This window comes from Sus scrofa, chromosome 2 (assembly GCF_000003025.6).
Source record: "Sus scrofa isolate TJ Tabasco breed Duroc chromosome 2, Sscrofa11.1, whole genome shotgun sequence".
Classification (NCBI taxonomy): Eukaryota; Metazoa; Chordata; class Mammalia; order Artiodactyla; family Suidae; genus Sus; species Sus scrofa.
In genome coordinates, this window is record NC_010444.4 from 12,389,914 (window position 1) to 12,462,002 (window position 72,089).

Below are 72,089 nucleotides of genomic sequence, written 5' to 3' on the forward strand. Positions count from 1 at the left end.
TTAATCTCCAGAATATATAAGCAACTTATACAACTCAACAGCAAAAAAGCCAATCAACCAATGGAAAAAATGGGCAAAAGACCTGAATAGATTGTTCTCCAAGGAAGATATACAGATGGTCAGCAAACACATGAAAAATGCTCAGCATCCCTGATTATAAGAGAAATGCAAATCAAAACTACCAAAAGATACCACTTCACACCAGTCAGAATGGCCATCATTCGTAAGTCCACAAATAACAAGTGCTAGAGGGGGTGTGGAGAAAAGGGAACCCTCCTGCACTGTTGGTGGGAATGTCAACTGGTACAGCCACTATGGAGAACAGTTTGGAGATACCTTAGAAATCTATACATAGAACTTCATATGACCCTGCAATCCCACTCTTGGGCATATATCCAGACAAAACTCTGCTTAAAAGAGACACATGCACCCGCATGTTCATTGCAGCACTATTCACAATAGCCAGGACATGGAAACAACCCAAATGTCCATCAACAGATGATTGGCTTAGGAAGAAATGGTATGCATACACAATGGAATACTACTCAGCCATAAAAAGAATGACATAATGCCATTTGCAGCAACATGGATGGAACTAGAGACTCTCATCCTGAGTGAAATGAGTCAGAAGGAGACAGACAAACACCATATGATATCCCTTATAACTGGAATCTAATAGCCAGCACAAATGAACATCTCCACAGAAAAGAAAATCATGGACTTGGAGAATAGACTTGTGGCTGCCTGGGGGAGAGGGACGGAGTGGGAGGGATCAGGAGCTTGGGGTTATCAGATACAACTTAGAATAGATTCACAAGGAGATCCTGCTGAGTAGCATTGAGAACTTTGTCTAGATACTCACATTGCAACAGAACAAAGGGTGGGGAAAAATGTATACTTGTAGGGGGAACTTGATCCCCATGCTGTACAAAGGGTGGGGAAAAAAATGAAAACAACTGAAAAAAAAAAAGCAAAAAACAACCCACTGAATGAGAGAAAGTCTTTGCAAATGATGCAACCGACAAGGGCCCAATCTTCAAAATATACAAACAACTCACACACCTCAACAACAAAAGGACCACCCAATCAAAAAATGGTCAATAGACCTAAATGGAAACTTCTCCAAAGAAGACATACAGATGGCAGCAGGCACATGAAGAGATGCTCAACCTCTCACTAATTAATGGAGAAAGGCAAATCAAAGACTTCTCTCTCTTTTAAAATAAGGCATAGTTAGCAAACCCCTAGATCTCATGTTGCAGTTCTGTGACATTAAAATAGGCTTACTTATGCTTGTGAAACCTGCATCCCTTTCAAAAAAGCAAGCAATTCTGTCACCCCTGAAACTTCTTTCATGCTCTTTGCCCATGAATCTACAGCCCTACCAGAGGCAACCACAATTAGGATTGCTTTAGTGACTATTTTTCAGGTTCTTGAACTTCATAAGATTCACAGCATATACTGAGTACTATTTTAAGGCTGGAATTTCCATTCCCCTAATGCCTAATGTCTCTAAAGATGAAGGGAAGCTATTTTATGGAAAACAAGACTTTTCGGCCTTTAGGGGGTTTACTTGTGTGCCCTCTTAGTGTGCTGATTCCTTTACGGTTTGAGGTAGGTGGTGAGAAAACATCCTGGCTACCCCAAGATTTACTCTTTCAGTCTTCAAGTGTACAGACCTGAAGTTTCCAACCCTGAATCTCATGCCCAGTTGTCTCTGCTAACTTCTTATTTGTTTAATTCCAAGATGTCCTGTCTAGGGTAAATAATGATGCTATATCAGGGCCTTTCAGGAGGAAAGATAAGGCAAATTATGTCAAAGTGCCCTAGAACTCTTACACGTTGTATAATTACCGAATCCTGCTTTAATATGCCTAAATCTACTGCCTGGGGAATGCGGTTAAAATATGGATTGGGGGAATTCCCTGGTGGCTCAGGGGTTAAGGATCGGCCTTGTCACTGCTGTGGCTTGGGTCACTGCTCTGGCACAGGGTCCCTCCTGGCCTGGTAACTTCTGCATCTGCTATGGCAAAAAAAAAAACAAAAAAAAAAAAAAAACAAAAAAAAAAACCATGATTAGGGGTCAAGAGTGTGCTGAGTTACAAGGTGGCTCAGCCCCTCAGCAGATGGTTTTGGGCACATTACAGCAACATGGTAGATTTGGAGTTCCTCTTTAAATGTTTTTCATTGTTCATTTTTTATGGTTGCACTCATGGCATGTGGAAGTCCCAGGCCAGAGATCAACCCGAACAGCTGCAGTGACAATGCTGGATCCTTACCCCACAGAGCCACCCCAGAACTCCTTGGTTTCCTATTTTAACACCATATTAAAAAAAAACCTTGCATACATAAAATGGATATGAAGAGGATTGCATGAATACAAGTTAGAGAATTGGCTCAAGATGGCAGATGGAGCCTTTATCTTATCATCTGCCTCAGCCTCACTATATGATTACATGAACACCAATAAGAGCCAGGAAAGAACAAAAAGAATGTGTTGATGCTCCAGATGTGTTGAGGAAATCCTATAAGCTGGAGAAGGAAAAGGAGCAAGCCTGAGAGCAGTAAAAGTGCAAGAAACTGCACAGGTGTGAAAGTGTCGCTAGAAAGCAGTGTGGGCTGAATCAGCCCACAGTACACAGATAAAACTGGTGTAAACCCACCAGACCTTGCCTGTTAGAGCTAGATTGGACAAGTTCAATGGATTGATCTTTGACTCCAATCTGACTCTTGTAAGCATTTTGCAAAGCAGAAATGGGGATGGGGTTGAGGCTAGAAGCAACAGAGAGGTCTGACTCTTGGAAGAGGGAGGGCTTCACACAAAGAGGGCAAACTATTGCCACAACTTGCAACACTCCAGGCTCACCTTCCAAAATACCAGGGGCATGGATTCGTAAAAATGTTCTAAAATTGTGAAAAGGAAGTCTCAAGCTCAAAGATAAAAGAAAACCGGGAATGACCAAAGACCTGACAAGGAAAGAGAGGCATCAAACTGTACCTATGGATGAATTCACACCTGCTGAAAGAGAGACAGAGCAATTAGGAGGCTTTAGAGAAGGATGATTGTGACATTTTAGTTTACATTCATAAAAAATAATCAACTAGAGATTTTGGAAATTAAAGACTGAATTTGAATAAACATCTCCAGTGATGGACTGAGTAGCAAAGTGTTCACGGGTGATAGAGAATTAGAAAACGGGGGAGTTTCCACTGTGGCTTAATGGTAATGCCCTTTACTAATATCCATGAGGACATGGGTTGGATCCCTGGCCTCGCTCAGTGGGTTAAGGATCCAGCATTGCTGTGACCTGTGGGGTAGGTCCCAGAGGAGGCTCGGCTCTGGCATTGCTTGGCGTGGTGCAGGCTGGCAGCTGCTGCTCCAATTCCAACCTTAGCCTGGGAACTTCTATATGCCATGGGTGCAGCCTAAAAAGACAAAAAAAAAAAAAAGAAAGAAAGAAAGAAAGCTGGGAGTTTTGGCAGAAGAAGGTATAGCTCAGAGCATCACACAGAATGAAAATGAGACGGAAAACATGAAAGAAAAGAAAATATAAGAGAACTGAACACGGACAAGTTTGAACATCTATCTAAATGGCATTCTAGAAAATGAGAACAGAGCAAATGGAGTTTTGAAAACAATGTAAAGAGAGCAAAAAGAAAGAAGGGTTGGAGAAGAAGCACAGATTTTCCCCAAGTAAGGAATGACTTACAACAGAGATAACTCACTTTATACATTCCTGTGAAATTTCTGAGCACCAAAGGTGAAGACAAGATCCTACAAGGGTCCAGAGAGAGAGGAGAGACTGGTTATGATGAGAAGAATCACACTGACTTCACACTTTCACACTTCTCCAGAACAGCCCAAGGCACTTGGCCAACAGGTAAGTGATACCATCAAAGTTCTTGGAAAGGTTTGGGGTTTGTTGTTTTTTTGTTGTTTTGCTTTTTAGGGTGGCAGATGTGCCATGTGGAAGTTCCCAGGCTAGGGGTCAAATCAGAGCTACAGCCTATGCCACAGGCACAGCAATGCAAGACCAAGCCACATCTGTGACCTACACCACAGCTCACAGCAATGCCAGATCCTTAACCCACTGAATGAGGCCAGGAATGGAGCCCACATCCTCACAATCCTAGTTGGTTCCTTACTGCTGAGCCACAATGGGAACTCCAGAAAAGGTCCTGAATGTTCACTCATACAGGTGGGAAACCAGTATTTAATTAGAAAGGATAAATTAAAGAAACATTTGGACATGTAATCACACAGGACATGAAATCCAGAGAGAGTCTCTAAATACAGATCAATGGAACAGAATGGAAAGCCCAGAAATAAACCCAGGCATCTCAGTCATTTGATCTATGACAAAGGAGGCAAGAACATACAGTGGAGGAAAGATAGTCTCTTCAACAAATGGCACTGGGAAAACTGGACAGCTAACGTAAAAGAGTGAAATTCCAACATTCTCTAACGCCATACACAAAAATAAACTCAAACTGGATTAGAGACCTAAATGTAAAGCCACATATACTTCTCGGAGGAAAACATAGACATAATGCTCTTTGACAAACTGCAGCACTATCTTCTTTGATCCATCTCCTAGAGAATAATTCTCTAAAGGTCTCTCTCCCCTCCTTAATATACCCCACCATTTCCTTTCTCATCTGGTGTACATCAGCCCTGGGTAAACGTCTTTGACCTGTCTTATTCTCTCAGGTCACGCACCCCCAAAAAACCTTTTTATTCTCTCCCTCTGTCTTTACAAGGTCACTCGCACTCCAGGATCTCCATTCACTTTTTCCTCTGCCCCTTGTGTCTCAAGATTACAGAGGTAAGAAGAACAAAATAAACCTCTTTACTCACGACCTTTGCTTTTCTCTTGGAACCTCCCTAGTGACCAAGAGCAGTTTCAACTCTCATCCCTGGAACCTTCCACACGCCTTGGTGAATCAATTATGGCAATTCGGTGGCAATGAGAGGAGCCAGAGATTCATCGAGCGCTGCATCCGGAACTTCCCCTCCGTCTGCCTGCTAGGGCCTGAGGGGACCCCGATAGCTTGGTCCCTGATGGACCAGACAGAGAGATCGCGGATGGCAGGCACCAAACTGAAACCCCTGGCCCCCCCCGCCCCTCCATCACGTGCCGTGAAGAGATCCAGCATTTTTTTTTTTGCCCCGAACGGCAATGCTGTGCTGCTGGGTGGCCTGTGTTTTTTTTTTTTTGTGGTGTAGCTGCAGCTCCGATTGGACCCCCTAGCCTGGGAATTTCTGCATGCCACAGGTGAGGCCTTAAAAAGGAAGAATACAACAATTATACTCTAATGAAAGGAAGAAAGAAAGAAAGAAAGAAAGAAGGAAAGAAAGAAAGAAAGAAAGAAAGAAAGAAAGAGAAAGTCAATTCCTGCAGAATTTTATAACCAGACAAGATACCACCTTTGGATTAAAATAAGATGAACTGAAGAATCAGTATTTGTAGCACCCACAAACTCTTCCTTGAAAAACACAAATACAGCATTTTACTTTTCTAAAAAAAGAATAAAACAACAAGACGGAGGGACATTCTACCATAAACTGCCATGTACACATAAAAATTCTAAATATCATGAAAGAATAAGAAATGTGAAAGAATTATTCCAGGTAAAAAGAGTCCAAATAATGTGACAGTTAAAGCAATTGGAGGTTCTGGATTGAAAGCTGGATCAGAAAAAAAAAATGCTTTAAAGATATTATTGTTATAACTGGCAAAATTTGTATCTGGTCTGTGTATCAGTTACCAGTAATAAAGGAACGTTAAATATTATGGATTTGATCATTATTGTGTGTTGTGGTTATGGAAGCGAATGTTTCTCCACTGTCATGATATATGCTGAAATAATTGGGGGAAATGATTGGAATGTCTGCAACCCACACAAGAAGTTAAATGTACATGTAAAGCCAAATGTGGAAAACTATAACTGGTGAACATAGGTAAAAAGTATGTATGCGTTTAATGCATTATTGTTGCAATGTTGTGGAGGTTTGCAATTTTTACAAACGGAAAGCACAAATAAGATGAATTTTCACACTTTTTCCAATGGTTCAATAAAGAAATCAGTAATACCACGTGACTTTCTGAGACTCTATGTTAATTTTCTGAGTATCTTTCTATGTGTCAGTATAGACTCGTGGCTCTTCACAGATTTAATATATTTCAACCGTAGCCCTCACTCTCCATTATTACAGCTTTAGAGATCTTGGTTACTTTTCGTGGAAAAAAAAAAAAGTAGTATAGAGGCCAGACACTGGTGATTTAAGCTTTTGTGTGGAATGCCAACAGTAGCACTACCCACTGCATTGAGTAGTTACAGTGAGTAAATGAGATCATGCGTATAAAGCACTGTGTATACAGTCTGGTCCACAAAATATCCAACAAATGTTGTCTATCAGTATTATTATTACTAAAGTAGTGAAAATACGGGATGGATTCTCTGATTGTTACAATTCTTCCAAAATTGGTGAGGAATTTGCTTAAATTAGTTACTTCAGAAAAGGCTCAGATGGTTCACACAGGATATTCCTTTTAATTTCCCTTCCAACTCTTCTGACATCGTTTTCTTTCTTCCTTCCTTTCTTTTCTCTTCTTTCTTTCTTTCTTTCTTTCTTTCTTTCTTTTTCTTTCTTTCTTTCTTTCTTTTTCTTTCTTTCTTTCTTCTTTTTTTTCCTCTTCTTACAGCCGAATCTGCAGCATGTGGAAGTTCACAGGCTAGGGGTCGAATCGGAGCGGCAGGTGCCAGCCTACACCACAGCCCAGCCATGCAGGATCTGAGCCGTGTTTGCAACCCACACCACAGCTCACAGCAACACCAGATGCTTACCCCAACTGAGCTGCAGCTGCCAGCCTATGCTGCAGCCACAGCAACACTGGATCCAAGCCGCATCTGCAACCCATGCCTCAGCTTGCTGCCAAACCTGATCCTTAACCTACTGATTGAGCCTAGAGATCAAACCTGCATCCTCATGGATATTAGCTGGGTTTTTAACCTGCTGAACCACAACAGGAACGCTCTCCTCTGACATCTTTAATATTTCTTAAATCTTCCTTGAGCCAGACTTCCCAGCCGCATTGCCCCTGCTTATGAGCCTTACGGATGCCAAAGATACTGTGGAGTTCTTTGGAAGGGGCTCTCCAATGTCTCTAAAGATGAAGGGAAGCTATTTTATGGAAAACAAGACTTTCGGCCTTTAGGGGGTTTACTTGTGTGCCCTCTTAGTGTGCTGATTCCTTTACGGTTTGAGGTAGGTGGTGAGAAAACATCCTGGCTACCCCAAGATTTACTCTTTCAGTCTTCAAGTGTACAGACCTGAAGTTTCCAGACCCTGAATCTCATCGCCCAGTTGTCTCTGCTAACGTTCTTATTTGTTTTAATTCCAAGATGTCCTGTCTAGGGTAAATAATGATGCTATATCAGGGCCTTTCAGGAGGAAAGATAAGGCAAATTATGTCAAAGTGCCCTAGAACTCTTACACGTTGTATAATTACCGAATCCTGCTTTAATATGCCTAAATCTACTGCCTGGGGAATGCGGTAAAAATATGGATTGGGGGAATTCCCTGGTGGCTCAGTGGGTTAAGGATGGGCCTTGTCACTGCTGTGGCTTGGGTCACTGCTCTGGCACAGGGTCCCTCCCTGGCCTGGTAACTTCTGCATGCTGTATGGCAAAAACAAACAACAAAAACAAAAACAAAAAAAAAACAAAAGAAAAAAAAACATGTATTAGGGGTCAAGAGTGTGTCTGAGTTACAACGGTGGCTCAGCCCTCAGCAGATGGTTTTGGGCACATTACAGCAACATGGTAGATTTGGAGTTCCTCTTAAATGTTTTTCATTGTTCATTTTTTATGGTTGCACTCATGGCATGTGGAAGTTCCCAGGCCAGAGATCAACCCGAACAGCTGCAGTGACAATGCTGGATCCTTACCCCACAGAGCCACCCCAGAACTCCTTGGTTTCCTATATTTAACACACATATTTAAAAAAAAAACCTTGCATACATAAAAATGGATATGAAGAGGATTGCATGAATACTAGTTAGAGAATTGGCTCAAGATGGCAGATGGAGCCTTTATCTTACCATCTGCCTCAGCCTCACTATATGATTACATGAACACCAATAAGAGCCAGGAAAGAACAAAAAGAATGTGTTGATGCTCCAGATGTGTTGAGGAAATCCTATAAGCTGGAGAAGGAAAAGGAGCAAGCCTAGAGAGCAGTAAAAGTGCAAGAAACTGCACAGGTGTGAAAGTGTCTGCTAGAAGAGCATGTGGGGCTGAATCAGCCCACAGTACACAGATAAAACTGGTGTAAACCCAGCCCAGACCTGTTGCCTGTTAGAGCTAGATTGGACAAGTTCAGATGGTTGACCTTTGACTCCATCCTGACTCTTGCTAAGCATTTTGCAAAGCAGAAATCGGGGATGGGGTTGAGGCTAGAAGCAACAGAGAGGTCTGACTCTTGGAAGAGGGGAGGGCTTCACACAAAGAGGGCAAACTATTGCCACAACTTGCAACACTCCAGGCTCACCTTCCAAAATACCAGGGGCATGGATTCGTAAAAATGTTCTAAAATTGTGAAAAGGAAGTCTCAAGCTCAAAGATAAAAGAAAACCGGGAATGACCAAAGACCTGACAAGGAAAGAGAGGCATCAAACTGTACCTATGGATGAATTCACACCTGCTGAAAGAGAGACAGAGCAATTAGGAGGCTTTAGAGAAGGATGATTGTGACATTTTAGTTTACATTCATAAAAAATAATCAACTAGAGATTTTGGAAATTAAAGACTGGAAATTTGAATAAACATCTCCGTAGATGGACTGAGTAGCAAAGTGTTCACGGGTGATAGAGAATTAGAAAACGGGGGAGTTTCCACTGTGGCTTAATGGTAATGCCCTTTACTAATATCCATGAGGACATGGGTTGGATCCCTGGCCTCGCTCAGTGGGTTAAGGATCCAGCATTGCTGTGACCTGTGGGGTAGGTCCCAGAGGAGGCTCGGCTCTGGCATTGCTATGGCGTGGTGCAGGCTGGCAGCTGCTGCTCCAATTCCAACCTTAGCCTGGGAACTTCTATATGCCATGGGTGCAGCCTAAAAAGACAAAAAAAAAAAGAAAGAAAAGAAAGAAAGAAAGCTGGGAAGTTTTGGCAGAAGAAGGTATAGCTCAGAGCATCACACAGAATGAAAATGAGACGGAAAACATGAAAGAAAAGAAAATATAAGAGAACTGAACACGGACAAGTTTGAACATCTATCTAAATGGCATTCTAGAAAATGAGAACAGAGCAAATGGAGTTTTGAAAACAATGTAAAGAGAGCAAAAGAAAGAAGGGGTTGGAGAAGAAGCAACAGATTTTCCCCAAGTAAGGAATGACTTACAACAGAGATAACTCACTTTATACATTCCTGTGAAATTTCTGAGCACCAAAGGTGAAGACAAGATCCTACAAGGGTCCAGAGAGAGAGGAGAGACTGGTTATGATGAGAAGAATCACACTGACTTCACACTTTCACACTTCTCCAGAACAGCCCAAGGCACTTGGCCAACAGGTAAGTGATACCATCAAAGTTCTTGGGAAAGGATTTGGGGTTTGTTGTTTTTGTTGTTGTTTTGCTTTTTAGGGTGGCAGATGTGCCATGTGGAAGTTCCCAGGCTAGGGGTCAAATCAGAGCTACAGCCTATGCCACAGGCACAGCAATGCAAGAGCCAAGCCACATCTGTGACCTACACCACAGCTCACAGCAATGCCAGATCCTTAACCCACTGAATGAGGCCAGGAATGGAGCCCACATCCTCACAGATCCTAGTTGGGTTCCTTACTGCTGAGCCACAATGGGAACTCCAGAAAAGGTCCTGAATGTTCACTCATACAGGTGGGCAAACCAGTATTTAATTAGAAAGGATAAATTAAAGAAACATTTGGACATGTAATCACACAGGACATGAAATCCAGAGAGAGTCTCTAAATACAGATCAATGGAACAGAATGGAAAGCCCAGAAATAAACCCAGGCATCTACAGTCATTTGATCTATGACAAAGGAGGCAAGAACATACAGTGGAGGAAAGATAGTCTCTTCAACAAATGGCACTGGGAAAACTGGACAGCTAACGTAAAAGAGTGAAATTCCAACATTCTCTAACGCCATACACAAAAATAAACTCAAACTGGATTAGAGACCTAAATGTAAAGCCACATATACTTCCGGAGGAAAACATAGACATAATGCTCTTTGACAAACTGCAGCACTATCTTCTTTGATCCATCTCCTAGAATAATGACAACAAAAACAAAAATACGCCAATGGGACTTAATTCAACACAAAGGCTTTGGCACAGCAAAAGAAACCATTCATCTCAAAAAATCAAATACCTCAGAATACACCTGACCAAGGAGGTAAAAGACTTATATGCCAGGAATTATAAACCGTTAATCCAAGAAATCAAAGAAGATGTAAAGAAATGGAAAGATATCCCATGTTCATGGATTGGAAAAACCAACATTGTAAAAATGGCCATACTACCCAAAGCAATCTACACATTCAATGCAATCCCTATCAAATTACCCATGACATTTTTCACAGAACTAGAACAATCCAAACATTTATATGGAGCCACAAAAGACCCAGAATTGCCAAAGCAATCCTGAGAAACAAAAACCAAGCAGAGGGCATAAAATTCCCAGACTTCAAGAAATACTGCAAAGCCACAGTCATCAAAACAGTGTGGTACTGGTATCAAAACAGACAGACAGACCAATGGAACAGAGTAGAGAACCCAGAAATAAACCCTGACACCTATGGACAATTAATCTTTGGCAAGGGAGGCAAGAACATAAAATGGGAAAAAGAAAGTCTATTCAACAAGCATTGCTGGGAAACCTGGACACCTGCATGCAAAGCAATGAAATTAGAACACACCCTACACCGTGTACAAAAATAAACTCAAAATGGCTGAAAGACTTAAATATAAGACAGGACACCATCAAACTCCTAGAAGAGAAGGTATCTCTTCAACAAATGGTGCTGGGAAAACTGGACAGCTACATGTAAAAGAGTGAAATTACAACATTCTCTAACGCCATACACAAAATCATGAATATTTTCTCAGGTCAGTCTCCCAAAGCAATAGAAATAAGAACAAAAATACTCCAGTGGGACCTAATCAAACTGAAAAGCTTTTGCACAGCAAAGGAAACCCAAAAGAAAACAAAAAGACAACTTACAGAGTGGGAGAAAATAGTTTCAAACGATGCAATGGACAGGGCTTAATCTCCAGAATATGTAAGCAACTTATACAACTCAACAGCAAAAAAGCCAATCAACCAATGGAAAAAATGGGCAAAAGACCTGAATAGATTGTTCTCCAAGGAAGATATACAGATGGTCAGCAAACACATGAAAAAATGCTCAGCATCCCTGATTATAAGAGAAATACAAATCAAAACCACCAAAAGATACCACTTCACACCAGTCAGAATGGCCATCATTCGTAAGTCCACAAATAACAAGTGCTAGAGGGGGTGTGGAGAAAAGGGAACCCTCCTGCACTGTTGGTGGGAATGTCAACTGGTACAGCCACTATGGAGAACAGTTTGGAGATACCTTAGAAATCTATACATAGAACTTCCATATGACCCTGCAATCCCACTCTTGGGCATATATCCAGACAAAACTCTGCTTAAAAGAGACACATGCACCCGCATGTTCATTGCAGCACTATTCACAATAGCCAGGACATGGAAACAACCCAAATGTCCATCAACAGATGATTGGCTTAGGAAGAAATGGTATGCATACACAATGGAATACTACTCAGCCATAAAAAGAATGACATAATGCCATTTGCAGCAACATGGATGGAACTAGAGACTCTCATCCTGAGTGAAATGAGTCAGAAGGAGACAGACAAACACCATATGATATCCCTTATAACTGGAATCTAATAGCCAGCACAAATGAACATCTCCACAGAAAAGAAAATCATGGACTTGGAGAAGAGACTTGTGGCTGCCTGGGGGGAGAGGGACGGAGTGGGAGGGATCAGGAGCTTGGGGTTATCAGATACAACTTAGAATAGATTCACAAGGAGATCCTGCTGAGTAGCATTGAGAACTTTGTCTAGATACTCACATTGCAACAGAACAAAGGGTGGGGAAAAAATGTATACTTGTAGGGGGAACTTGATCCCCTTGCTGTACAAAGGGTGGGGAAAAAAATGAAAACAACTGAAAAAAAAAAAAAGCAAAAAACAACCCACTGAATGAGAGAAAGTCTTTGCAAATGATGCAACCGACAAGGGCCCAATCTTCAAAATATACAAACAACTCACACACCTCAACAACAAAAGGACCACCCAATCAAAAAATGGTCAATAGACCTAAATGGAAACTTCTCCAAAGAAGACATACAGATTCGCAGCAGGCAAATGAAGAGATGCTCAACCTCTCACTAATTAATGGAGAAAGGCAAATCAAAGACTTCTCTCTCTTTTAAAATAAGGCATAGTTAGCAAACCCCTAGATCTCATGTTGCAGTTCTGTGACATTAAAATAGGCTTACTTATGCTTGTGAAACCTGCATCCCTTTCAAAAAAGCAAGCAATTCTGTCACCCCTGAAACTTCTTTCATGCTCTTTGCCCATGAATCTACAGCCCTACCAGAGGCAACCACAGTTAGGATTGCTTTAGTGACTATTTTTCAGGTTCTTGAACTTCATAAGATTCACAGCATATACTGAGTACTATTTTAAGGCTGGAATTTCCATTCCCCTAATGCCTATGAGGCGTATGTACCTTGTCGTGTGTGTCAGGGTTTCATTCATTTTTTTACTGTGTCCTATCCCATTTTGTCCCATCCGAGATGGTATGATTTGCTCACTGGCAGGCCTGTGTCATAGGAAATAGCTCCATCAATACTAAAGTACAACATTTTGAAAAAGACAAGGTTGGTTCATTCTGCGTGAGCTTCGATAGGAGTAGGCTGCTTTTCCTCATCAGTTACCTGATCAATTCTTAGATCATCTAAATGCAGGTGATTCTGGAAAAGAACCCTGAGAAGGACTGCCCCTGGAGCCTTCCTGGAAGGGACGCCTCTCTCAGGTATTCCTGACCGATTCAGCTGTAAGCTTACAAGGACTTATCTCCAGATGATAAGCATGAGAAAAATATACAAAGAAAAGTCTTCAACGTCAGCTTTCCAGGGAACCTCAGAAAGAAGATGGTCCACAGAAGCTGACTGCCTCAAAACAAATAAAACCTTGGGAGGTCCCTTGTGGCACAGTGGGCTAAGGATCTGGTGTTTTCACTGCAGTGGCTCTGGTCACTGCTGTGGTGTGGGTTCAGTCCCCGGCCTGGAACTCCCACGTGCTATGGATGTGGACACACACACACACACACACACACACACACACACACACAGAAATCTCCATAAATTAATCTGCTTCTACCAAAGACCATTGACATAAGATTCTTCCAGATTTCTCAACCTACTAGTAGGCCCATTCTCCTTTACATGATTTTATCCTTTACTGTTTTGAATACATCATTCCCTTTTCCAGTTTAAGGGTGTGCGGTTCTGATTGCCCACAAAACGTTTCCCTTAACTGCTGATACCTTGTTTAGGGTATAAGGACAATCACACCCTGACTCTCTGATTTACTTCCTCCAAGTTATGCCTGGTTCAGTTTCAGCCAACTTAAAGACTCTCTCACATGGCAGCTCCTTAAAAAAATTCCACAAATGACGGACATACATTCAGCTGATGCTATTAAACTGAATTTTTAACAGTGATATTCTGATCAACAATTTTTAACAATGGTATTCTGATCAATGTTAGAAAGATACTATTGGAGTGGCCGTTGTGGCTCAGTGGATTAAGTACCCAGCATAGCGTCTGTGAGGATGCGGGTTCAATCCCTGGCCTCGCTTAGTGGGCTAAGGACCCAGCATTGCCACAAGCTGCAGTGTAGGCTGCAGAGGCACCTCGGATCCTGCATTGCTGTGGCTGTGGGTAGGCCGGCAGCTGCAGCTCAGCTTCAACTTCCAGGTTTGGCCCTAAAAAGCAAAATAATAATAATAATTACAATAATGCTCTTATCAAAAGGGGCTGGGTCTATAACCACAGGGAAAAAGGATTTCACTCAAGATTTGGAGAGACATATTTACACATCTGGCCTACCCTACATTCAGGTAGTTTTGTTTTGCTTTGTTTCCTTTAAGAAACATTAACACATGTTTTATATTTGTCAGGCACTCACCTGAACATTTCACAAATGCTAGCCTGTTTAACTCACAAAAACAAAACCCAAAACCTAGTAAGAGGAGGTAGCATGAGTACACGAGGAAACCGAAGCACAGAGAGATTAGATAACTTGGCTATAAACATACAACCGGTAAGTGGTGGGATCAGACCACAAACTCTGAGTTTCAGCCAGGCTCCCAAACTTGCAGAAGCAGCAGAACATGTGACCCAGAGGGAGGGACCTGGTGCCACTGGACAACACGCCAGCTAATAGAAGCTTCTCCACCCTCCCCTCTTAAAGAGGCAAGGTCTTTGTTAACGGCTGCAACTCAGCTGTTTCTGGAGAAAAATTACCAGAACACACTTGCAAGTCCTGGCTGTATGGGCCAAGACAAGAAGAATTCCACATTCTGGAAAAGTCTGCTGCTTCGCATTTGGTCCTAGGGATCTTTCTGCACAGAGACAACTTTTCAGGTGAGGCCCGAATGGTGAGAGAATCACTGTTTTGAGACTTGCCTTCTTTTTCTCCCATGACCAGGGGAAAAATCAGATGATCTTGTTGATTCTAGGTAAGAGGGCTGAGCTCACTTATTGATACACTTTGAAGGAGAGGGAGTTGATTCAATCTGAGAAGTAATCTGTCCCATGTACTATGTGTAGAGCAGAAAACATTCTTGGAAGGGCTAAGCCGGGTTTCCATTCTGAGCAGATCAACGATATGGAGGGGGGTTGCATGGAGCGGTAATAACAGCTGCAAGGAAGGCTCCTGATCCAGATGATGTGTATCTAGCACCTACTGTCGAGGTATGTGCAGACATTATTCGATTTACTCCTGTAGGAAACACTCTAAAAGAGGTGGCCTGTTCCTCAGATAAAGGTTAACCGGGAAAGTGAAATAGTCTGTTCACAGTCAGGGAGGACATATGCAGAGGAAAGTGGACTGGGATGCAGACCAGATTTATTGTTAATTTAAATCATGTGAAAGAGAAAGGAAATTCAAAAGATTTTTATCAGTCATGGTATGGCCATGAAATGCCTTTTTCCTATTTTGTTTTCCCTTCTGAATTTCTCTCTCCACATCCTTACAATTCTCACCTATGTTGCTTATTTAATATCTATAAGCAAAGACTTATCTCTTTTAATCAAGAACTGTGTACTTTTTTCTTCTCTATTTTCTCCTTTTGTTTGAGTGTTGTCCTTTGTTCGTGTGACAGTTATTGTCTTGATGGTTCCTAGAGTTGCCACCAACTGATGAAACCAGTAGAATGGTAGTGAGGTGTCAGGTCTGTCTCGGCACAGAAAGAATTCAGTGAGAAGCAGAGCAACAGGTCAGGAAAGAGTTTATTCGTATAGGAATGCTTGTGAGAAATATGAGCCTGCTGGCAAGGGAGTGCTCCATCCCCTAGAATTTAGTGGGCTACAGTTTTATCATCAAAGGAAAAGTGGAGAGGGCAGAAGACCGCCTTCTTCTTCCTTCTTGGGTAGACGTCAGCCTTCATCAGCAGTGCCTCTTCTGTGTCAGGCAGGGGAGCGTTCTTGTCCCAGCAGGGTCCAACCGGGACTGTCATGCCATAGTAGAAACTGGCAAAAAGGTGGGCTTTGCTAAAATACGATAAATCATCTCAGGTTTCAGTAGAACATCACCTTTTCCTGTATTTTTTATTTTTACTGTGTGCAGAAGAGCATATCCTAGGACTCACGGTGTTACCAACCTCACTGGGTAGGATGAGGGTCAAGTTCCACCAGTGCTTTATTATCTGGGAGCATGCCTTATGTGCTGTGTCATGCTTTTATTTCCAAGCAAGCCTGCTTGATTTTATTGTTCAGTAAGCTGGTTTTCTCTCAAGTCAGCATTGACTCACAGGGGCACCCCATACTTTTATTCTTTCCTTACAATCCCCTGGTGAGATGAATTATTTAATCACCTACTTTGTCTCTTTACTCTGTCGCTATCTGCTATGCGAACGTGATTGATGTGGCCTTATCCTAGGGCTAGATATTGAGATTGTCTTGTTTTTTTATTGTTTGTCTTTTTTTTATTACTCAGTGAATTTAGTACATTTATAGATGTACAACGGTCATCACAACCAAATTTTACAACATTTCCATCCCAAACCCTCAGTGCATCACCCCATCCCCAACCTGTCTCATTTGGAAACCATAGGTTGTTCAAAGTCTGGGCGTCAGTATCTATTCTGCAGAGAAGTTCACTGTGCCTGTTTTTAAGATTCCACATGTAAGTGATAACCTTTGATGTTGGGGTCTCACTGTCTGACTGACTTCACTTAGCATGATAGTTTCTAGGTCCATCCATGTTGCTGCAAATGCAGTTATTTCTTTCCTATTAATGGCTGAGGAATATTCCATTGTGTATATGTACCACATCTTCTTTATGCACTCGTCTGTCCATGGGCAGTTAGGTTGTTTCCATTCATGTTGCCTTGAATATTGGAGTAGATGTATGTTTTCAAGTCATGGTTTTCTCTGGATAGATGCCCAGGAGTGGGATTACTGGATCAAATGGTAATTCTGTTTTTAGCTTTCTGAGGAATCTCCATATTGCGTTCCCCAGTGATGGCACCAATTTACATTCCCACCAGCAGTGTAATGGGGTTCCCTTTTGTCCACACTCTCTTCAGCATTTACTGTTTGTAGACTTTTGGATGATGGCCATTCTGGCTGGTGTAAGGTGGTACCTCATAGTGGTCGTGATTTGCATTTCTCTACTAATGAGTGATGTTGAACATCTTTTCATGTGTTTTTTGGCCATGTGTATGTCTTCTTTGGAGAATTATCTGTTTGGATCTCTTGCCTATTTTTTGATGGGGTTGTTTGGATTTTGGTTTTTTGTTGTTGTTGTTGTTGTTTTTTGGGTTTTTTTTTGGTATTGAGCTGCAGAGGGTGTTTATAAACTTTGGAGATTAATCCCTTGTCAGCTGTGAAGATTTTCATTTGCAAAATCTTCTCCCATTCTGTGCGTTGTCTTTTCATTTTGCTTAGGGATTCCATTGCTGTGCAGGAACTTTCAGTTTTAATTAAGTCCCATTTGTTTATTTTTCTTTGATTGTCATGATTCTAGGTGGGGGATCTGAGAAGATATTGCTGTGGTTTATGTCAGAGAGTGTCTGGCCTATGTTTTCCACTAAGAGTTTTAGAGTATCTGGTCTTACATTTAGGTCTTTAATCCACTTGGAGATTATTTGTGTGTATGGTGTTAGGAAGGGGTTCTAATTTCCTTCTTTTCCATGTGGCTGTCACTAGTTTTCCCAGCACCACTTCTTGAAGGGGCTGTCTCTTCTCCATCGTAAATTCTTGCCTCCTTTGTCATAGCCTAGCTGGCTGTCGGTGCATGGGTTTAACTCTGGGCTTTCTCCCCTCTTCCACCCATGTATATTTCTGTCTTTGTGCCAGTGCCATATGGTTTTGATGATTGTAGCTTTGCAGTAGCATCTGAAGTCAGGAAGCCTGATTCCTCCAGCTCCATTTTTCTTTCTCAGGATGTCTTTGGCTATTCTCGGTCTTTTGTGCTTCCAAACAAACATTGAACTATTTGGTTCAAGTTCTGTGAAAAATGTCCTTGGTAATTTGATCAGCATTGCATGGACTCTGTAGATTGCCTTGGGTGGTATGGTCATTTTGGTCATATTGGTTCTTCCAATCCAAGAGCATGGAATGTCTTTCCATCTGTTTGTGTCATCTGTTTGGTTCACCATCTTCTCATTCCTGCCTGTTTTCTTGGTCCTCTTCTAGGCTAAGGTACCTGCCAAGATGCTCCACTTGCAGAGTGCCCAGATGCTGCTGAGGCTAGAGAAATGCTTGAGGAAGAGCCTTCCCGAGTCCTTAAAGGTGAGCACGGGGCATTCTTAGGGAACCAGAGGGTTGTCTCTTCCTGTAACAGGAGGGAAAGAAAATGAGCGTTGACTGAGCATGCCATCGGTAGCAGAAACTCACTCATGGTACATCTGATGCAGCCCACACCACTTCTTGGCAAGGAAAAGATATTTGTCCTGGAAGAGGAAGGAGGTCTCAGGAATATGACATGTCCAAATACATAGATAGATAGATCGATAGACAGATACAGAGGTAGATAGATAGATAGATACATAGGTAGATAGATAGATAGATAGACATATATTTGCTTTTTAGGGCTGCCCCTGTGGCATAGGGAAGTTCCCAGGCTAGGACTCGAATCGGAGCTACAACTGCCAGACCATGTCACAGGCCACAGCAATGCAGGACCTGAGCCGCACCTGTGACCTACACCACAGCTCATGGCAATGCCAGATCCTACACCCACTGAGCAAGGCCAGGGATGGAACCCATGTCTTCATGGTTACTTGTCGGGTTCATTTCTGCTGCACCACAATGGGAACTCCATGCCCAATATTTTTAAGTGGCCCCAAACTGCTCTCTGCAGAGGCAAAATCATTTCCTTGGTTTTTCCTTAAGAGGTTCACCTAAGACATAATAATTTTTCAACCTTTCTGCCTGAGGTGAGGTTACCACCATGTGTCTTTGGGGAATATTTCATGGGCCAAATCCTATCTCTTTGACACCCAAAAGAAGGTACACTATCCATGGAGAAGACCTAGAAATGATTACATACCCTTCATTATTTTATTGCAACGTTTGTTACCAAGGGGCTGGATTTACACGTATTTCACTTATATTTTCCTTTTTACCACTCAGAGGATTGACAAAGCTAGGAAATGCTTTGTATTTTGTTTTATTTTATTTTGGAACTGCTCTTTTAAAAAGCTACTTTGATAGCTAAAGATAGAAGCTCAAGTCACATGCAACCACTGTCCACACCAGCACCACCTGGGTATGTCGGGGCCAGAAACGGTGGCAGAGTAGCCCATCAGAAGCAATAGGAGGCAGTTATCACCCTTACTTCATCCCAGCTCCTGGGCTTTATCTCTGAACTCACATACACTTCCAAACGCCCACATGGGATGGGTATCAGGCTTCTCCCTGTGTTGCAGAGGAGGTCTCTAAGGCCAAGAAAACAAATAACTTGCCCAACTGGTTATACTGCTGGGGCCAGAAATATAAGTCACCTACCCAATTTGAACTTTCCTGAGCTTGCCTGAATGTTTGGAGCAAAAACGTCTCTCAACTTCCGATGGTAAAAGTGAGGAGAAACGGGATCTCTCATCTCTTGCTGGTAGGAATGTGAAATGGCACAGCCAGTCTTGAAAAGCAACTTGTCTGTTTCTTTAAACACTCCCTGTCCAACCAGCACACAACCAACAATTGCAGTTCTGAGCATTTGCCCCAGAGAAATGCAAGTTTATGGTCACACAAACTCAAATACACAAATGTCTATGAGAGCCTTATCCCTCAGAGTCAAAAACCGGAGGCAACCCAGATGTCCTTTCATAGGTGAATGAACCATGGTACATCCATACCACGGAATACCACTGAATGATAAAGAAGGAACGAGCTATGGATACCTGCAACAATCTGGATGCATCTCCAGAAAATCATGCTGAGTGAAAGCAAGCCAGTCCCAAAGGGTCACGTGCTATGTGACTCCATTTATCTAAAATTCTTGAAATAACAAAATGGCAGAAATGGAGACCAGATTGATGACTGCCAGAGGCTGTGGGGGAGGTGGGGCGTGGGACGGTAATGGGAGTGCCTATAAAAGAGCACCCCGGGCGGGCGATCCTTGTGATGATGGAAAAGTTCTGCAACTTGACTGGATTAAGCACCTCCAACATCCTGGTTGTGGTGCTGGACAGGCGCAGAGCCTGGAGGTCTCTGCACGCCACCAAGTTCACCGAGCATACAGCCAGGATTTTACTCCAGGCAAGTTACCTCTTGAAACCAACAACTCACCATTATGCTCATCCACTTGGCACAACGTCCTGGACATTGGTCAATAAAACTTATATATTTCAACTTCCATTAATCTTTTTTGTCCACACCATGCACCCTGATGCTACCACAGGGTCAAATATTAGCCACTGTGCAAATATTAGCTGCTGTTTCATAGATCGGACCATAAGTCTACAAGGATGTCAATCATGGTGACATCTCTTTCTCTTATTGGAGGCTAATACTTTGAAAGGCTTGGCATAATTTGGGGGTGAGCTGAAGGTATTCACCTTCCTCAACCTTATCCTTTGGTAACCATCCTTTCACGCTGGGGAAGAGAAAGGTAATCGTTCTTTCATAGGTTGACCCTCTGGCTTAATTTTTATTTACTAGAAAAGGACCAGAGACTTAGGGGGAGAGATAAATTAACCAGGGGGCAGAGTTCCCATCATGGCTCAGTGGAAAGGAATCTGACTGGCATCCATGAGGAGGCAGGTTCGATCCCTGGCCTTGCTCAGTGGGTTAAGGATCCAGCGTTGCCGTGAGCTGTGGTGTAGGTTGCAGACATGGCTGGGATCCCGCCTTGCTGTGGCTCTGGTGTAGGCTTGCGGCTACAGCTCCGATTAGACCCCTAGCCTGGGAACCTCCATATGCCGTGGGAGTGGCCCAAAAAATGGCAAAAAGACAAATAATAAATAAATAAATAAATAAATAAATAAATAAATAAATAAATAAAGGACCAAAGAGACATTGCCCCGATCTTTAATGACTAAAGCCCCCACTTACTGGTAGGAAATATTTACCTTGCCCAGAGGATAATTTGAAAGTCTACGTTAAAAACATGTAGATAACTGTAGACCCAGCAATCTTTCTTCGAAAAACCTTCCCTGGGCGCATAGTGGGTACCTATGCAAAGATTTCTGCAAAAAGATATTCTTTGAAGAGTCAGTTTTCACATTGAAAATTGGAAACACCTAGAGTGTATCTGAAATTTTTCATTTTTGTGAAATTCGATGTGTGTGTACAGGAACAGAAGGAAATCTACTGAAGATCTTACTAAATGCTGTAATGGGAGAGTTCATACTTTTTCGTCATAAATTTCATTGGTCTGAATATTTTGTAGGTAAATATTTTTGAAAGATACATTTGTTGGGGAAAAAAGTCAAACCTAAAAAATGGTCTGCAGAAATTCTCATTAGGTACCTTCCAATCAAAAAATTTCCTTTTTCATGGGAGTTCCTGTGGTGGCACAGTGGAAGTGAATCCCTCTGGTATCCATGAGGAGGCAGGTTTAAACCCTGGCATGGCTCAGTGGGTTGGGGATCTGGCGAGGCCGTGAGCTGTGGTGTAGGTCCCAGACTCAGTTCGGATCCCGAGTTGCTGTGGCTGCAGTGTCAGCCGGCAGCTTTAGCTCCGATTCAACCCCTATCTGGGAACTTCCCTATACCACGGGTGTGGCTCTTAAAAGAAAACAAAAGGATAATTTCATAGAAATAAACCTTGCCCTGATTAAATGATGCTTTTGGTCCTCCCTTCCTAATCAGCCAACCCTCTCCTCTCTCGGGAAACTGCAGGTTTATGGCACCGTCTTCCACATGAACCAAGGAAACCCCTTCAAGCTAAAGGCCTTGGTGGACAAGTGGCCTGATTTTAATACAGTGGTTATTCGCCCTCAGGAGCAGGTAAGATGCCAGATGTAGAACAAATATGCATCTATGTTCATGTGTGCTGGGTGCCTACATTCCTGGCAATGTGCTGGTCCCTGGGGATACAGAAATGAATTAAGGTGATGGTTAACAAGTCCTTGTCCTCAAAAAGTCCACAGCTTTGAGGAGCCTATAAGTAAATCCACAGACAAATTACATCATGCTGTGAAATATGCATGATCTGAACACCAGCAGCCCTTTACTGATGCTTAAGACCCAACACACTTTATTTCTTGCGTCCAGGTTGGGGGAACAGAGGCAAGCAGGGGAAGGTCCTGCTAATTTAAGATTGTGTTGATGGCATAGACAAGAGCCTGATCTTTTGTCGCAAAGACTTAAGGAGCATTTCCCAACTAGATTCCTACATTCCAATAAATCAGACCCTAGTTCCATTTTAAACTCTTAAAGGAAAAAAAAAATATTTCCTACCTTTGAAAAACACCAACTCATTCATGCCAACTCAAAACTTCTCATTGCGATATTGTCTCCCCATGGAGATGCTGCACGATATAACTTACTGTCATCAATAAGACAAAACAGGGCAGGAAAAAAACTATATGTGGCAGCATTTGCAGATGAAGGATCATCAATGCTTCTTCTTATTGGAAATTTTTCCAAAATTGGACGTTAAAGATAAATAAGATTTTTTACATGATGGCAGGGCAGGACTTCATTCAAAGCAGAGAAAACAGCCATTGCAAGGCCTAAGGGCTAAAACAACAAAATGAATTGAGGAAAATTAAGGAGCAAAGTGACATAGTCAAAATTGTTGACTATATCCTGTATAAATTTTAATTAGGGAAATTAAATAATTAAAACATTTCAGGGAGTTCCCATCGTGGCACAGCAGAAATGAATCCAACTAGGAACCACGAGGTTGTGGGTTCGATCCTGGCCTTGCTCAGTGGGTTAAGGATCTGGCGTTGCAGTGGCTGTGGCTTAGGCTGTCGGCTACAGCTCCGATTAGACCCCTATCCTGGGAACCTCCATATGCTGCGGATGCAGCCTTAAAAAGACAGAAAGACTGGAATCTAATATCCAGCACAAATGAACATCTCCTCAGAAAAGAAAATCATGGACTTGGAGAAGAGACTTGTGGTTGCCTGATGGGAGGGGGAGGGAGTGGGAGGGATCGGGAGCTTGGGCTTATCAGACACAACCTAGAATAGATTTATAAGGAGATCCTGCTGAATAGCATTGAGAACTATGTCTAGATACTCATGTCGCAACAGAAGAAAGGGTGGGGGAAAAAACTGTAACTGCAATGTATACATCTAAGGATAACCTGACCCTCTTGCTGTACAGTGGGAAAATAAAAAAAATAAAAAAAAAAAAAGACAAAAAGACCAAAAAAAATTTTTTTTAATTTAAAAAATTTTCAAAAATGAAATGTATAATTATATTAAAATTTCAAGTAAAAATCCAAATGTTTATATAAAATATTAAATAGGTAACCATTTCATGTACTTTACATAGAAGTAAAATTGTTATTAAGTATTATTCAAATTAACTAACTTTTTAATTTGAAAATGAGGACTTTTAATTATTGATAGAAATCTGAATAAGAAATAATATTGTTTGAGCTACTTTCAAAAACCATCTTAAAGGAATTCCCTGGTAGCTCAGTGGACTAAGGATCTGGTGTTGTGACTGCTGTAGCTCAGTTTGCTGGTGTGGTAGGGGTTCAATCCCTGGCCCAGGAAATTTTGCATGTCATGGGCACAGCTGAAAAAATAATAATCTTAAACATAAGATTTTTCCAGCTTTATGAGCAGTAGTTGACACATAAAATTGTGTAAGTATAAAATGTATAACATATACAGATTTGATACACATTATAGATTCCCACCATAGCTTTAGCTAACACCTCCATCATGTCACAGAATTACCTTTTTCATATGGTGAAAACATTTAAGATCTACCCTCTTAGCAACCATCAAGTACACTTGACCCTTGAGCTGTGCAGGACCACTTATAAGTGAATTTTTTTCAATAATTACGTAGCACAGAACTGTACCATCTGTGGTTGGTTGAATCTGTGGATGTGAAACTGCACTTAGAGAGGGCTGACTGTAGTTATACTCGGATTTTTGACTAAGGGGAGAGTTGGTGCCTTTAACCCCCACGTTATTCAAGAGTCAACCGTATATAATACAGTAAAATTTTTTTGTCTTTTTCTTTTAGGGCTGAACCTATGGCATACAGAGGTTCCCAGGCTAGGGCTCCAATTGGAGCTGTAGCCGCTGGCCTATACCAGAGCCACAGCAACCCGGGATCCGAGCTGAGTCTTCGACGTACACCACAGCTCATGGCAACATTGGATCCTCAACCCACTGTGAGAAGCCAGGGATCGAACCTGCATCCTCATGGATACTAGTCAGGTTTGCTAACCACTGAGTCATGATAGGAACTTCAATAATACAGTAATTTTTAACTATAATCCCCACAGTGTACGTTAGATCCCCAGGACCTATCCATCTTCTAACTGGAAGTTTGTATCCTTTGGTCAATATCTCCCCATTTCCCCGCCACCCTCCCAGCCTCTGGTAATCACCATTCAACTCTCTTTCTATGATTCAACTTTTTAAATTCCACATGTAAAAGAGATCATACAGCACTTACCTCTTTGTTTTGTCAATTGTTTCTTTTGCTGTGCAGAAGCCTTTAGTTTGATGTAGTCCCAATTGTTGATTTTTGCCTTCTTCTTTTTTTCTTTTTTTTAGGGCCACACCCTCAGCATATGGAAGTTCCCATGCTAGGGGCTGAATCAGACGGAGCTAAAGCTGCTGGCCAACACCACAGCCACAACAACACCAGATCCGAGCCACATCTGCGACCTACACCACAGCTCATGGCAATGCCAGATCCTTAACCCGCTGTGCAAGGCCAGGGGTTGAACCCACATCCTCATGGATACTTGGATTCATTTCCACTGTGCCACAATGGGAACTCCAATTTTTGTCTGCTTTGCTTGTAATTTTTGGTGTCATATCCAAAGTATAACTGCCAAGACCTATGTTAAGGAGCTTTATCCCTATATTTTCTTCTAGGTTTTTATGGTTTTAGTACTTATATTTAAGTCTTTAGTCCATTTTGATTTAATTTTTTGAGGTGTGAGATTGGGATCCAAGAAGATATCACTCTTCTGCATGTTATTATGCAGCTTTTCCAATACCATTTATTGGAGAGACTATCCTTTCCCCATTGAGTGTTCTTGGTTCCTTTGTCAAATATTAGTTGACTGTGTTTGTTTATTTCTGGGCTCCCAGAAAATTGGTCTGTGTGTCTGTTTTTATGCCAGCACCATAATGTTTTGATTACTACAGCTTTGTAATATAGTTTGATATCAGAAAGTACAAAGCTTCCATGTATGTTTATCTTCCCCAGGATTCCTTTGTCTATTCAATTCATTTTAGGTTCCATATAAATTTTAGGCCTTTTTTTGCTATATCTGTGAAAAATGCTCCTGGAATTTTAATAGGAATTGAATTGAATCTACAGATGACTTTGGGTATTATGACTATTTTAACAATATTAATCCATGAACTGTAGGATTTATTCTTTTGGCCAAAGATTTTCCTTCCCAATTGTCATTTTACATGAGCTTGTAGGACTAAGTTAGTCACAATCCCAAATACGGTGTTGGATGCTAGCTTGGTTTTTGCTGACTTGTCTATGCTCACGGAAGTAGATTGGGCAACATGGAGAAGTTACAGTTTCTCAAGAGCAGAAAGAGAAGGCAAGATTTAGTGCAAAGTCACTTTTCATGCATCTTATTGTTTTAAGGAGGTATAGAAAAATAATTTTCTTTTCTGTTTTTTCTTTTTTTTTTTTTTTTTTTTTTTTTGCTTTTTTTGGGGGCTGCACTTGTGGCATGTGGAAATTCCCAGGCTAGGGGTCAAATCAGAACTGCAGCTGATAGCCTACATCACAGCCACAGCAACACAGGATCTGAGACTCATCTGCTACCTACACCAGAGCTCATGGCAATGCCAGATCCATAACCCACTGATCAAGGCCAGGGATCAAACCTGCATCCTCATGGATACTAGTTGGGTTCAATACCATGGAGACATAATGGGATCTCTGAAAAATAATTTTCAATGGGTCATTTTTGTTTGGTTTGAAAATTTAAAGAAATAGCTGAGTTAGGAGTAGTTGTTTTGTCCAGGACATTTTTCTTTTTTTTTTTCTTTTTCTTTTTTCATTATAGCCGGCTTACAGTGTTCTACTGTACAGCACGGTGACCCAGTTACACATACAAATACACAATCTTTTCTCTCATATCATCATGCTCCATCATACGTGACTAGACATAATTCCCAGTGCTACACAGCAGGATCTCGTGGGACATTTTTCATTATTAATTGAATAAGGAAGTCTTTGACTTGAGCTCATCACGTAAATAATCCTTAATAAAACAATACAACAAAAAATACTAATATGTGAGTATTTTAAAATATCGTAATATAATGGAACACTGAAAACTAGTATGGTAATCACTAAACACAAGCATTTTGGTTGATTCTACATTTTACAACCCAAACAGGAGATGACAGATGAACTCGATCACTACACCAATACTTATCAAGTCTACTCCAAGGACCCTAAGAAGTGTCAAGAATTCCTTGGCTTGCCAGAAGTCATCAACTGGAAACAACACTTGCAGATTCAAAGTAAGGGGACCAGGATGTGGGCTAGCTGCTGGGATCTCCCAACCACATCTTTAGGGTCACTTTTCATTTTTTAATAACCCCCCCTCATATCCTCTATGTCTTTACTCCAAGCCCCAGACACTCAGCCTGCTGTCCATTTTTTCTCTCAGCCGCCACTGCCTCCCTAGTTGTTACGTCACAAACCTCCTTGGGAGCTTCCCAGGTGAAATCTGAAACCAGCCCCCATACACACATATTGCAGGGAGAGATCCACAAAAGAGGCAGACCACTCCAGAGTGGTTGGTGGCAGGTTTAATAAGCAAGGGAACTTACTTCCAGGCTTGTCTTGAGAGGCTGCAGGATGATTAGATCACCTCCCCTGCCAGCCAAAATCTCAGAAAGGTAGACAATGGCCTTATCAGACTTCAGACATGTTCCCAATCCAGATATCACAACACTACATTTCCTCCTCCAGGCTGGGTCCTTGGAGCAGCTTCTGGGAGCTGAGAAAGCAAGAGGAACACACTTGGCAAGAACAGGGGAGTGGGTGGGGAGCCTCCAATTGCCTGGGTCCAGCTCACAGCTCAACTGAGAGCTGCATCTTCTTGATGATTTTTTCCAACAATAGTGAATTAGAACCGAAGACTGCAGGGTGTGGAGTTTACACAGGAAATCATGAGTAATGTAATTCATGATTCATTAAGGATTCATGATTTATTACAGAATCTATCAGAGAGCTTGAATATGGGACCAGAGCTTCCTCTCTGTCTCATCCGTTTATAATTATGTCATATTTACAAAGGAGGAATTTACTGGTTAAGAATGTGCTCGCTTGGATGATGTGCAAATTCATGAAGCATTCCATATTTTTATTGTAATCGGACACATTTGTGAGAAAATGTGTAAGTTTAGTTGCTCTGCAAGTGGAGTTGAGCTGACGAACAATATTGCACCTTCCTAAAATGGAAATAAATGCACAGAAAAAAAAAAAAAAAAAAAAGAATGTGCCCTCTGGAGTCAGGCTACCTCAAATTGTGATCTTGTTGGGCATGCTATCAATTGTGTGATCCATGGCATGGATCAGTTTCCTTATATATAAAAATGAAGTATAATAGTACTCAAAACATAGAGCCATTTAAAGATCAAATAAGATCTTGAATGAGAAGTGCTTAGCACTATGCCTGGTTTTATCAGTTAGGTTTTCAAACCATCCCTAAATAGTAACCTAAAACAACACTCATTTACTAGCTCATGAGTCTGTGGTTCAGCAATTTGGAATAGACTCAGTGGGGTAATTCTTCCACTGGTTTCTCCTGGATTCAACCGTGTGGCTGCAGTCAGCTAGGAGTTGTCTATGAGCTGGCAGGGCTAAGTTAGCCACAATCTCTAATTGTTGATGCTGGATTTGTCTGTGCTGGCAGAAACTCCAGAACATGAGTTTTGATCATTCTAAACCCACAACTTTCCAGCCACTGGACAGCTTTTTCCAGACCTTTAAATGAACAGTGATGGCTCATATGATTCCTTGTTACTCCCATGTAGGTACGCAGTCCAGCCTGGATGATGTGATAAAAAATCTTGCAGCTCTTAAACTGGGTAAAGTGAAGCAAACACAATGCTTACTCTATATGGTCTCTGAGTTAGGAAAGAAAATGGCCAATTCCCTGCTGGATGCAAAGAACCCATCGCCCAATGATAACAAATTCAAGTCCATGTAAGTCTAGAAGCTGCCCTGCACTGCTCCACTCTGTCACCCCTGAAGTAGCCCATGTATTAGTTTTCTAGGACATCCACCAAAAATCACAACAAACTGTAGTGGCTTAAACAACAGAAATTTGTGCTCTCACCATTCTGGAGGCCAGAAGGCTCAAGCCCAAGGGCTGGCAAGCCTGTGTTCCCTTCAAAGCCTAGGAAAGAATCCTCTCTTGCCTCTTCCAGCTTCTGGTGGCTCTAGGCCTTCCTTGGCTTGTGGCTTCATCACTCTCATCTCTCCATGGGTGTGTCTTCTCTTCTGTCTAATAAAAGGATAATTGTCATTGGAGTAGAGGTTCATCAGATAACCCAAGATGATTTCATGTTGAGATCTTTAACGTGTTTACATGTACAATGACCCTTTTCCAGGTAGACATATCTTTTTTTATTTTTTATTTATTTATTTTGCTTTTTAGGGCCACACCCATGGCATATAAAGGTTCCCAAGGGTCCCAGACTAGGGGTCCAGTCGGAGCTACAGCTGCTGGCCATAGCCACAGCCGCAGCAACTTGGGATCGGAGCCGCCTCTGCAACCTACACTACAGCTCATGGCAACGCTGGATCCTTAACCCACTCAGTGAGGCCAGGGTTCAAACCCATAAACTCATGGTTACTAGTTGGATTTGTACAACAGGAACTCCAGTGGACATATTTTTTGAGAGGACACACCATTCCACCCAATATACCACCCACATTCTTTTCCAGCTTTTGCTTTGGCCTCCTTCCAATCCATTGTCTGCAAAGCAGCCAGGATAATCTTCTTTTAAAAAAAAAATGTACATTAGACAATGTCCTTCCTCTGCTTAAAAGAGTTCAGGACTACGGAGTACCCGTTGTGCCTCAGTGATTAACAAATCCGACTAGGAACCATGAGGTTGCAAATTCGATCCCTGGCCTTGCTCAGTGGGTTAAGAATGCAGCGTTGCCGTGAGCTGCGGTGTAGGTTGCAGATGCAACTCAGATCTGGTGTTGCTGTGGCTGTGGCATAGGCTGCAGGCTACAGCTCTGATTAGACCCCTAGCCTGGAAATCTCCATATGCCGTGGGAGAGGCCCTAGAAAAGGCAAAAAAAAAAAAAAAAAAAGAGTCCAGGACGTCCCATATCACTTGGAGGTAATTTTGAACTCCCCCACCCTGTAAGAGCCAACACCCATCTACTTTTTAGACCCCACCTCATCTCTTGCTTACTCCCCCCAACCCCACCAGTATTTCTCCTGCCATCGAATGTTGCAAACTCAGGCCCTTTGAATCAGCTTTTCCCTCTGCTTAAAATATGTTTCCCCCCATTCCACCCAACCCTGCTCATGTGATTTCTTTTGCTATTCAGAACTTCTCAAATGTCCCTTCCCATTTATTTTCCATCCGTGACCCAGTTTTACTTTCTTCATAGCACTTAATGATTATTTGAAATTAGCTAATGCAGTTAACTTACTTACTAGATGTTGGAACTCTCCCCAACAACATTCCCAGCCCCAGGAGAGCTGGTGCCCTCCCGTTCTTCTTCACTGATAGATCCTCCACAGCCAGAACAATGCCTGGCATATAGTAGGTGTTCAGTAAATTCATTTCACTAAACAAGTGTTCCAGTAAAAAGAATGTCAGCAAAGTGTATTTTCCCCCACTGATGTCCAGTCTCACACTGTAAAGCGGAACTCTGAAGGTAGAGATTCGAGCTGGAGGTGCCCAATCCTGAGGTCTGCTCTGTACTGACATTCCCAGGAGAGCTTAATTCACATTGTTTCACACACTATAACCTGGAAAACACCTTCACATCTAGAATCTACCTGGGTCTTCTTGTCTTCACTGTGGGATAGACAGAATGGGAGACATTATCCCCATTGTCCTGACAGCAAACAGGCTCAGATAAGGAACTAGCTTGTTCAGATCACGTGGATGGCTAAGGACATAAGTGGGGCCTGGGTCCAGATCTCCTAGTTTGACTTTATGGGCTCATCCAAGGACACCTAGAGAAGCCCCTTTACTGTCTGCAGAAGCCCTCAGATTCAGGACGCTGTACCCAGGTTGGGGGGCTAGGGGGCTGCGTGCCCTCCACATCACGGATGCTTCTGGACTTTAGCCTCCTTACTCATTCAACATAGAAGCCAAGGACCTTTGGAGGCCAACATTCTTAGCTCTGGCTTCACTGCTTGGAAGCATGGGCTTTAGGGTACTTAGTTATTTTCTCTACAACTTTTTCCTTCTATGCAAAAAGAGGGTACAAACACTTGTCCCATCTAGGTAAGAAGGTTGCAGCCCAGGCCAAATAAAACAATTGTAGCTAATTCCTGGGGAGTACTTACTCTGTAAGGCACTAGGGATCAGCCCCTACATCCATTGACTCATTTAAGCCCCACAATGATTCTATAAAACAGGTGTGATTGTCATCCTTATTTATTAGATGAGGAAATAGAGGAAGTGAGAAATGCATTAAATTAGCCCCAAATCACACAAGGAGTCGGATTATGAACTGAGCAGTCTGGCTGCAGAACACATACCTTTAAATACTCTCCTAGTCACCTCTCAGGACAGTTTTGAGGGTGGGGGGAACAAATGCAATACTTCACAGTAGGTGTGATTTATGGGCTCTTCTTTCCCCCTTGTCCCCAATAGCCATCAAAAGATACTGCAACTGTCATCCCTGGATCCTTCCCACGATGCTTTGGTGAATACATTCTGGTATTTTGGTGGCAATGAGAGGAGCCAGAGATTCATCGAGCGCTGTATCAAGACCTTCCCCAACTGGTGCCTGCTGGGGCCTGAGGGGACCCCCGTGTCCTGGGTCCTGATGGACCAGACAGGAGAGATGCGGATGGCAGGCACCATGCCCAAGTACCGGAGGCAGGGCCTCATCACCTACCTCAGCTACATCCAGACCCAGGCTCTGAACAAACTCGGCTTCCCCATGTATTCCCACGTGGACAGGGCTAATCACATCATGCAAAAATTGGCCTTGAACATGAAGAATATCCGCATGCCCTGTGATTGGAACCAGTGGAACTTTTTGCCTTGAACGCAAGGCAATGTGAGTAGATGGGGCGTGTGGCTAATGGGCGAGCAGAGAGAAAGAATAAACTGTAATCAGTGGTAGTGAAGTGGTCCGAGCTCTGGGAAAGTGGTGATGGGTGGTGGACAGGACAGCCTCAGTCTATGCTCACATGCCTCCCAGAATTCCCTTCATTTCCTCAGTACCAAACAGACCACGTGCACCTGCACTCTGGCTGGTACAGTGCTCATACTTCCCAGATCCTTGCCACGCTTTAAAATGAGTTTCATGCTTTTCTACATTGTTCTTCTTGGAACTCCCAGCTCACCGACCCTTTCCAATTGCCAGAAGGGTTGCAATATTTTGTAGGTCGTATGATTCCTCCCCACCATCCCCGCCCCCGCTGTGTTCCTGGTTTTTTTTTTTTTAATTGATGGAAGGGTAACCCATCTTCTGAGTAGGTTTTTGCAAGACAGCCTTATCTAAGTCACTTCTTAATCCTTGTAATTATGTGAACTATATTATGTATAAATATTATTAAATAAAGCATTGAGAGAACCAAAAGAAAAAGACTGATTAGTTAATGTTGCCGAGAGTGGGACCTCTTGTAGGGCCCAAGAATGGGCTCTTGTCTAACACTCAGAAATGAATTGTCTGAGGAGACACACATGCTGACAAAACAAGAGGCTTTATTGGAAAAGGGTGCGCCGGCAGAGAGCAGCAGGGTAAGAGAACCCAGGAGAAGAGCTCTGCCATGTGGCTGCAACCTCAGGTTTTACAGCAATGGGGTTAGTTTCCAGGTTGTCTCTGGCCAGTCGTCTTACTTGGCCCGTACTTGGTCTGACTCAGGGTCCTTCTTGGTGGCATGCCCACCCAAGGATCCCAGCACCAAAGACCCTGGGGTGTTTGTCATCTCCTTCCTCTTTGCAGCCTCTCCCAAATTCTCCCAGCTAATCGTGCCTGGCCAAGGTGGGCAGTTTCAGTCAATGATTCCCTAACATGAATATCTTCTTTCCCAAATCCTACTGCCAGAAAAGAGATACGAACATTTTTCTGTCTGCTGAAATAAAAACATACAAGGTGAGAACCATGATTTTTCTGCTTTCTTAGGGGTTTGCTGAGGACTAAACTGGGCGACAGCTTCTCAGCTCTGAGGACCTTTTCTGAGGAGGTAACAGGGAAGGTCAGCATATAGGTGATTTTGGAGAAGTGGCAGGTGCAACCAAGCGCACAGCTTGGCCGATCACTGTTGGTCACGAGGAACAGATACCTCTGTGAATGATTTCAGTGCTTTTCTAAGTACAGGAAAAGGCAAGAATCGGGCCCATAAAAGTTTCTCCTGAAAATATTAACTATCTGAAGGCCTGTTCTGCCAGTTTTCCTAGAGCATGATTGCCTCACCCTTGATCTCTGCCCTGAACTCCTTTCATGGGGGGTTGACAGTGGCTAATGACTCAATCTGTTACCCAGGGCAAGTTCACGTAGCCGATGCACCCTGAGGCCAAACAAAACAACATGTTAGAGTTTGGAGCAGAGGGAGTTTTATTGCGGGGCCCTGCGAGAAGAACAAGTGGCTCATGCCCCTCAAGCCCCACACTCCTCAAAGGGCTTCAGGAACACTTTCTTTTTCCCTCTTAGGAATTCCCATTTACACACACACACACACATATATATATATATATTACAGCTTTATCGAAGTATGGTTGATTTACCATATTGTGATCATTTCTGCCATACAACAAAGTGATTCAGTTTTGCATGTACACACATCCATTCTTTTTTCAGATTCTTTTCCCTTATAGATTATCATGGAACACTGGGTAGAGTTCTCTGTGCTAGAGGTTCCCTTTGGCCAGTTATTCCATATCCATCCGTGTGCATATGCCAGTCCCAAACCCCCAGTCCATCCCTCCTCCCACCCCTCTTCCCATCTTCTGTCCCTTTTGGTAACCATAAGTTTTGTTTTCAAGCAAAGCTTTGTTTCTTTTTTTGCTTTTTAGGGCCACACTTGGGGCATATGGAAGTTCCCAGGCTAGGGATTGAATTGGAGTTATAGCTGCCAGCCACGCAGGATACCAGCTGCATCTGAGACCTACGCCACAGCTCACGACAACGCCAGATCCTTAACCCACTGAGCAAGGTCAGGAATCGAACCCACACCCTCATGATCACTAGTCGGATTCATTTCCACTGCACCACAAGGGGGACCCCCAAGCAAAGCTTTTTTAAAGGCGAGGGGAGGAGGGGTGTTCCAGGGTTTAGGATCAGCTTGTGAGCAGTTCTCTGACTGGTTGATGGTAGGTTAACAGGGCAGTGTCCTGGGGTTAACATTATCAATTCTTAGGCTCCAGCAGCCCTGGAGGCTACATGCTCATGGTCTTCAAGTACTTAACATCTTTCACGTGATGGCAATTTTAACATTGTGAAACAACTCAAGAAACATGCATCTGTTATCTAGGTACTTCAGAGAGGAGCTAAAGCAGAGGGTATGGGAGAGAGGACTGTCCCAGGAAGGCCCGCCTGCCTGGTTACAAACCCTTGTAGAGCCAGATGGCAGCGACATTCTTTAGTTGGCACTTATAAAAAGTGAGCTTCCTGGGAGTTCCCGTCGTGGCGCAGTGGTTAATGTATCCGACTAGGAACCATGAGGTTGCGGGTTTGGTCCCTGCCCTTGCTCAGTGGGTTAACGATCCGGCGTTGCCGTGAGCTGTGGTGTAGGTTGCAGACGCGACTGGGATCTGGCATTGCTGTGGCTGTGGTGCAGGCTGGCAGCTGTAGCTCTGATTTGACTCCTAGCCTGGGAACCTCCATATGCCGCGGGAGCGGCCCAAGAAATGGCAAAAAGACAAAAAAAAAAAAAAATTGAGCTTCCTGGAGTTCCCCTTGTGGCTCAGCAGTAATGACCGCAACTAGTATCCATGAGGATGTGGGCTCCATCCCTGGCCCTGCTTAGTGGGTTAAGGATCTACCTGGCGTTGCTGCAAGCTGCAGTGTAGATTGCAAACACAGCTCCGATCTGGTGTTGCTGTGGCTGAGACATAGGCTGGCAGCTGCAGCTCTGATTCGACACCTAGCCTGGGAACTTCCATATGCTGCACCTGGCTCTAAAATAAATGCATCAATAAATAAGCAAATAAATAAAAATTGAGCTTCCTTAAAACCACTCTTCCAGTCCCCATTTAATAAAGACATCCCGTGCTTGGTTGTGGAAGCTTAATCTACATGGCCCGAGAAGGGAGGTGAGGGAGGGAGGGGTGGAGGTGGGAGTACTTAGTCCCAGAGGGGTGAGTGTGGGTTCTCAGGGACAGAGACCTGTGCAGGGTGGGGACTGGGATCTCACTTGGCAGCAGCACATTGCTTGGAGGTCCTTGAACCCACTGTGTCTTGTGGGGCCTGGGTAGTACAGGAGGCGACCAGAGAAGTCACCTCTGCATCTCCCTGGGATGACTATCCCAGCCCTGCCAGAGGGAGAGCACCCACTCAATGGAGAAAAGAAAGAAAAAGAATGACACCTGTTTGAGGCTTAAGAGCCCAATTCCTTAACATGTCAAAATGGCAGGTCTGCTCTTATACTTGAGAACCAGCTAAACCACCACCCCCAGGAGGGCCCCGAAGTCAACAAGGGAAGAGGGGTTTGTGACCCTGAAGTCACAAGGGGAGAAGTCATGACACTCAATGGAGAAAAAAAGACCTCATGATGCCTAGAAGAGAGAGAGGCAGACAGACAGACACACATACACAGACAGAGACAGACAGATAGACACACACACATATACACACACAGAAAGGGAGAGAGAGAGACAGAGACAAGCAGACACATACGCATAGAGAGACAGACAGAGACATACACCCACACTGTTAACCGGAGCTTGGCACTTGCCATCTGACTCTACACGGATTGAATCATGAGCCACTGCAGCTGCCAAACCGCAACACCCCTTGAAAAGAGCTCAGGAACGAGGCACTCTGTGATCTGGGAAAACTGGCAGGACATATCTTCAAATAGATGGTTCCAGGAGACGATTTTATGAGTCCTACTGTTGCGTCGCTTAGTATCTAGAAAAGCACTAAAATCCTTCCTGGTGACATATGCCTGCCGCTCATTCCCAGCAGTAATGTTGATGAAATATCAGCTGCCTCTGTATACCGATGCCAAATAGAAACACGGAGACAGAGTTGGAGGAAAGAGAAAAAGCAGCTTTGTCAGGCCAAGAGGGGAACAGAGCAGACCCATGCCTCAAGGACTGTGCCCCCCTTAGAGGGGGTAGCGAGGAGTCTTATAGTGTCTGAGGAGCAGGGAGTGATCAGCTCATGGACATTTTGCAGATTGGTGGGTGGTGAAGCCAGTGGGAGTCCGGGTCATTGACCTTCTGGTTCCAACAGCTCTGGGCCTACGTGCTTGTGGGCAGCATGCAATTGAGTTCTTCCACTGGTGGGGCCTCAGCATCTAAAACACAGCTCCAAGGACATGGCTCAGAATATCACCTACAGTCTTTGAAGAACTGAAGACCCTTGACTTTGTTGAATGGCTGAATTATTATTACTGTTTTCTTTCTTCTCTGTATTTTTTTTTTTATTTCTCTGATTAAATTAGTTCTTCGAGTAAAGTTTTCCTATAGTTAAAAAGGCAGGTGGAAGGACATGAGTGGGGGCTCCACTCTGGGAAGGCCTCGCAGGATCCTGCTCGGTTACAGTAACCTTCATGAGACTAGCAGCAACCTTAGCAAAAATGTGTGTTTGATTGCGTGTAGCTCCCCCTTCACCAAAGTCACATATACACTCACATCCCCCCAAACTCAATGGAGCGGTATTTCAGAGCTCTCTGAAATGGTGCCTCCTGGGCTAGAGTCCTCATTTTCACCCTGAATAAAACTTAACTCTCGACCTTTAAGTTATGCATATTTTTTTATAATTTTTTTTATTTTCCCACTATATAGCAAGGGGGTCAGGTTATCCTTACATGTATACATTACAATTACATTTTTCCCCCACCCTTTCTTCTGTTGCAACATGAGTATCTAGACAAAGTTCTCAATGCTATTCAGCAGGATCTCCTTGTAAATCTATTCTAAGTTGTGTCTGCATATTTTTTTAAGTCTACAGCACACACACACACACAGAAACAGACACACATACATATAGAGAGAGAGATGGAAACAGACATACAGAGAGACAGACTGACAGACATACAGATAGAGACAGAAACACACACAGAGAGACAGACACAGACATAGAGGGAGAGACAGAGACAGACCTACTCAGAAAGAGAAAGACAGACACACACACAGAGAGACAGACAGACAGAGACAGAGCGACAGAGACAGAAACACACACACAGAGATAGAAAAAGAGACAGGCACATACACAGAGGCAGAGACTGACACACACACACAGAGACAGAGAGACAGAAACACAGAGAGACACGCAGAGAGAAACAGACAGACAGACAGACACAGACACACACATACACAGCGGGGAGGGGCAGGGAGGCTAAATTTTAAGATCCTCAGGCCACAGGGGGATTGCTCCTTCTTGATCTGCAGCTGGGCCAGGAAAGGTTGATTTTGCATTTATCAGCTAACTGACTCCAAACAAAATTATGTGAAAGGAGGGCTAATTATATGCATTTGAAAAGGGTTCATAGGGTCTAGGAGATGGGGAGACAAGGAAAAGGCTGCTATTGTGGAGACTGGTCTGTTGGCTCTTCCAGCCCAAACCAAAAACCTAAGGGTATTGGTTCTGTGGTTCCGGACAGTTCTTTAGAGTTTTTAGGTCCTCACTCAGCCAGCTGTGAACGACAGAAAATATTTACTTTCTCTTTTAGACTGATGATGAAAACAGGATATATGTAGAGACATATCTAATTTACTTTGCTTTAACATAGCTTTTAAAGTTAGCTGTGTTCCAATATTTTTTTTTTTTCTTTTTAGAGCTACACCTGCAGCATGTGGAAATTCCCAGGCTAGGGGTAGAGTTGGAACTGCAGCTGCCAGCCTACACCACAGCCACAGCAACAACAATATAGAATGTGAGCCTCGTCTGTGACCTATGCCCAGCTCACAGCAACACCGGATCTTTAACCCACTGAGCAAGGCCAGGGATCTAACCCAAAACCTCATGGATACTAGTCAGTTGGGTTCTTAACACAAAGAGCCATGGTGGGAACTCCCATTAAAATAAATTAAAAAAAAAAAAAAAAGAAAATAGGGATTCTCTTCTATTCTTTTAAATTCACTTTATGAATTTTGTTATTCTATGTACAAGTCAGTTATGGCTGCACCATAAGATATATGTAATATTTAAGGGTTAAAGGGTCCCAATTATCAGAAAATATTCCCAATGTTAATAATTGTGAATTTGGGTGAAGAGTCCTTCATGTTCATTTTACAGTTCTTGAACATCAGTTGGTTGAAATTCTTCCAACGTATAATTTTTTTTAATTTTTATTTATTTATTTATTTATTTATTTATTTATTTTTTTTTTTTTTTTTTGGCTTTTTGCCTTTTCTAGGGCCGCTCTTGCAGCATATGGAGGTTCCCAGGCTAGGGGTCTAATCGGAGCTGTATTCACCAGCCTATGGCAAAACCACAGCAACGCAGGATCCTTAACCCACTGAGTAGGGCCAGGGACCGAACCGGCAACCTCATGGTTCCTAGTCGGATTCGTCAACCACTGTACCACGACGGGAACTCCCCCGACATATAATTTTTTAAAGAGTTATTTAGCATTAGAAGTTTTCAGGATAGGAGTTCCCATCATGGCTTAGTGGTAATGAATCCGAGTAGGATCCATGAGGATGCAAGTGTGATCCCTGGCTTGCTCAGTGGGTTAAGGATCTGGCGTGGTCATGAGCTGTGGTGTAGGTGCAGACTCGGCTCAGATCCCACATTGCTGTGGCTGTGGTGTAGGCTGGAGGCTGTAGCTCCAATTCAACCCCTAACCTGGGAATTTCCATATGCCACAGGTGCAGCCCTAAAAAAAAAGAAAAGAAAAGGAAAAGTAGCATCTCCATTTACGTGAGGAGGTGGCAGAAAGCCCCTCTTAGAAAAAGAAGAGGATGCTCTAGGCAGTGATGCTCGAGAGGAGATGGGGTTTTCTGAGTCAGGGTAACTGAAGTGTCACGACTCCCTCAGATAAGGCACTTAAACACTTGGGTGGCTGTCCTGTCCGTCTTATAGATGTGTTCACAAGCAGATTCCATGCTTTCCCTCAAAGTTCCCTATACCCTGTATGTGTTCTTAATCTCACTCTTTAAAGTCAGTGCCAAAAAGAAACACGACCCCAGCCGACAACCATGTTCTAGGGGACCTGAACAGGTCTAAAGTGACATTGCCAACTCTAGGCCAAATTGAGTAATTTCTTTTCTTCAATCTCTCACTCTTCCCACCCCCCACTCGCATCCCCACCCCCTACTCTTTTTGCCCATTCTCTTTCAACTGCCGTTTCTCCAAAAGAGCCAGTTATTGGGAGTTCCTGTTGTGGCTCAGTGGAAACAAATCCAACTAATATCCATGAGGATTTGGGTTCAATCCCCGGCCTTGCTCAGTGGGTTGGGGATCTGGTATTGATGTGAGCTGTGGTGTAGATTGCAGATGAGGCTCAGATCCTGAGTTGCCATGGCTTGTGGCATAGGCTGGCAGCTGCAGCTCCAATTCGACCCCTGGCCTAGGAACTTCCACATACCCAGGTGCAGCCCTAAAAAAAAAGTTTTAGCAGTTGAGAAGGACTCTGATGAGAACATTTTCTTTCTTAAAGCTAGCTGTAAGTAAACTCATCTATTCTGACCCATTTTCTATGGGAATCTGCTAAAAGGAAAATAGAGCCTTCCAGGAAGAAAAAGACTTAGAAAATAAGAGTTTAGAATGAAATGGTACAAAGACGTCATTTTAAAAAATTCCTTTAGGACGTTGTCATTTTCCAGGGATAGCAGAAATGACTTTGGAGGGAGATGGCAGTGGGAGTGTCGAGGTAAAGACCTATAAAGGTCTCTCCTTCGTAAAAGCAACACAACACTGGGGAACTGATCAAAATAAACTCTGCCAGATCTCTGAAAATTGGTCAGTCTGGCAACACTCCGAGGAGTGTTTATTCGGGAGAAATAGCTGACTCTTGGTAAGAATGCTGAGCTTTATGGTGCTATAACTTCCTCTGTCCCCATCGCCCTCTGCCCAGCTTTGCAGGGGTCCCATGAGCCAATAGCCCTAACATTATGGTGAAAACCAGCAGCCTAGCAGCCACCGGAGAGGATAGAACATGTTTGGAACTCCTCGAAAGCAATATTCAAGAGGTGTCATTTTCTCACCTTCTGGCAGGTTCCTGCAAACCCCTACTCTCAGGGCATTTCTTTCTTTCTTTCTTTCTTTTTTTTTTTTTCTTTTTTGTGTTTTTAGGGCCACACCCCCAACATATGGAAGTTCCCAGGCTAGGGGACGAATGGGAGCTGCAGCTGCCAGCCTACGCCACAGCCACAGCAACACAGGATCCGAGCTGCGTCTGCAACCTATACCACAGCTCATGGCAACACTGGATCCTTAAACCACTGAGCGAGACCAGGGATTGTAACCTGCGTGGATACTAGTCAGGTCTGTTACCACTGAACTACAACAGGAACGCCTCAGGGCATTTCCTTATAGGATCTGAGTCCCATATATTTCTAGGAATCTAGAAGACTACATGTTTGCATAGGGATATGCGTATGCCGAGGGCTATGCATGTGCCCAGGGCAGTGTGGGTGCCCAGGAAGTTACAGAGAAGAATCCAAGCTCTCACCCTGCCTGACCTGGAAGCTCTGTACACACTGTAAGTGAAGGTTAAGGTGGAGTTGTAAATTACCTGCCTAAGCCTTGAAGACACGCCCCAACACAGATGCAAAGCCCTTCCACAAAGGCTGGGAGAATTAATTGTTCCCATTGTTTAAAGAAAGCAGTCAGCAGGCCACTAAGCAAAACTGATCAGAAATATTTGTGGCCACAAACCGAGACAAACTTTACAAATGTATTTCAAAGGAATATAGTGTACACTTTAAAAGGGGGGAATTTATGGGGGTGTGACTCACATTACAATAAAAAATGAATATACAAAAACAATACAGGAAAGATAAAAAAGCTAAAGCAATAGTTGGCAAAGTTAATGGCAGTCAATGCATAGGAGGAACACTAGTGGCCAAGAAACGTATATAAAGTGAACACGCGCAAAGTGATCATCAATTTTATGAGCCACCATCAATTTCTTGTCAAATGAGTTTTTGTTTTGTTTTGTTTTATGTCTGCACCTACGGCATATGGAAGTCCCCAGCCAAGGGTTGAATCGGAGCTGCAGCTGCCAGCCTATGCCACAGCCACAGCCACAGCAATGGAAGATCCAAGCCACATCTGCAACCAACACCACAGTTCATGGCAAAGCCACATCTTTAACCCACTGAGAGAGGCCTGGGATCGAACCTGAATCCTCATGGATACTAGCTGGGTTCATTACTGTTGACCCGCAATAAGAACTCCCCAATTTTTTTTTTTTTTTTTTTGCTTTTTTTTTTTTTTGGCCTTGCCCATGACATGTGGAAGTTCCTGGGCCAGGGGTCCAACCCCTGCAATAGCAGCAACCCAGACCACTGCAGTGACAACACTGGATCCTTAACTTGCTGCTGAACACCAAGATTCTTTTTTCTTTTTCTTTACAGCCATACCAGCAGCATATGGAAGTTCCCTGGTGGGCCAGAGGTAGAACAGGAGCTGCCATTGCCGGCCTACACCACAGCCACAACAACGTGGGATCTGAGCCAAACCGCATCTGCAACCTACACCACAGCTTGCAGGAATGCCAGATCCTTAACCTAAGCAAAGCCAGGGCTCAAACCCACATCCTCATGGACCCCATGTTGTGCTCTTAACCCACTGAGTCACAATGGAGGAAACTCTGAGACTTTTTTTAAGAATTTAGAAGCTTGTTCTATGGCCTTGGCCTTGGAGTTATTCAGAAAGTTTTATTCCTCCCCAAATTACATAACTTGCACTATATGCCCTGTGTCTTTTTACAACTTTTGACCTTGTCTTCATCAAAAAAACCTCCACCTTACCCACAAATTCATTAGTTTGTATAAACTTTGTCCATATCATTGGTTGACTGGGAAAGATGCCCCACAAAAGCCAACCTAGCACCGGGGCTTGATCTTTCTACGTCGGCTGCTCCCACCAAGCTCATCTCTTTCCCACCAGTATCCCCAAATTGCTCTAAACTTTCATCTGATGATGCCTGGCAAGCCAAGGACCTCTTGTACCTCCCTGGGATTCTTAGAATAGACTTCCTTGGTAAGTACTGGTGCAATGATCAAGTCATCTGCCATCTGGATGGATTAGAAAAACAAAAAGAATGGACTTTGGATCAGCAGAGAACCTATGTGACTAGAAAACCTGTTCATCCCAATTTTAACACAAATGTCACAGAGGATGAACTCAGTTTCCACTAAGAGAATGTTCATTCCTACCAGCTCTACAGCCAGATGATGACTGTGTCAAAATTAGGCCACCTGTATTTGAAATCATCTAATTTTTCCACGTGGAGTAGATGCAATATTACATTGTAATATCACCAAGAACAAACAAGACAAAAATGGAGTGGACCTATCTGAAAACTGATGAACTGAAGTATGAAGGAAAAAAATAGGTGTATAAAATGTTTTCCATGAGAAACCAAGACCCTTACACAGTTCCAACACACCTGTTCACTTGCCCAGCACCTTCCCAACCCTTCTCTACTGGCTGCTGTTTTAAAGTTTGCCCTTCCCCACATCTGGATTTTTATTACAGATCTAAAGCTCTTTCAATTTTATACTGATTAAATCAGCACTGCAGTATTTGATTAAAAAAAAAATTAGGCCACCTGTCCACCAGCACCTGAAGCTTGAATGGGTTCCTCTGGTTCTTCTGGAAAAATGGTATCAGAAACCTGTAGGACCTCAAAGGCTAGGGAGAGTCAAGACGTTGGGAGAGGGCAGAAGAGCACCCCATGGCTGTGGGTAAATCTTGAAATCAATTCATAGTGCTATTATCCTAGGCACTATCGACTAGGCATTATCTAATTCAATTCTGATAAGTACCTGATGAGGCAGTTACTTTTATGTATGTATTATGTATTTAGTTATTTATTCATTCACTTATTCATTTCTTTATTTCTCTCACAAGAGGAGGACAGTAACCCCAAAGTACAATTGCATGTTAATTCCAGATAAATTATCCATATTTCTGCCACTTCCCACCTTCTGCCTGGGGGCTTGATCACAAACACTACATTTCGACATGTGTCCCTGGAATCCTTATGTTGAGCAATGTCTGATGTATGAAGAAGTTACCTTTAAAGAATGACATAATTACTGGTTTCAGACCCAATTCTGAGAGCATGCCCCCTGGAAAGACAGTAACATCCACTTGTTATTTCTCCCTAACAAGTGTTCCTGCCATAATGTCCCAATATCACAGTGGGTTGTAATAAAAGACAAGCAACACCTACTACAGTCATTGTGATAAGATAAAGTCACCTGCTATCCCAAGCAACCTGCTCCCCAAAGGTTCTAGAGTATTTTAACATTTGAAGAAGAAAAAAAAAATCCTTGTTCTATGAGGCTTGGCTGTCTCTGCTCCTCTCTGCTGGCTGAGCAAGGCCAACAGTCTGAAGTATGGACTGCCTTGGAGATTCTGGTGACCAGGAGCTGGTAAAGGGGTTTTACAAATTATTTAGGTAATACAGATGTGAATTATTTGATATCCATGGAAGGAATAAATGGATGGTGGAATCATTCATTAACTTTTTTCTTCATTCATCATCCAGCAAATATCTTCCATCTTCAAGATTTTTGTTCAGATCAAAAATCTTGGTGTCATTCTTAAATCTTTCTTTCATATCACCTATCTCCCCTCTTCTTACCATGTCCACTGATATTACCATGATCCAACTCAAAATCATATCCTTTCCAGAGTGACACAATAGCCTCCTAACAGTTCTTTGGCTATCTGATAACATCTCATACAGCTTTCTATCAAAAAGAAAAACAACCCAATCAAAACATGGCCAGAAGATCTAAATAGACATTTCTCCAAAGAAGACATACAGATGGCCAAAAAACACATGAAGGATGCTCAACAGGCTTTCCCATTGTGGCTGAGTGGTTTAAGAACCTGACTAGTATCCATGAGAATGCACATGCGATCCCTGGCTTTGCTCACTGGGTTGCAAATCCGGTGTTGCTGTGAGCTGCAGCAAAGTAATAGATGCAGCTCAGATCTGACGTGGCTGCGGCACAAGCTGGAAGTTGCAGGTCCAATTCAACCCCTAGCCTGGGAACTTCTATACGCTGCAGAGTGACCCTAACAAGAACAAGGAGAAAAAAAAAAAAAAAGGAACTAACATATGATCCAGCAATTCCACTCATGGGCGTATACCCAGAGAAAACTTTAATTTGAAAAGATACATACACCCCAGTGCTCCTTGCAGCACTATTTACAATACCCAAGACATGGAAGCAGCCTAAATGTCCATCCACAGAGGATTAGATAAAGAGTATCTGGTACATACACACAATGGACAGTTACTTGAATGAAATAATGCTATTTGCAGCAACATAGATGGACCTCGAGAGTATCATACTAAATGAAGTAAGTCAGAGAAAGAAAAGTACGGTATGAGAGCACTAATATGTGGAATCTAATGAAATCATGCAGAAGAACTGATTCACAAGACAGAAACAGACTCAAAGATTTTGAAACCAAATTTATGGTCACCCACGGGGAAATGTTAGAGGAAGGGATGGATGGGGAGGTTGGGATTAGCATATACACACTACTAGATGCATAATCAGTAACAAGGACATAGTTAATATAGGGAAATCTATTCAATACTCTGTGATAGTCTCCATGGGGAAATAATCTGAAAAACAAAGGATGTATATGTATAGGTATAGCTAATTAAATTTACTGTAACCTTAAACTAACACAACATTGTATATCACCTACACTCCAATAAAATTTATTTTAAAAAAGACATAACACAGTGAGATAGTGGTTATGTTAAAATACATTACATCATGTCGCTGCATTATTCAAAGCCTTCCAAGAGCTTACTCAAGAAGAAATAGGAAGACAACAACCAGAGACTAGGGATTCTGGCTATAGGAATTTCAAGATCCTGGAACCTCTGGAACTGAAACTGTATAAGCCCCTAAGTCCTTGTGTTTTGAAGTAAAAGGCTTTTCCCTGAGTGTCCCAGCTTGCCCTCCGTCTCAAAACGCTGACTCAAGAGTTAATGATTAGGAAACGTTGTTACAGTCAAAACTGGGTAAAACAAGTCTCCATGGTGTTATGCCCTGCCTTGGCCCCCAAGCTGGTCTCTAACCAGCTTTACACAAGTGATTTCCTCCTTGCTTAACTGCTTTCTTACTAATGGTTAATTTCTACTTAGAGTTCTATTGCACTGGGTATTTTCTTTTCCTCTGAATCACTCCCTCACACCGGCTTCCTTTGGTGAGCAATCTTCATTGCAGAGAGAAGGTCAAGGTGCATTGACCCCAAAAGACCATCAGACACCATCACCAGACCATGTGACTCCAGCCTTGATGACTTTGAAATGATCTACGGAGGCAGAGATGGCAGGCACCCTAATCCTTATGAACAGCCCTGCTTTTTTTTTTTTTTTTTTTTTTCAAGCTACGCCTATAAAACAGCTTGCTATCCATTCTCAAGGGAGGACGCCTTTTGAGGCATAAGCCTGCGGTGGCCCCCTTTGCCTGGCAAAGCAATAAAGCTGTTCTTTCTGCTTCACTCAAAATTCTGTCTCTGAGACTTAATTAGTGGTGGTGTACAGAGGCCAGGTGTCAGCTACAGAAGAACTCTATGTTAATTGTTCTCGGATCTGATGTGGGTTTAGAAAAGAAAGAGGATTGTGGAAAGGCTTTGTCCAGCTCCTCCTTGGTCCTGTGAAGCACCCTAAGATTGGAAGGTGTTGGCAGATGTGACAAGAAATGAGTTCCGGCACCCAGAGAAGGTAGGAGGTGGTACCAGGCATTAGGTAGTATCAACAACTGACCCTTCCCTACATGACCCCTGACTAGGGACCTAATGATCTCACTTCCAGTTAATGATTGTTGGTGTTCCAGAAATTTTCGGAAATTCTGCAAATGATTGGAATGGGCTTCATTGATCTTGGCATCATTCATTGTATCCTGGGAAGGTTAGGGTAAGTAAGGAAAAGAAATCCAGTGATGAGATTCAGGGAAAAAAGAACTGTTGGGGAAATGGTGAGGAGTTAGTTATTCCCTTCGCAAAGAATGAACCAGGCGGACTAAGAATGCTGCCTGCCATATCAGTAAACAAAGGATGCTGTGGCCATTAAGCCTTTAAACCTCTAAGGCTGCCCTGAAGGGGAGCCCTGATGGAATTAAGAATAGAAACAGAATACCGTCCATCAAACAGTCAATCACTGGAGCTGCCCCCACGGTGTATGCTGAAGGGATTCAGGATGGGAAAGAACCCACTACTGGCCCTAGAAAGCTGAGGTGCATGTCCAAGGAATACTTTCAATGAGCCCAGATTCTCACATCCTCCCAAGCACAGAAAAGTGATTTTGCAGGGGGTGGGAGAGTTTGAGATTAACGTATACACACTAGCATATATAAAATAGGCAAACAACAGGGACCTACTCTATAGCACTGGGAAATATACTCAGTATCTTATAATAATCTAGAATGGAAAAGAATCTGAAAAATAATATGTATGTATGTCCCCCCCTGGTGCCACAGCAGGAACTCCCACTCTTTTTTTAATGTTTGTGTTTATTTTAAATGAAAACAATGTATTGCAGTATATTTGACTGATGATAGTTGACCAATAATTGATATTATATAGTTTCAGGTATAATATAAGGATCCAAAATTTATATAGATTACACTCCATTTAAAGTTATTACAAAACAATGGCTCTATTCCTTTTGCTGTACCACACTTCTTTATAGCTTAATTATTTTGTCCATAGTTGTTTGTGCCTCTTAATCTCTTACCACTCTCTTGCCCCTCTTCTTTTCCCTGTGCCCACTGGTAACTACTAGTTTGTTCTCTTATCTGTGAGTTTGTTTCTGTTTTGTTATATTCATTACTTTGTTTTATTTTTCGGATTCCACATATAAGGGATAACATACAGTATTAGTCTTTCTCTGTCTGACTTATTTCACCAGGCATAATACTTTCAGGTCCACCCATGTCGTAAATGGCAAAATTTCATTCTTTTTGATGGCTGTGTAGTATTTTACATGTTACACTTTTATTAAAGTTGTTGCCCTTATCTATTTTACTACTACATTATCAGCACCTTGAGGTCAACGGGCTGACCTACGCTCATGGGTCTTCCTTTCCTGCAGCTCCACACCACCAGCAACCAAGCACACTAAGAAGAAACAAGCAAAGAGAAGGTGCATAGTAAATGTTCACTGAATGAACAAATGAGGGGTGATGGAGAGGAAGTGTCCTTCCTCTGAGGCTCATCTTGCAAAGCTCTCAGATGTGTCTGTGGAATGAAACACATATGGAGTTTCAAGAATACTTGGAGGCTAACATTTTTTTTTAAAAAAAATAGGTCATTCTGCTACATAATTACATTTACAGTTCTCTTGAAATCTCAGATCTGGCCACACCAGATCTTCCTGCCCACAAGGAAATAATCAGCCAGAGCTCAGTCAGTTGCTGTCCGCTTGGCTGGGTCACACATGCACCCGAGCACCATGGAGCAGAAGCAAGCCCACCCCACTCACACCGTGTATTTACATCAGCTGTTTGCCACCAGTAGAAATATGAATTTCTACCTCTGCCCTGGACAAAAATCTGACAGGAGTTCAATTGAAGTCTTCTAAATTTATCTGCCTTTTTTTTTTTTTTTTTTTTTTTTTTTGGCCTTACCTACAGTATGTGGAAGTTCCCTGGCCAAGAATCAAACCTGCGCCACAGCAGTGACCCAAGCCACTGCAGTGACAACACTAGATCCTTAATCCACGGCACCAAAAGAGAACTCTTTTTTAAAAAATCTCCTGCCTCTGTCAGGTTTTCTCCTCGTCATGACATTTTTGCAATACATTATTGATTTCCTGTTTGTCTCTAGACAAGGTTAATTTGCCCTTTCAGTTGCTCTTGTTTTGGAAATGTCAGTTTTCCACAGAGCAAAGGGCCATTTTATGTAAACAAACAACAAAAAAAGAGTTTATTCAGGAATAGCAGAGGAATCACAATTCAGAACAAGCAAACTATGGCAAAACATAGGCAAGTCCAGAAAATAAAAGAGGAGAACATTCTTTTATAGGGGAAAGGAGAACGTTGTTTTGACCCACAACTCTTTGGAGGAAACTGAGAGCTTGAGGTGGTGGTGGTTCTTATTGGCCACAGACAAAGGCAGTCTGCTGGATAGAATTGGAAATCTTCCTGCTGAACTATGCAAGCTGAAAGGAGTAGCATGTGCAGGAAAACACTGCCTTCACAGCATCCCAGCTCGAGTTTTGAGTTAGGTTTCCTTAAAACATTTTCACACCAACGGCAAGCAAGTTCAATGACTATGACAGTAGAGTGACTGCATTTCCTCTCTGAAGCAATTAGTCCAATCCAGACCTCCTGAATTCAATGTTCACTGCATATCTTCCAAGAAAATAAGTTGAAAAATCAGGTCTTGTAGGGGTTTCTCTTGTGGCTCAATGGGTTAAGAACCTGACTAGTATCCATGAGGATGCAGGTTCAATACCTGCCCTTGCTCAGTGGGTTAGGGATCCCACGTTGCCCAAGCTGCAGCCTAGATGTGGCTTGGATCCCAAGTTGCTGTAGCTGTGGTATAGGTCCACAGCTACAGCTCCTATTTGACCCCTAAATTCCCTAGCCTGGGAATTTCTATATGCCACAGGAGCAACCCTAAAAAAAAAAAAAAAAAAAAAACAAGGCCTAGCTCATCAGATTCTGTGGACTAACTGTGAACCAGCAAAACATCTTGTACTTGAAAAATAACTACAAAAGCTGGAAAGCTGGACACAGGTGTCTATGCTATTTACCCAATCATACTTGGCCTGGGAGTTCCCTGGTGGTCTAGTGGTTAAGACTCAGTGCTTTCACCGCAGCATCCCAGATCCAATCCCTGGTCTGGGAGTAGAGATCCCACTTTGAGCTGCTACTTGCTTCAGAAAAAAAAAAAGGAGAAGAGGAGAAAAGAAAGGAAAGGAAAAGAAAAGAAAAGAAAAGAAAAGAAAGAAAAATCATACTTGGCCAGATGAAAAGGGAGCTTGCTCTCACATGTGGTAACTTGAGATTTTCAGAATCGGAGCAAGAGAGGTGCTTGTAGAATCTCTGCAGAAGCTGTGATGTTGCAGATCCTTACATAGGTCAGACTCATGCTGTTGCAAACATAATTTGGAAATGTGCAAAATGTATACTTAGCCCTGCCCTCCTCACACCCCATATCTCTCCTCCTCCACTCTTCATGCTTCTCCCTCAGGGATCTCAGGGTCCTTATGCTTCCCATCTGCTAAACGTATGCAAAGTTACACATTCCTCCCCAGAACAGTCACAGTCCCTCAGAATAGCTTATCGGGATTATTAAGGAAAGAGTGCACGAGTTAGTGGAAATAAGGGCAGTGAAATTACCAACAGAAGGGGAAAACTTCAGGAATGAAACACTGTCGCTTCTCAGTGGAATCCCCCTTACAGATACGGAGATGCACCTAAGGGCCTCAGAGAAATCAGAGATGCTGCTGGAGGCTCGGACCGTTACACAGGATGATTTAGAGTCTCCGTCCTCCTAGCTCTTCTCATTTCCTTAATGTTTCTTGGTCCTTTATCTAGACAAATGTTCCAGCCAAAATGCTTGCCTTCAACTGTGCCAGGATGCCCAGGACATTGGAGCAACCCCTGAGTGAAAAAGCCTGAAGGAGTTCCCTGGTGGCTCAGTGGGTTAAGGACCCAGCATTGTTACTGCTGTGATGCTGGCTCTATCCCATGCCATGGCCAAAGCAAAAACGAAACAAAACAAAACAAACACACAAACAAAAAACCCTGACTCCATGCAGGTGAAGAGATGGGGGAGTGTGAAACTGAACCTCTATTGTAATATAGTCAGAGGTTTTCGATATATTCTAGTCTCACGAAATCTACATGAGGTAGACAGGTGAGATGATATTTTCCACCCCTCTTTGTACATACGTGGAAACTCAGGGTCAGAGAGGTGAGGCGGCTTCAAGATCACATAGCCACTGGGTGGCGTAATGAAGACTTTAAGACACACTTTAGAGATCCAAAGTTCACTGTTCTTTCAGCAAAGTGGCTCATCCTAAGATCTTGCTTCTCTTTCCCTCTCCTGTAGGTTTACAATCCATCTTGTGATGAGGTTATAAAAAATCTCACCCTCATCTCATCAGATCCATAAAGGTCAAGCATGCAGATCAAATTCTTTACGTGATTGCTCAGAAACTGCAGCAACCGGCTTCCTCTCTGCTACATTCAAAGACTTCAGGAGTTCCCTTGTGGTATAGCAGGTTAAGGACCCAGCACTGTCACTGCTGTGGCGTGAGTTCTTTTAAAAGCTGCAGACTCAGCCACAAAAAAAAAAAAAAAATCCTCAGTGCCTTAAAATGACCAAGGTGACTTCTCTCTTATGCTTGGTGGCTTTGGCAGTCAGATGGAGCCTCTATTCCATGTGTCCCCATTCTGAGGCCATTTCAAATGTAGCTGCTCACCATGGCAGAGAGAAAACCAAAAGCATGGTGAATTGTGCACTGATTTCTAAGGCTTTGTACTCAGAAATGACATGCATTGCTTCTGCATTCATTTCCTAGGCCAAAGCATGTCACATAACCACACCTAACTTCAAAAGGGGGCAGGAATATGATCAGGCAATCTCACTCCTGGGCATGTATCCAGACAAAACTGTAATTCGAAAAGGTACATGCAACCTAATGTTCAGAGCAGCACAATTTACAATAGCCAAGATATGGAAGAAACTAAAGGTCTATCAACACGTGAATGGCGAAAGAAGGCATGGTATAGGAGTTCCTGTTGGGGCCCAGTGGTAACAAACCTGACTAGGATCCTTAAGGATGCAGGTTTGATCCCTGGCCTTGCTCAGTGGGTTAAGGACCCGTCATTGCCGTGAGCCGTGGTGTAGATTGCAGATAAGGCTCGGATCCCGCATTGCTATGGCTGTGGTGTAGGCCAGCAGCTCTGATTTGACCCCTAGCCTGAGAACTTTCATATGCCACAGGTTTGGCCCTAAAAACAAAAAGAAAAAAAAAAAAGAGAGAGAAGAAGACATGGTATATATACACAATGGAATATTATTCCTCATAAAAAAAGAATGAAATAATGCCATTTGCAGCAACATGGATGGACCTAGAGATTTTCATACTAAATAAAGTCAGCCAGACAGAGAAAGACAAATACCATATGATATTGCCTATACCTGGAATCTAAAGTATGACACAGGGAGTTCCCGTCGTGGCGCAGTGGTTAACGAATCCGACTAGGAACCATGAGGTTGCGGGTTCGGTCTCTGCCCTTGCTCAGTGGGTTAACGATCCGGCGTTGCGTGAGCTGTGGTGTAGGTTGCACACACGGCTCGGATCCCGAGTTGCTGTGGCTCTGGCGTAGGCCAGTGGCTATAGCTCCGATTCGACCCCTAGCCTGGGAACCTCCATATGCCGCAGGAGCGGCCCAAGAAATAGCAACAACAACAACAACAAAAAGACAAAAGACAAAAAAATAAAAAATAAAAAAAATAAAGTATGACACAAATGAACTTATTTACAAAACAAATAAGCTCACAGACATAGACAGCAAACTTATGGTTTCCAAATAGGGAAAGGAGGTGGGGGGGTAAATTAGGAACTTAGGAATAGCAGATACAAACTCCTATATATAAAACATATTAACAACAAGGCCCTACTGTATAGCACAGGGAACCATATTCAATATCCTATTAAAAAAACCATAATGGGAAAGAATTTTTAAAAATAAAAACAAAAACAGGTAGGAAAGTGCCGTCCTATCCTATGCACAGAAGAACTGGAGCCCTTGGTTGGAAATAAGGGGTGACTACCACAGTCACAGAACACACTAGCCCTCTCCCAAGAGGCAAAAGCTTAAGTCTCACCCAGTCACCAACCACATCCTGTCCTGGGCAGTTTTGTGTGTCAGTGTGGCTAAGGCTACCATACCCGGTTATTTAACCAGACACTAGCCTAGGTGTTCCTGTAGAGGTGTTTGGTGGATAACATCTAAAACTGGTTAACTCTAGGGAGTTCCCGTCATGGCTCAGTGAAAACGAGTCTGACTAGGAACCATGAGGTTGTGGGTTCGATCCCTGGCCTTGCTCAGTGGGTTAAGGACCCAGCGTTGCCCATGAACTGTGGTGTAGGTCACAGAAGCAGCTCAGATACCGAGTTGCTGTGGCTCTGGCATCTGCCGGAAGCAAGAGCTCTGATTAGACCCCAAGCTTGGGAACTTTCATGTGCCGCAGGTACAGCCCTAAGAAGACAAAAAGATAAATAAATAAATAAAACTGGTTGACTTTAATTAAGGAGATTATGCATAATCCTGTGGGTGGGGCCCTGTCTAATCAGTTGAAGGCCTTAAGAGCAAAAAAATTGAAATTTCCTAGAAAGGAAAAAAATGATGGACTTCCTTCTGTCGCACAAGGGGATGGGCGGCCTCTTGGAAGTGCTGAGATGCAAGTTCCCTTCCTGCCCCCACCCCCACAGTGGGTTAAGGATCCATCATTGCCACAGGTGCGGCTTAGGCAGCAAATACAGTTTGGATCTGATCCCTGACCAGGAACCTATATATGCAGCCAAAAAAAAAGAAAGAAAGAAAAAGAAAAGAATTCTGCCTGAAACTTGCAACATTAACTTCTGCCTGAGTTTCCAGCATGCCCTAATACGTCAGACTTGCCAGCCTTCAATCATGTGATTCAATTCCTTAAAATATTGTATATTTACATATTCCATTGGGACTGTTTCTTTGGAGAAGTGATAAATGGATGCTAACTTTAAGCTAGAGTCTCTCCAAATCCTTCAAGTCTGGATTAGGGCTCCCCTTGATACTCCTATGAACTAAATAAAGACGTTATTTGCTACCACATACTTGCTATTTAATGGAGAAACAAAATACCACAACAAAACCTCCAAATAGAAAGGAGAAGGATTTCCCATTGTGGCTAAGAGGTAATGAATCTGACTATTATCCATGATGACCAAGGTTTGATCCCTGGCCTTGCTCAGTGGGTTAAGGATCAGGCATTGGCATGAGCTGTGGTGTAGGGTACAGATGCGGCTTGGATCTGAGGCTGTTGTATCTGTGGGGTAGACAGGCAGGTGTAGTTCCGATAGGACTCGTGGCCTGAGAACCTCCACAGGTGCAGCCCTAAAAAGCAAAAACAAACACAAAAGCAAAAAAAGAAGGAAAAGGAAAAGGAATAGGGGGAAATGGGGGGTTCCCAGAGGGTCGAATGGTTAGGACATAGCACTTTAATTGCTGTGGCCCGGATTCAATTCCTGGTCTGGGAGCTAAGATCCTACATCAAGCCACTGCAAGTCATGGCCAAAAGGAAAAACAGAAGAAGAAAGAAAGAAAAGGGATGAGGAAAACCAGAAATTATCATTCCTAGAAATTCTGATCTACCCCAAGGAAGATGTTGTCTGGGCCCCTGACTCGGCAGATAAGGAACATTGACTTGATCCAACTCTGACTTCTCTGGCAAGTAGCTTTTAATGTCCACTGATCTCCACTTTTCCATCACTTTCTTCCATTTCTGCTTTGGGTGGGGGCACACCCACAGTGTGGGCAGGTTCCAGCACCAGGGCAGAATCCATGCTACGGCTGTGATGCCACTCATAGCCGGGACAGTGCCAGATTCTCCACCCCACCGCACCACAGGTCTGTTTTGTGTATGCTCCTTGTATGGCCCCCTCAGCAGCGCCTGAAGGTCCCAGCCAGGGATCAAAGCAGAGCTGTAGCCGCAACCTATGCCACAACTGCAAAAATGCTGGATCCTTTTAACCCACGGCACCGGACCGGGGACTGAACCCGAGCCCTGGCGCTGCCGAGATACCACTGATCCACCTGCACCACAGCGGGAACCCCCGGCCATAGTGTCTTTTAAGCTCGGCTACTGGTTCCAAATGGGAGCACAGCCTCCAAACCAAGCAGTCACTGTCTTTGCTGACTCCATTTAGTTCTAAGTGCCAAGAGGCCAGTACCGCTTCTTTTCAGGCTTAGCTGTCATGCTGACTCTACTTTCTCTGTCTTGCCCCATAGCCCTCCCCACCTTCAGCCTAATTACAGCTGTCTGGGACCACATCCTTAGTCCTTTTTCCCTGGGCTCTTGCAGCCGCTTCATCCATGTGGAGGTTTCAATTACAGGGATAGCAACCATTCCATTGGTTTTGTTCGTGTGGCAAGATCTTTCTTGCTCAAAAGACTCCTCCACTTTATCTTCTACTGCTTCGGGATAAAAAGCCAGACCTTTCTAACTTTAAGTCTTCGAATTTATGTGCTCTCTCCATTCCCTGTCATTTCTCCTTAATAACTGGGCAGTTCTCTTCTGGATTTGAATTTTCCATAGGATGCCTCCTTTCTGGCAGTCTCAAGACCAACACACTATCCACGTTCTGTCTTGCGACCTTTCCTCAAAGTTAAAGCCACATATGTGTGTCATAGACATTTCTCACTCGTGAGTAAAAATTTCTACGTTATGAGGATAGGACTTATGCTACAGTAAGAAACACTCCAAATCAAAGTTTTTTTTGTTTGTTTGTTTTTTGTCTTTTTAGCTATTTCTTGGCTGCTCCCGTGGCATATGGAGGTTCCCAGGCTAGGGGTCGAATCAGAGCTGTAGCCATAGGCCTACACCAGAGCCACAGCAACGCGGGATCCGAGCCGTGTGTGCAACCTACACCACGGCTCACGGCAACGCCGGATCCTTAACCCACTGAGCAAGGGCACCGAACCCACAACCTCATGGTTCCTAGTAGGATTCATTAACCACTGCGCCATGACGGGAACTCCCAAACCAAAGTTTTTATTTCTTGCTCCTGAATTTTGCTGGTCACCCAGTTGGGCGAGGCTAGGGAGGAAGCAGGACAAATCACTCATTACTTTTTGCTTTGCTTTCGTTTCTTTTTCTTCCTTCCTTTCTCCTTCCTTCCTTCCTTTCTCCCTTTCTCTTTCTTTCATTCTTTCCTTTTTTCTTCCTTTCTTTCTCCCTTCCTTCCTTTCTTTCTTTCTTGCTTTCTTTCGTTTTTTTTTTTTTTATTCTTGCTTTCTCTCTCTTTCCACACAGCAGCTTGACATGGGATCTCAGTACCCAGATCCGAGATGGAACCCAGTCCACAGAGGTGAAGGCACCAAGTCCTAACCTCTAAGGCACCATAGGTAGCTCTTTGGTTGGTTGGTTGGTTGGTTTGTTTGTTTGTTTGTTTTTAGCACCACACCTGCAGCATATGGAAGTTCCCAGGCTAGAGGTCAAATTGGAACGGCAGCTGCCGGCCTCCGCCACAGCCTTAGCAACTTGGGATCCAGGTCTCCTCTGCAACCTCCACCACAGCTCACGGCAACACCAGATCCTACACCCACTGGTCAAGGCCAGGGATGGAACCCACACCCTCAGATTTGGAACCCACTCAGCCCCCATGGGAACTCCCCTTATTAGCTCTTAAAGGGAACTTTGTCACGTCTGCTCACCTTTAACTGACCCAAGCAAGCCCCGGGGCCACGCCTCCCTTCAAAGTGAGGGAAGCCTAATGCTCCCATGGACCCAGGAGAACTTGTACCACCTGATGGACATCAAATGACCAATACCAAGTAGCAGGGTCACATCCTCAATGTCACACATCACTCTGGTCTCACGTAGAGGGTGTATTGAAGACGATTAAGCCCACAGCTAGGGAGACAAACTAGGAGCCCGAGATCAAACTAGACAAACTAGACAAACGAGGGCAAGAGATCATGGGAGCTGGGCATGGTGAAGTCAGCAGGAGGACAGAGAACAGAAAGGACTCAAGAGAGAAGGAGACGCTCAACTGCACAGGCCCCAGTGAACAATGACGTGTAGGACTGAGACACCAGAAGCCAAGATAGATTTGTGTTCCTTGAAGGGAAGGCAGGTTTATTCAGTTAAGAACAGAAAGAGATCCTACTCCTGGCCATATATCCAGAGAAAACCTAATTCAAAAAGATCCATCTACCCCTACGTTTCTGGCAGCACTATTTACAATAGCCAAGCCCTGGAAGCAACCTAAACATCCACCGACAGATGAATGGATACACATGTGGTGCCCACATACAAAGGAATATGACTCAGCCATCAAAAAGAATGAAACAGTGCCATAGGCAGCAACATGGATAGACCTAGAGATTATCGTACTAAGTAGCATAAGCTAGACAAAAACAAATCTGTTTTCATATCATAAGACAAGTATTATATCACCTATATGTGGAATCAAAAAAATGATCCAGGAGTTCCCTGGTGGCCTAGCAGTTAAGGATCTGGCATGGTCACTGCTGTGGCACAGGTGTGATCCCTGGTCAGGGAACTGCCTTCGCCCCTCATGGGAACATCCATATGCCTCAGATGTGGCCCTAAAAAGCAAAACGAGAAAGGAATCATGGAGCAGCACGCAGAATGCGGGGAGGGGGACTCGTTCCAGAGGCTTTGGAACAAGAAGGTATTTCAGTTGCAGGCACATCTCGAACATGTCGCTGATTAAGTTCCAGACCCCTGCAATAACTCGAGTCTCACAACAGAGCGAGTCACACGAGTTTTTCAGTCTCCCAGTGCATATAAACGTTGTTTCCACCATACTATGGTCTACTAAGGGGGTGACAGCATTACGTCTGAAAAACAAGAGGCGCGCCATAATTCAAAAGTACGTTGGCGTTCCCATTGTGGCTCAGTGGAAACGAACCCAACTAGTATCCCTGAGAGGCAGGTTTGATCCCTGGCCCTACTCAGGGGGTTAAAGGATCCAGCATTGCCATGAGCTGTGGTGTAGGTCACAGACTGGGCTTGGATCTGGCCTTGCTGTTTGGTGTGGTGTAGGGTGGCAGGTGCTGCTGCAGCTTGGATTCTACCCCTAGCCCCATACAGAAATGTCCACAGTCCCTGGGTGAGGCCACCCTGCACCCCCCCCCCACAAAAAAAGGTATTTATGGCTTACAAAGGCTAACCATCATTATACATACAAACGTGGCATCTGCAAAGTGCAATAAAGTGAGTGAAGCACAATAAAAGGAGCTTATGTTCTCTGGTGCTTGTACCTGCGGGTATCAAATCATCCCTAATTCCACTGCTACTCACAGTTGGAATTCCAGAGCTAAATCTGAGGCCACAAGCATGTTATTTCCTTTCTCTGGGCTTTTGTTTCCCTACATTAGGAAACCTGTGGCTCAGGTGACCTGCAAGCCTCTTCAAGGACTGACATTCCGTTTCTCTGTTAAGGACTGCTCCTGCTGCTTGCTAATTATGGCATTTGGCCAAATCATTGTTTGTTCCTTTGCTTTCTTTTGCCGCCCCCCCCCCCCCACCGCATGTGGAGTTCCAGGCCAGAGATCAGATGGGAGCCACAGTTGCAGCCTAGGCTGTAGCTCTGGCAGTGCCAGATCCTTAACCCCCTGTGCCAGGCCAGAGATCGAACCTGTGTCCCAGCACTACCAAAAGGCCACCCACCCCACAGCAGGAACTCCCAAAGCATTTTTATTCAGGGTGTGGTTTCTTCTGAAAACAGTATTAAGAATTCCCATACTGCCCAATACTCAGTTTCCAGAAGCACCAAATAACATCACCATATAAAAGAACTTTCTTCTCCAAATTAATTGCCCATCAACAGATGAATGGATAAAGAAGATTCAATGGGTCTGCAGATACACACACACACACACATACATGTTTTATATGTGGAATCTAAAAAATGATCCAGGAGTTCCCTGGTGGCCTAGCAGTTAAGGATCTGGCATGGTCACTGCTGTGGCACAGGTGTGATCCCTGGCCAGGGAATTGCCTCAGGCAGCAGGCACAGCCAGAAAATAAAACTTAAAATGAACAATTAAATTAAATTAAAAACTGATACAGAGTTCCTGCTGGAGCACAGTGGGCTAAGAATCCGACTGCAGTGGCTCAGGCGGCTGTGGAGGCCCAGGTTTGGCCCCCTGCCCAACGCAGTGGGTTCAAAAGATCTGGCATTGCCTCAGTTGCAGCTCGAATTCAATCCCTGAGTGGGGAACTTTTTGACCTGAGTGTGGCCATTAAAAAGAAAAGATACAAATGAATTTATTTACAAACAGACATAGGAGCTCCCTGGTGGCCTAGCAGGTTAGGGATCCAGCCTGATAATTGCTATGGGGCAGGTTTGATCCCTGGCCCAAGAATTTCCCTATGCCATGGGCCCAGGCAAAAAAAGAAAAACAAAAACAAACAAAAAAAAAAAACGATTTGCAAATTTTAGACCAAAGAGATTCTGGGAAATGGCAAGGACTTAATAACTTCTGGCAATAATAGTCAAATCACACATTTGTCGTTCAAGCAAACAAACAACAAAATAACTAGAAATGGACTCACAGACACAGAAAACAAACTTACGGTTACCAAAGGGGAAAGAGGGTGGAGGGGAGATAAATCAGGAGTTTGGAATTAACAGATGCACACGACCATATCTAAAATAACCAACACGCACAGGAAACTACTCGATATTCTGTAATAACCGATAAAGGACAATAATCTGAACAAAGAAAGGACACGAGTGTACCTGAATCACTTTGCTGTACACCTGAAACTGACACAACCTCGTCAATCAACTGGATTTCCTTTTTTAAAAGAGAGAAAACAAGAACAGGAAGTGAAGGCAAAATTTAGAGAGAGAGGGTTGAGGGAGTTCCTGTTGTGGCTCAATGGAAATGAACCCTACTAGCGTCCATGAGGATGTGGGTCTGAAACCTGGCCTCGCTCAGTGGGCTGGGGATCCAGCATTGCCAGAAGCAGTGGTGTGGGCAGAAGACACAACTCGGATCTGGCATTGCTGTGGCTGTGGTGTAGGGTGGCAGGTGCTGCTGCAGCTTGGATTCTACCCCTAGCCCCATACAGAAATGTCCACAGTCCCTGGGTGAGGCCACCCTGCACCCCCCCCCCACAAAAAAAGGTATTTATGGCTTACAAAGGCTAACCATCATTATACATACAAACGTGGCATCTGCAAAGTGCAATAAAGTGAGTGAAGCACAATAAAAGGAGCTTATGTTCTCTGGTGCTTGTACCTGCAGGTATCAAATCATCCCTAATTCCACTGCTACTCACAGTTGGAATTCCAGAGCTAAATCTGAGGCCACAAGCATGTTATTTCCTTTCTCTGGGCTTTTGTTTCCCTACATTAGGAAACCTGTGGCTCAGGTGACCTGCAAGCCTCTTCAAGGACTGACATTCCGTTTCTCTGTTAAGGACTGCTCCTGCTGCTTGCTAATTATGGCATTTGGCCAAATCATTGTTTGTTCCTTTGCTTTCTTTTGCCCCCCCCCCCACCCCCCGCATGTGGAGTTCCAGGCCAGAGATCAGATGGGAGCCACAGTTGCAGCCTAGGCTGTAGCTCTGGCAGTGCCAGATCCTTAACCCCCTGTGCCAGGCCAGAGATCGAACCTGTGTCCCAGCACTACCAAAAGGCCACCCATCCCACAGAAGGAACTCCCAAATCTTTTTTTTTTTTTTTTTTTTGTCTTTTTGCCGTTTCTAGGGCCGTACCTGCAGCTTATGGAGGTTCCCAAGCTAGGGGTCTAAACAGAGCTGTAGCCAACGGCCTACGCCAGAGCCACAGCAACGTGGGATCTGAGCCTCATCTGCAACCTACACCACAACTCACGGCAATGCCGGATCCTTAACCCACTGAGCAAGGCAAGGGACCGAACCCGCAACCTCGCAGCTCCTAGTCGGATTCGTTAACCACTGAACCACGACAGGAACTCCCAAACCATTTTTATTCAGGGTGTGGTTTCTTCTTCTCAAAACAGTAATAAGAATTCCCGCGATGCCCAATGCTTAGTTTCCGGAAGCACCAAATAACAGCACCATATAAAAGAACTTTCTTCTCCAAATTAATTGTCCATCAACAGATGAATGGATAAAGAAGAGTCAGTCGGTCTGCAGATACACACACACACACACACACACACATATACACACACACATGTTCTATATGTAATATGCAAGATGGAATATGACTCAGCCATAAAAAGAGTGAAAGGATGCCATCTGAAGCAGCATGGATAGACCTAGAGACTCTCAGGCTGAGTGAAATAAATAAAGGCCAACATCTCGTGATATTACCCACACGGAGAATCCAAAAAAGTGACCCAAATGAATATATTTACAAAACAGAAATAAACTCACAGACATAGAAAACACACCTGTTCCCAAAGGGGAAAGAGGAAGGAGGAGGGGTAAACTGAGATCTTGGGATTAACCAAGACACACGACTTTATCTGAAACAGACAAATGACAAGGTCCTACCGTAAAGCACGGGGAACTACACTCAATGTCGTGTAATAACCTACGATGGAAAAGAAGCCGATAAAAGAATCACACAGGTCTTTCACTCACTCACCGGGCTGTACACCTGAAACTAGCCCAGCGTTGCAAATCAACTCTCCTTCAGCGAAAACCAGGAAAGACCTTGCTTCTCCCTTGACCCCAGGAGCAACCGAGAAATGTTTGCACGTTCATCCTGGGATGTCACCCCTGCTGCCTTTGGTGAATGAATGCTGGCGTTGTGGTGGGAATGAGAGGCGCCTATGATTGCTTACGCACCGAATCCAGACCTTCCTCAGCTTCTGTCTGCTGGGACCTGAAGGGAACCCTGAGACCTGGACCCTGGTGGACCACACTGAGAGCTGTGAATGGCAGGCGTCCTGCCCGAGGACCAAGGACCTTGACCCTATACCTCGTGCTCCTCCACAGCCCAGCCCTCAGAGCCAGGCCCTGAATAAACCCAGCTCCCCAGGTGTCCTCGTGTGGACCATGACATCTCACGTCCACTAAGCTCTGCCCGGGCCTCCTGCAGATGGCCAGGCCCTGTGGAGGGCACCTGAGGAAGTGCGCCCTTAGAAGGGCCTCCAGATAAGAAAAGACATCAAATCGGGACCTGGGACTGCAGCAAATGGGAACATGGGTAAATAACGGCAGATACTAAAGCTGTGTGCTCCCTTATGTTTTTGGAGCGCTTAGTAGGGTGTTTTTCATATACTTGATGTTCAACAAAAACCAAACACTTCATTGATAAAAAGAAATATGTGGCGTTCCCGTCGTGGCTCAAGGGTTAACACGCCCGACTGGTATCCACGAGGACTCGAGTTGGATCTGTGGCCTCGCTCAGTGGGTCAAGGATCCAGCCTTGCTGTGAGCTGTGGTGTAGGTCCCTGATGTGGCTTGGATCTGATGTTGCTGTAGCTGTGGTGTAGACTGGCAGCTGTAGCTCCGATTGGACCTCTGGCCTGGGAACCTCCAGGTGCCACAGGTGCCGCCCTAAAAAGCAAAAACAAACACAAAAGCAAAAAAAGAAGGAAAAGAAAAAGGAATAGGGGGAAATGGGGGTTTCCCAGGGGGTCGAATGGTTAGGACATAGCACTTTAATTGCTGTGGCCCGGATTCAATTCCTGGCCTGGGAGCTAAGATCCTACATCAAGCCACTGCAAGTCATGGCCAAAAGGAAAAACAGAAGAAGAAAGAAAGAAAAGGGATGGGGAAAACCAGAAATTATCGTTCCTAGAAATTCTGATCTACCCCAGGGAAGATGTTGTCTGGGCCCCTGACTCGGCAGATAAGGAACATTGACTTGATCCAACTCTGACTTCTCTGGCAAGTAGCTTTTAATGTCCACTGATCTCCACTTTTCCATCACTTTCTTCCATTTCTGCTTTGGGTGGGGGCACACCCACAGTGTGGGCAGGTTCCAGCACCAGGGCAGAATCCATGCTACGGCTGTGATGCCACTCATAGCCGGGACAGTGCCAGATTCTCCACCCCACGGCACCACAGGTCTGTTTCGTGTATGCTCCTTGTATGGCCCCCTCAGAAGTGCCTGAAGCTCCCAGCCAGGGATCAAAGCGGAGCTGTAGCCACAACCTATGCCACAACTGCAGAAATGCCGGATCCTTTGAACCCACGGCACCGGACCGGGGACTGAACCCGAGCCCTGGCGCTGCCGAGATACCACTGATCCACCTGCACCACAGCGGGAACCCCCAGCCATAGTGTCTTTTAAGCTCGGCTACTGGTTCCAAATGGGAGCACAGCCTCCAAACCAAGCAGTCACTGTCTTTGCTGACTCCATTTAGTTCTAAGTGCCAAGAGGCCAGTACCGCTTCTTTTCAGGCTTAGCTGTCATGCTGACTCTACTTTCTCTGTCTTGCCCCATAGCCCTCCCCACCTTCAGCCTAATTACAGCTGTCTGGGACCACATCCTTAGTCCTTTTTCCCTGGGCTCTTGCAGCCGCTTCATCCATGTGGAGGTTTCCAATTACAGGGATAGCAACCATTCCACTGGTTTTGTTCGTGTGGCAAGATCTTTCTTGCTCAAAAGACTCCTCCACTTTATCTTCTACTGCTTCGGGATAAAAAGCCAGACCTTTCTAACTTTAAGTCTTCGAATTTATGTCCTCTCTCCATTCCCTGTCATTTCTCCTTAATAACTGGGCAGTTCTCTTCTGGATTTGAATTTTCCATAGGATGCCTCCTTTCTGGCAGTCTCAAGACCAACACACTATCCACATTTTTCTGTCTTGCGACTTTCCTCAAAGTTAAGGCCACATATGTGTGTTATAGACATTTCTCGCTCATGAGTAAAAATTTCTATCGTTTGAGGATAGGACTTATGCTACAGTAAGAAACACTCCAAATCAAAGTTTTTATTTCTTGCCCCTGAATTTTGCTGGTCACCCAGTTGGGCGAGGCTAGGAAGGAAGCAGGGCAAATCACTCATTACTTTTTGCTTTGCTTTCGTTTCTTTTTCTTCCTTCCTTTCTCCTTCCTTCCTTTCTCCCTTTCTCTCTTTCTTTCTTTCTTTCCTTTTTTCTTCCTTTCTTTCTCCCTTCCTTCCTTTCTTTCTTTCTTGCTTTCTTTCCTTTTTTTTTTTTTATTCTTGCTTTCTTTCTTGCTTTCTCTCTCTTTCCACACAGCAGCTTGACATGGGATCTCAGTACCCAGATCCAAGATGGAACTCACTCCACGAGGTGAAGGCACCAAGTCCTAACCTCTAAGGCACCATAGGTAGCTCTTTGGTTTGTTTGTTTGTTTGTTTTTAGCACCACACCTGCAGCATATGGAAGTTCCCAGGCTAGAGGTCAAATTGGAACGGCAACTGCCGGCCTCCGCCACAGCCTTAGCAACTTGGGTCCAGGTCTCCTCTGCAACCTCCACCACAGCTCACGGGAACACCAGATCCTACACCCACTGGTCAAGGCCAGGGATGGAACCCACATCCTCAGATTTGGAACCCACTCAGCCCCCACGGGAACTCCCCTTATTAGCTCTTAAAGGGACCTTCGTCACGTCTGCTCACCTTTAACAGACCCAAGCAAGCCACGGGGCCACGCCTCCCTTCAAAGTGAGGGAAGCCTAATGCTCCCATGGACCCAGGAGAACTTGTACCACCTGATGGACATCAAATGACCAATACCAAGTAGCAGGGTCACATCCTCAATGTCACACATCACTCTGGTCTCACGGAGAAGGTATACTGAAAATGATTAAGCCCACAGCTAGGGAGACACACTAGGAGCCCACGATCAAACTAGACAAACTAGGCAAATGAGGGCAAGAGATCTTGGGAGCTGGGCATGGTGAAGTCAGCAGGAGGATAGGAAGAGAATGGACTCAGGAGAGAAAGAGAAGCTTGGAGCTCCCGTCATGGCACAGTGGTTAATGAATCTGACTAGGAACCGTGAGATTGCGGGTTTGATCCCTGGCCTTGCTCAGTGGGATGTGGATCCGGCCTTGCTGTGAGCTGTAGTGTAGGTTGCAGACAAAGGGGCTATGATCCCATGTTGGTATGGCTGTGGTGTAGGCTAGCAGCTACAGCTCCTATTGGATCCCTAGCCTGAGAACCTCCATATGACATGGTGGCGGCCTTCTCCCCTCCAAAAAAAAGACAGAAAATATTTTCTTAATGTAATTTCAGAAAACTTTGAACCTCAAGAATTTGGTTTTATCATAAAGACTTGCTTGACAGAACACGTTGATTTTCCTTGGACAGATAACCTCTTGGGAATGAAATGATATATGCTCTGTCCTTATGCCAAGAAAGATAAAAATATCTCTGTATGTTTTAACCTGAACTCTGGGACCACTCTGGGCCTGACAGTCTACCATGTATGTCCTGGATGCTTCGACGTTGATCAAGACGTAGTGGATGGGGAGTTCCTGCTGTGGCGCAGTGGGTTAAGGATCCAGCGTGGCAAGCTTTGTAGCTGCAGCTTGAATTCCGACCCCTGGCCCAGGAACTTCCAAATGTCATGCGGTGGCCAAAAAAAATAGAAATAAAAAGTGATGGATGGAAGGAACTTCAATTATCTCTTCTGGGAAGAAGAGGGTGTGTTCCATGATTGGGAAGAAAATAACATGGTTTGGGAGCCGAAAATGGTAGGTTGTGACAGAGACAGTGTTTGTGTGTGCATATAATTTTCCCTTGTTTTATTGTGGCAAAAATCATTGTCTCTTTTTAGAACAGGGAAATCCACATAGTTAAAGACCGTGTCATTATGTACTTGTAGATGGGAACAGTAGCATATGTGGTATGTTGCTTCAGGGCCAAAACGGTTCGGAGTGCTGAAATAAAGAACTCTGAACTAACAGAGTTGTGGGATGGAAGCGCCCCAGATCGCTGATTCACTGTTAGCGAGATCCACCAAAATAATTCCTCCACCAGCAGCTCGCAAGGACATGAAAGAAAAATAAATCTTACTTCTGTTAAGCCAGTTAGATTTGGGGGATTATTTGTTACCTCAGCATAGCCTAGACCACCCTGACTGATACACTTGTACTGTTGGGGGGAAACAGATTTATTTTCGATGAGTCACCTAGTAGTACATCTGCGGCTCATAAGTGCTGTAGAGAAAAATAAGACAGGGAGAGGTTTGGCAATTTAAAAGAAAATTATAGAAAGGAAGACCTCATGAAAAAATGCCATTAGAGGAAAGTCCTTAAGGAGACTATGATGTGGCCATGGGGGAAGAGTTTTCCAGGCAGAAGAAACAAGTGTGGAGTTCCTGCTGTGGCTCAGCTGGTTAAGAACCCAACATAGTGTCCTCCGTGAGGAGGCGGGTTTGATCCCTGGCCTCACTCAGTGGGTTAATGATCCAGCGTTGCCACAAGCTGTGGCCAAGTTGGCAGATGCGGCTTGGACAGAGTGTGCCTGTGACTGGGGCCTGCAGCTGCTGCTCCAATTAGACTCCTAGCCTGGGAACTTCCAAATGCGCAGGTGTGGTATTAAAAAGAGAAGGAGAAGAAGGAGAAGAAGAAACAAGTGCAAAGACCCAAAGGCAGGAGGAAGGCTGTCAGACCAAGGGACAAAGAGACCAGCATAATAAAGGGAAGAGTTGCAGGAATTAAAATCAGAGCAGTAGCAGCGGGCCAATCTGGGTAGGGTCTTCAGGTCTGTGAGAAGACTGTGGCTTCTGTTCTGAGCTGAAGAGCCCTTGTGGGGTTTTGGCCAATGGACGGACCCATGAGACAAATGAGGGGGCTGTGTCGAGAGGAAAGTGTAGGAAGGCCAGGTTGGAAATGGGAGGAGAGAGAGGCCTGGACCAGGTGGTAATGGTTTAGGTGTAAAGTGTTAGGATGCTGTAAAGGCCGAGCCAAAAGGATTTGCTGACTGATTGAACATGGGGTGTGAGGGCCATGAGCATGTACCCTTCAGATCTCCTGCTGCAGGTCATGTAAGTAGCCCAGCAGCTGGTTCCAAAGTCCACACCTCTGTTGCTCAGACGCTGTGTGTTCCAACACTGCTTCTGCCCACAACAGCACAGCAGAAAGACTCGGGGCTCCTCCGATGGGCCGTCTCTCTCAGGCTCCCCTTATCACCTGAAGAGGAGTGAGGCATGAATTTCAGACTGATGGCTCTCCTGGTCTCTGCCATCCTTGCCCCCTTTTTGTCTCTGGATGTCTAATCCAGGTCTGGAGTCTCAGAAGACCTGGACTAAGTTTAAAAAAAAAAAAAAAAAGTAATTCCAGAAGGAGATCTTTGGTCTAATTGCGCTGTGTTGGTGGCAGGAGGAGCGGGGGGTGGGGGTGGGGGGATCTGGCGTTGTCGTCGCTGTGGCTCCAGTCACTGCTGTGGTGCGAATCCAACTTTGGCTCCAGAATTTCCACATGCCATGGGCACGGCCAAAAAAAAGAAAGAAAGAAATTGGATGGTTGAAGATGCCATTTCCTGAACGCATGTATAGGTGAACAACACACCCAAATCCCTACCTGTCTATTCGTACCATGTATTACCTGCTAGGCAATCCGCACCTGTATTACCTGGATGGCTTGGTAGGCAGCCCCTTACAAGAATCAGGACAGGGCTGCCTGCAGACCCCCAAGCAGTCCCTGCGCAGGTCTTCCTCTCAGCCAGCAGAGGGCAGCAGAGGTAGCCAAGGCCTGTAGAATAAGCCCCACTTCTCTTACCCTCTCCCCACCACCGCCACCTCACCCTGGTTTCGGAATGGTGCAAAAAGCAGGAGCCCATCTGTTTTAAGGTATTGAGATTTCAGAGGACTTTAGCCTACTGCATAGGATCCAAGAGGTGTTGCCTAACTTTTATTGCAACCCAACTTCTGGAAACACTGTGACTGCAGCAGCTTATGGCCTGAACACACTTGCCAGGGAGAGAGTGACCCGTGGGAGGTTACTGACTGGCCAAGAAAGAGGTGGGAGTGGACGCTGCAGCAGGGAACAGTGCCAGCCCTTACAGGGGGGTAGTCTCAAATCAAGGACTGCAGGAGCACAGGGAATAATAACGTGGGTCTCATTATACGTAGGTAAGAAATGGGAAAGTAAAGGCATTGCTGAATATTTAAGTGGAAATGTCTGAAAATTGTCCCCCTCTGGTGCCTCCCAAGGTTTTTGGCACATGGTGAGGATTTGATCAACATGTACTGCTTAAATGAAGAAATGAAGGCATCAAAATAAGTAAATTTTTGAAGATAGAATTCTTTTAGCTTTCCACTACTTTTTGTGTCAAAATCATGTATTATGTACACACAACTCTGTTAACACTAGATATGTGTGGAAAGTGAGAATTTTCCACAAGATGTACGTTGTAATGAACATTTTCTATTACTAAAAAAAAATTTAGAAATAAAGACATCTAAATGAACAGTATAGAAGACAAAATAAAACCACAGTGGACTCAGTGGATTTGCCTCCTTTCCCTCTTTTTTTTTTCCTTGTTAGGGTCGTAATTGCCGCATATGGAAGTTCCCAGGCTAGGGGGTCAAATTGAAGCTGTAGCTGCCGACCTTGACCACAGCCACAGCCACACCAGATCCAAACCGCGTAAGCAACCTACACCGCAGCTCACAGCAACACCTGATCCTTAACCCACTGATGGAGGCCAGGGATCAAACCAGCGTCCTCATGGATACTAGTCGGGTTCCTTTCCGATGAGCCAGAATGGGAACTCCCTCCCCCCTTTTTTGACTGGTAAACTCTGAGCGCATTCGACAACACTGGCTGCTGAGGAGAGTGTGGAGAATGGGTACATTTCTCTGTTATTGGCAGAAATGCACGTTTGTACAGCTGTTGGAGAGAGGGTTAGAAGCCTTATTTTGCTGAAGAGAAATGGGGCTTATTTTTCAGCTTATTATTTTTGGCCACACCCCCAGCACGCGGAAGTTCCTAGGCCAGGGATCCAACCCACGCCACAGCAGTGACAACCCCAGACCCTTAACCTCTAGGGAACTCCAAATGAGATTTTTATTTATTTTTATTTTTATTTTTTCGCTGTCCCACAGCATATGGAGTTCCTGGGCCAGGGATCAGATTCTGGTGCAGTTGCAACCTACACAGCAGCGTGGCACAAAAGGACCCTTTAACCCATTGTGCCAGGCTGGGGATGGCATCTGCATCCTGGCCCTGCAGAGACCCCCTGGATCCCATTGTGCCACAGCGGGAACTCCCGAAATGAGGCTTTTTAGATCAAGTACTTTTGTCCTGTATCCACAGACCTCCCAGGGGTTCCGTTAAAAGTCACTGAACTTGAAGGAAAAAAAATTTACATCTTCATTTTTTTCAACTTTCAGACATTACTCAGCATTTCTTTTCATCATGAATGTTCGTACCAAACCACAGTAGATCTGTACTACTTCTGACTTTGTCATGAATCATAATCAGATAATTTCATATCTGATTGCTGTTGCTAAAGACAACTTGAAATTTTACTTCTATCATACTGAAAGTCATTTTGTAATTCCTAATTACATTAGTTATACTTATAGGTAGATCATATTACTTAAGGAATTAATCACCATTTTAAAAAAATTTGGATAATTCTATTTGGATATGACTTTGCTTCCTTCATGACCCTTGTGTTTTATTTTATTTGCTTAACAATTCATGATTCAGGAGTTCCCATTATGGCTCAACAGGTTAAGAACCCAACTAGTATCCATGAGGGTGTGGGTTCAATCCCTAGCCTTGCTCACTGGATTAAGGATCTGGTGGTGCCGCAAGCTGCGATATAGGTCAAAGATGCAGCTCAGATCCTGCATTGCTGTGGTGAAGGATGGCAGCTGCAGCTCTGATTTGACCCCCAGCCCAGGAACTTCCATGTGCTACAGGTGCAGCTTTAAAAAGAAAAAAAAAATTCATGACTCATGATAAAGAAAGTGTCCATAGGTTTCACCAGACTGACAAAGGGTTCATTGCATTAAAAAGTTTAAAAGCTCTGTTTCAGATAAAGAAGGGCTCGGTGGGCTACTGATGACCAGATTTCAATGATGGTGAGAAAGCCTCAGAAAGGAAAAAACCAGAGTTCTCCTTCTGGCTAAGCTGTAACAAACTCAACCAGCATCCATGAGGATGCAGGTTCAATCCCTGGCCTCACTCAGTAGGTTAAGGGTCCGATGTTGCCACGAGCTGTGGTGTAGGTCACAGAGGCAGCCTGGATCTGGCATTGCTGTTGTTGTGGCATGGGCTGGTGGTTGCAGCTCCAATTCAACCCCTAGCCTGGGGAGCGTCCTTGTGCCTCAGGTGTGGCCCAACAAAGACGCAGGAGAAAAAAAGATAAAAGTAAGCAAGAAAGAAAGAAAGAAAGGAAAAAAACATTAGTAATGGCAGGGAGTGAAAAGAAAAGGCCCCAGTGTAATCTCTCCCTAGCTTGTATTTGTTTGTAAAGCAATTTGGAAGTTGTAGATTCTGCTTTGAATTTAATTAGTAATCATTGCCACTTTTTTTAGCAATATACTTAAGGCTGTGCTTTTCTAATTATCAGAGTGAAAAACAAGGAGCATCTACAGATACTCCTACCTGTGAAATTAAAAATGCAGCACAATTTATGCCAATTTAATGTCCATCTTTTTTCTCTAAAATTAAAGCACGAGACTTTGGAATCAGATTATTATTATTTTGCTATTTTTACATTGTGTTTCTTTTTCTTTTTTTTTTTTTTTTTTTTTTTGGCCACACCCACAGCATATGGCAGTTCCCAGGCCAGGGATCAAACCCATGCCACAGCAGTGGCCTGAGCCATAGCAGTGACTATGTCAGGTTCTTAACCTACCGAGCCACCAGGGAATTCCCATGTTTCTTTATACTTCACACACAGTTTAATCTTCAGACATAAGTTGCTTTCTTAAAAAATAACATAAAATAAAACTCAATCTCAAATTAAGCTAAGGTGATTAGGAGAGACAACGTCACTCTTTGTCGACCTCCCCGAGGGACAACAATGTCATCTAGAGGACCTAAGCATCTGATGAGTGATCCAGTTCAGGCCACGGGTAGCGTGAGGACCAAGGTAAGATCTGGTTAGAATCTGACACGCCGGCACTCTCCTCCACTGAGTGTTATCTACACCTCATCCGAGGACTGAATTCTGCTCTCACACCTCCACCTGGCTGACTCCCCAGTGGGATTCTCGAAGAGCCCCATATGCAATTTTTAGGAGTAGGGGGTCTAGAAAGGTGCCTTGACAAATGTGCCAATCCATGACATTTAATGGGATACCTCTAGGAAGCTTTTGCTCTTGGAAAAAGCTGGTAAACAGTCTTGGGAATTCAGCTTCTGTGTGTACTCAGCCCTAAGATTCCTGGAAGGGCAGTTCTTCCATGACCCATTTTCGGCTTGATGTGGATCTGTTCTTAGATGAAGGATGGAACCCAGGCTTCAGTGGTGAAAGCTTTGGGTCCTAACCACTAGATACTAGCAACTCCCCGTTTTTATCAATGTTTTTGCTTTGCTTTGCTTTTATGTTGTTTTTGTTTTTTTGGTTTGGGGGAGGTTTTTTTTGTTTTTTTTTTTTTTTTTTTGCTTTTTTAGGGCTGCATTCATGGCATATGGAAGTTCCCAGGCTAGGGTCAAATCAGAGCTACAGCCGCCGGCCTATGTCACAGTCACACAATGTGGGATCCAAGCTGTGACTGCGACTTACACCACATCTCATGGCAACATCGGATCCTTAACCCACTGAGCAAGGCCAGGGACCAAACCCAGATCCCCATGAATCCTAGTCAGGTTGGTTAACCGCTGAGCCACAAAGGGAACTCCCTTGTTTTTGTTTTTGTCTTCACCCAAGACATGCGGAAATTCCTGGGCCGGGGCTCGAACTCGTGCACCGCAGTGAAAACACCAGATTCTTAACGGCTAGGCCACTAGGGAATTCCCGGGCCCATTTTTAAATAGGCTGTGAAACGTGGTTCAGGACATCTACCTTCAGAGATAATGGGTCTCTCTCTTGCTTTAAAACATTTCTACAGGAGTTCCCGTCATGGTGCAGTGGTTAACAAATCTGACTAGGAACATGAGGTTGCGGGTTCGGTCCCTGCCCTCGCTCAGTGGGTTAAGGATCCGGCGTTGCCGTGAGCTGTGGTGTAGGTTGCAGACGCGGCTAGATCCCGTGTTGCTGTGGCTCTGGCGTAGGCCGGTGGCTACAGCTCTGATTCACCCCTAGCCTGGGAACCTCCATTGCCGCAGGAACGCCCAAGAAATGGCAAACAGACAAAAAAAAAAAAAAAAAAAAAAAAAAATTTCCACAACATGAACTCTACTTTTCCCTTACTTCCACTCATATTCTTCCAATGCTTCTATAGAGACCCAAAACAAAGAGGGCTGGAAAGAATCAACAATGAAGAAAATGCAAGAGAATAGTTATATACTTTTGGGGGGGCTTAAAAACTAGAAATTTCTGGAAAACAGAGAATACATTAATAGATGATGTTAAAATAGAAGTGTATGGAGTTCCCATTGTGGCTCAGTGGAAACGAATCTGACTAGGATCCATGAGGATGCAGGTTCAATCCCTGGCCTTGCTCAGTGGGTTAAGGATCAGGCATTGCCATAAGCTGTGGTGTAGGTCGCAGATGTGGCTTGGATCCTGCGTTACTGTGACTGTGTTGTAGGCTGGCAGCTACAGCTCCAATTCAACCCCTAGCCTGGGAACCTCCCTATGCCACGGGCACAGCCCTAAAAAGACAAAAAATAAAATAAAATAAAATTAAATTAAATTAAATTAAATTAAATGGAAGTTTTGTTTGCTTTTAATTTGCTTCACCACAAACTAAACTGACAAGAGTCTGTATATAATGTCAAAAAGCAAGATGCACGCCCAACCTTTAAAGGTTGGAAGCCATCAAGAGGAGAACCTATTTTCAGGAACAATCTATCCTCTCCATAGCCTGTGGCCATAAATCAGACTATACCTTTCTAGTTCTTAAAACTCCAGATGCCCAAAATGTTCCTTGCTCTTTCTGGGTCTCCTCTAGGTTAAGGGTCCAGCGATGATGCTAACCATCCCCAGGTTCCAGATGCTGCAGGTCCCAGAATTGGCTTTGAGGAATCAAAAACTTCTCAGAGGCTGCCTGGGTCACAGTCTGAAACCACTGTGCGTGCGTGCATGTGTGTGTGTGTGTGTGTGTGTAGGAGGGACTTGCATTTCTGGATTCTTTCAGCTTGGTTATTAATTTTCAGATTCAAGGTCTCCCCAATTTTCTGTTCAATATGAGAAACTTCCGATATTGGGTCTCATGCAAGCATTCTTTAATAATCCTAAGCACTAGCTCTACCCAATATTTTCTCCCTGGTATTTTTGAGTAACTCAGTTACCACTTCCATGCATTCCCATTTCATCATCTCTTAATAAATTAAGCCTCGGTAATTGTGTGAGCCAATTCCTTATAACAAATGTCTTCCTTGGAGTTCCCATTGTGGTGCAGTGGAAATGAATCCAACTAGTAACCATGAGGTTGTGGGTTCGATCCCTGGCTTTGCTCAGTGTGTAAAGGATCCGGCGTTGGCATGAGCTGTGGTGTAGGTTGCAGATGTGGCTTGGATCCTGTGTTGCTATGGCTGTGGCATAGGCTAGCGGCTGTAGCTCTGATTGGACCCCCTAGCCTGGGAACCTCCATAAGCTGCAGGTGTGGTCCTAAAAAGAAAAAAAAAGTCTTCCTTATAATAAATAATATGTATAATAAATAATATATAATATATCCACTGTTGGTTCTATTTCTCTGGAGAACCTTAACTAATACAGAAACTTAACCCCACTACTTACCAGTGACTTTTTTTGTTTGTGGCCATGCCCACTGCCAGGGATCAAACCCAAGCCACATCAGTGACAACACCAGGTCCTTAACTCACTCAGCCACTAGAGAACTCCTATTACTTACTAGCAAGT

The 72,089-nt window shown here is 43.9% G+C and overlaps 1 protein-coding gene across 5 annotated transcripts; it reads left to right on the forward strand.

Moving 5' to 3' along the window:
• Nucleotides 14,503-32,279, forward strand: LOC100518644 (glycine N-acyltransferase-like). Of its 5 annotated transcripts, XM_021083005.1 has the most exons (8): nt 14,570-14,741; nt 14,977-15,071; nt 18,018-18,113; nt 21,665-21,772; nt 26,346-26,472; nt 27,994-28,165; nt 30,814-31,225; nt 32,206-32,279. In XM_021083005.1, the coding sequence occupies exons 3-7, from the start codon at nt 18,036-18,038 to the stop codon at nt 31,211-31,213; spliced, it is 885 nt and encodes a 294-aa protein (XP_020938664.1). In that variant the 5' UTR covers nt 14,570-14,741; nt 14,977-15,071; nt 18,018-18,035; the 3' UTR covers nt 31,214-31,225; nt 32,206-32,279. The 5 variants fall into 5 exon arrangements, with proteins under 5 accessions (XP_003122754.4, XP_020938664.1, XP_020938665.1 ...); XM_021083006.1 differs by lacking the exon at nt 32,206-32,279 and having other exon boundaries at nt 30,814-31,756; XM_021083004.1 differs by lacking the exons at nt 14,570-14,741; nt 14,977-15,071 and adding an exon at nt 15,214-15,286.

Coding starts and splice junctions, on each gene's coding strand:
- LOC100518644 (XM_021083003.1), top strand. Junction 18,114..21,664: donor GCCTTCCCGAGTCCTTAAAG/GTGAGCACGGGG, acceptor GGGAAACTGCAG/GTTTATGGCACCGTCTTCCA. Junction 28,166..30,813: donor GATAACAAATTCAAGTCCAT/GTAAGTCTAGAA, acceptor TGTCCCCAATAG/CCATCAAAAGATACTGCAAC.